The following is a 72,089-nucleotide window of genomic DNA, read 5'->3' as shown; positions in this document are numbered from 1 at the left end:
TGGAATAGTCCGAACATGTACAACAAATTGAATGAACAGATGCACTTTTTAATTCAAACAATTCTTCTGACCGTTTGTTTGGAACAAATTTTCAAACCTTTTGTTTTGAAAAATGTATCCGTTGCAAACAAATATTCAAACTAACAAATATTCAAACTATTTGAAAAGTGCCATTGGAGACAAACAAAGGAACAGTTTGGACCTTTATTATTTAAACTATTTAAAAAATATATATATATATATATATATTAAACTATTTGAATATATATATATATATATTAAACTATTGAAATAGTTTAATAAATAAAGGAAGAGGTACAAACTTTAAGAAATCACTTAGGAACCCAAAATTTGAATTTAGAATTAAATTAAATTCCCACAATTACAAACTTTAGGAAACCACTTAGGAACCCAAAATTTGAATTTAGAATTAAATTAAATTCCCACAATAATTTTTATTGAAAAAATTCAAATGAATTTTATCAAAAAAATTAATGTTAGACCCGAAAACGACGTCAACTTCCCATTCACTCATAAATGGTTTTGATGTTCTGTCTTTACCGTGTGACTTGCCACGCGGTAAGGAACACATCACCTCTTCGGACCCACCTCAAAAAACGTTTGGGGCCCACTCAATTTTGGCCTCCAAGTCTGCCCAAAATAAGCCATAATAAACCAATTTTTCCGACAATCCCTCACATGAATGGAATTTGACAGAGAGAAAATGCAACAACATGATCTAATTACAGAGAATACAGAAATTGAAAATATTCTACAAAGGATAGGTAGCTTTTGGCTTTGAACCTTCCCTTGTGAGACACTATCGGATTTACTAGCTAACTAGTGAACATGATGTCTTGAACTGTTCAGCCGTTTGTGTAAACCAAGACAATAGAACTCACACAATATATCCCCAGGCACAGTTTAGTTCTCACTATTATGTTCATTTTGGCCCTGAACAACCTGGTATTTCATGAGTGCTCTAGAGAATTGTAGCCCTTCACAAATCTCATAGAACCGGCCTAGTTCACACTCATATAGGTGATTCTTATGAAGAGTATCCTGCCATACTCCACTAGGGTTACTTTGATATAAGAATCATTAAAATTTTACTCAACCTAAAACGCTGCAGACATCACTTATTTTATCATAGAAATGGGTAGGAGTTAGACTCCCCAATGATCCTTCTAAGTCATACACAACTCGGTTGTCCCTTTGAACCTAGATCTTGGGATCTCCAGTTAACTAGGTTGGGTTTCCGTTGTGGTAACTCTTATTTAATAGGCTTAAGTCCCGTTCCCCTCAATGAATTCTCAACTAACTCTCTTGCTAACCCTTTGGTTAGTGGATCCGCTATGTTGTCTTTAGACTTAACATATTCTATGGAAATAATTCCATTAGAGAGTAGTTGTCTTACGGTATTATGTCGACAACGAATGTGTCTAGACTTACCGTTATACATATGACTCTATGCTCTACCTATTGCTGATTGACTATCGCAATGTATGCATATAGCAAGCACTGGTTTTGGCCATATTCGAATATCTTCAAGGAAGTGGCGAAGCCATTCTACCTCTTCCCCTGCTTTGTCTAAGGCTATGAATTCTGATTCCATAGTAGACCTAGCAATGCAAGTCTGTTTGGAAGATTTTTGAGAAATTTGGCTATAAACCCCCTTTACCTTCCTTTCATTGTTAAAAGGACTAAGAAAAAAATTATACTTTCTAAACCCCCTCATAATTATAAAGTCTTGCATAAAGGACAAATTTATTATTTAAATATTTTATATGACTATTATACCCACTCTCTTCCCCACTCTCTTCCTTTCCACAGATGGCCTCTTCAAGAAGACCGGCGAGCTCTGCAACTTGTGCGGCACCGAAGTCGCCGTCATCACCTTCTCCAACGCCGGCAACACCTTCACCTTCGGCAACCCCTCCATCGACTCCGTCCTCGACCGTTACCTCTCCATGACTTCATCATCCTCCAGAGCCTCCGTAAGCTTCTCTTCCCTCTTTCGATATAGGGTTTCAACTCAAATTTGTGCACCATGAACGATTCTGATCTCTAATCTCCTGAGATATAGATATATATATATATATATCTATATATATGTGTGTGTTTGTGTGTTTTGAGATTTGAATTTGAATATATGTGTTTTGAGATTTAAATTCGAATATATATATCTACATATTCCGATCTGTAATATATATATATATATATATCTATATATATGTGTGTGTTTGTGTGTTTTGAGATTTGAATTCGAATATATAGATTTTTGAAATCTCAAAGTTTTAAAAATCTGAAAAATCTGTAAAATCTAAAAAATCTAAAGAACCGGGGTATGAAAAATTGAGATTTCTCTAAAATTTTCAGGTTATAGGCCTGATTCAAGGATTATAGGCATGATTCAATATTTTTCAAAGTAAACATCGATTGATTCAAGGATTATAGGCCTGATTCAAAGCTCAAAGCTCAAAGTTCCATCGATTTTTCAGAGTAAACATCAAATTTCATTTGATAGAACCAGAGTAAAATTTTACTCTGGTTCTATTGCTCTGTTTTTTTCATTTGACAGAACCAGATTAAAATTTTATTTTTATACAGAGTAAAATTTTACTTTTAGCTTCAGAGTCTTACAATTTACTTATTTTTCAGAGTAAAATTTTAGTTTTAGTTTCAGAGTGTAGAATTTTACTCTCATTCAGAGTAAAATTTTACTTTCATACAGAGTAAAATTTTACTTTTAGTTTCAGAGTGTAAAATTTTACTCTCATTCAGAGTAAAATTTTACTTTTATACAGAGTAAAATTTTACTTTTAGTTTCAGAGTGTAGAATTTTACTCTCATTCAGAGTAAAATTTTACTTTCATACAGATTAAAATTTTACTTTTAGTTTCAGAGTATAAAATTTTACTCTCATTCAGAGTAAAATTTTACTTTCATACAGAGTAAAATTTTACTTTTAGTTTCAGAGTGTAAAAATTTACTCTCATTCAAAGTAAAATTTTACTTTCATACAGTAAAATTTTACTCTGAAATACATAGTGAAAATGTCTTAATAGGAGAGCTGATAGATATGAGGGTAATATAGTAAAAGAAACAAGTTTTAAAATATCAGGGGGTTTTGAAAGTACTTATATAATTCTTGTCCTTTTGAAAGAGAAATTAGATAGTGAGGGGGCTATGATCAAATCCCCCAAGATTTTCAAGATACAGCCGCTCCACCAAGAGTAAAGACATACCCACTGGTGGACTTTGAGTCTCTAGTATCCGATATCCAATTTGCATCACAGTATCCTTCAAGTACTGCTGGATATCTAGTATAATAAAGCCCAATGTTATGAGTAAATCGGAGATATCTTAGAACCCTTATAATTGCTTTCCAGTGTTCTACTCCCGGATTACTCGTATATCTACTTAATTTACTTACTGCATAAGCTATATCTGGGCGAGTGCAGTTCATCAAGTACATTAAGCTTCCAATAATTTGGGCATACTCTAATTGAAAAATGCTTTCCTGTACATTCTTAGAAAGATACAAATTAACATCTACAGGTGTTCTAGCAAAATGATCATCATCTTTGCTGAATTTGTCAAGTATTTTCCCAATGTAATGAGATTGTGACAAAGCATATCCTTCTGACGTTTTGGTAATTTTCATACCAAGAATTACATCAGCAATACTCATGTCTTTCATATCAAAATGTTTATTCAACTTTTTTTTGGTAGTTTTAATCATGTCATTATTACTACTTATAATGAGCATATCATCTACATAAAGACATACAATGACATAACCTTTGTCTGTATTTTTAATATAAACACATTTGTCACAGTCATTAATTTTAAATCCATTTGACATCATTACCTTGTTAAATTTCTCATGCCATTGCTTTGGCGCTTGTTTTAAACCATATAATGATTCAACCAATTTACACACTTTCTTTTCTTTCCCTGGAACAGAAAACCCTTCTGGTTGTTTCATGTAAATTTCTTCATTTAACTCACCATTTAAGAAAGCGATTTTCACATCCATTTGATGAATTTCTAAATTGTATAGAGATGCAATGGCAATTAGCATTCTAATGGATGTTATTCTAGTAACCAGTGAGCATGTGTCAAAGTAATCAAGACCTTCTTTTTGTCTAAAACCTTTGACCACAAGTCTTGCTTTGTATTTGTCAATTGATCCATCTGCTTTCATTTTCCTTTTGAAAATCCACTTGTACCCAAGAGGTTTACAACCTGGTGGCAAGTCCACTAATTCCCAAGTGTGATTTTGCAAGATGGATTCAATTTCACTGTTGACAGCTTCTTTCCATAAAGGAGCTTCAGGACTGGACATAGCCTCTTTAAAAGTTAAAGGCTCATTTTCTAACAAATATGTTAGAAAATCTAGACCAAAAGATTTTAAGGTTCTAGTACATTTACTACGCCTAAGTTCCTCCATCTCATTTTGATCTAACTCTTGCTCTTAATCATGTTCTTAATCCTGACTAGTAATAGCATTATGAGATCTTTTATTATTACTACTCTCTTGTCCAGTCTTATTTGAAAATACATGTTCAAAGAATGATGCATTCTGAGACTCAATAATAGCATTTACATGCATTTCGGTATGTTCTGATTTATGAATCAAAAACCGATATGCACTACTATTCTTAGCATAACCAATGAAAATGCAATCAATGGTCTGAGGACCTATCTTAGTCTTTTTAGGACTAGGAATAGCCACTTTAGCTAAATACCCCCACACTTTTAAGTATTTGTAGGATGGTACTCTTCCATGCCACAATTCATAAGGTGTTTGATTCACTTTCTTTCGGGATACTTTATTAAGTATATAATTAGCAGAAAGTATTGCTTCCCCCCACAAGTTCTGAGGTAATCCAGAACTGATTAACATGACATTCATCATTTCTTTTAAAGTCCTATTTTTCCTTTCAGCAATTTCTTTTTGCTGAGGTAAGTAAGGAGCAGTAGTTTGATGAATTATTCCATATTCTTTACAAAATTCACCAAAAGGTGATTCATATTCACCACCCCTATCACTTCTAAGTTTCTTGATTTTCTTACCAAGTGGATTTTCAACTTCATTCTTATATTGAATGAAAGTTTCCAAAGCTTCATCCTTGGTTCGAAATAAATAAACATAACTATATCTAGTATAGTCATCTATAAAAGTGATAACATACTTTTTCCCACCTCTGATTTGAATTGATTTAAAATCACAAATGTCACTATGAATTAATTCAAGTGGTTTCGTACTTCTTTCAATTGAATGAAAAGGAGTTTTGGATAATTTTGCCTCAACGCAAATTTCACATTTATGATTTGAATCAATGTCAAATTTAGGTAAACATTTCATATTAATTAATCTACGCAAAGATCCATAATTAACATGTCTTAGTCTACCATACCATAAATTTAAAGACTCAAGCAAGTAAGAAGAAGATGTATTATTATTAATAACTGAAGGTGCAACGGTCATTACATTTAACTTGAAAAGGCCATCAGACATGTAACATTTTCCTACATACATCCCATTCTTAGTAAGTACAAATTTATCACTCTTAAATACTAGCCTAAGCCCATTCTTACTCAACAGAGATCCGGAAACAAGATTCTTGCGAATATCCGGTACATGCAGTACATTGTTGAGAGTGAGTTCCTTTCCAGATGTCATATTAAGTTCAATCTTCCCTTGTCCTTTAACTTTGGAAGTTAAGGAGTTGCCCATAAAAAGTTGCTCACCATTGTCCACTGAAGAATAAGATGTGAACATCTTTTTGTCGGTACAAATATGGCGAGTAGCACCAGTGTCCATCCACCATTCTTTAGGATTTCCGACAAGATTTGCCTCAGAAACAACTGCAGAAAGATTGATGTCATCTATACTATTGGAAATATTGTCCATTTCAGTCATGTGGGCTTGAGCAGGATTCTTACTTGTTCTTCTTTTGCTTTTGCCTTTGCTACGACAATCTTTGGCCCGATATCCCTCTTTGTCACAGATGTAACATTTACCATTAAACTTGTACTTTTTATTTTCCCCCCTTTAGAGCCTTGTGATGAACTTTTTCCAGAAGACTTTTGTTTCTTAGTTTTTGAAGCATGTTCCACCACATTTGCCTTAGAATCCATAGGATGCTTACCAGCCCACTTTTCAGAATTGCGATTGTCCTCCTCAATCCTCAAACGCACAATTAATTCGTGTATAGAAATTTCTTTATGCTTGTGTTTGAGGCAGTTCTTGAATTCCTTCCAGCCTTTTGGTAATTTTTCAATTAAGGCTGCAACTTGGAAGGGTTCACTGAGAGTCATGCCTTCTGCGTGAATATCATGTAGAATGAGTTGGAAATCTTGAGCTTGGATGATCACAGTTTTTGAATCAACCATTACAAAATCCAGGAATCTGCCAACCACAAATTTCTTTGAGCCGACATCTTCCGTTTTGTACTTTTTCTCCAAAGACTCCCAAAGTTCCTTTGCTATCTTGATAGGACTGTAAACATTGTATAATGTGTTGTCAAGTCCGTTCAAGATGTAGTTCCGACAAAGAAAATCGGTATGTTTCCAGGCATCAACCGCAGCAACCACTTGCCGATCGGTTTCATCCTCTTTCAAGATAGGAGCATCTTTACGGAGGAAACAAGCCAGGTTCAGAGTTGTAAGATAGAACAACATTTTCTGTTGCCATCTTTTAAAGTCAGTTCCTGAAAATTTCTCTAGCTTTTCACCGTGATTTACCGGTACTGTTACAACAGGAGAAGGGGTTGGCGTCATTGCAGCCACCACAGTTGTACTTGTTTGGGCATTAGTTTCAGTAGCCATCAATTCTAATTTATAAAACAAAATTATAATTAGAATTTACACTACACAAAAAATTAAACCGAATTCACAGAATTAATTTCTGTAAAAAATAAAAGAAACAAGAATGTAACTTTTATTTTTCAATTAATTTGGAAATAAAATAAAATTTTATTCAACCAAATTAATTCCACTCAGGAAATTAAATTCCGTAAAATAAAAGAAATAAGAATATAACTTTTATTTTTCAATTAATTTGGAAATAAAATAAAAGTTTATTCAACCAAATTAATTCCACACAGAAAATTAATTTTTGTAACACTTCAATAATTAAAATACTAAAACAGAATGTTAAGTAATGAAAACTCAGAAAATAATTTCTAAAACCCAAAATTAATTTCTGAAAAAATTCCACAAAAATATATTATGAATTGTTAATGACACCAGTATCGTACTTAAGATTGTTGGAACAATCTTCTGTGTAAATGAAATAAATAAAAACAAAGCCAAACAATAGAAAATAAAACTTACAGCTTTTATTTTGTAGAACCGAATAAAAGAAAATTCAAAGACCAAGTCAAGTGTGTGACACTCTATCCTTAAGGCAGATTCGCCCCGCTACGGTGCTTACGGTTGAGTGGCGTCTATCTCCCAGGATACAATGATCTTCACAAATTTGTAGAAGCACTTCAAACAAATTTGTTCGGCGAACCAAACCTGTGATCTATACTCTCTTTAATTTATTCTAAAACTAAATATGAAGAATAAATGCACTAGAGCAAAAATGGGCAGCAATGAGACAATAACATGACTGATTTCCGAATGTCTCTAAGTGTAAAGATTGCTGGAATATAATCTCTATTTATAGGCAACAAAGTGACAGTTGGAATAGTCCGAACAGGTATAACAAATTGAATGAACAGATGCACTTTTTAATTCAAACAATTCTTCTGATCGTTTGTTTGGAACAAATTTTCAAACCTTTTGTTTTGAAAAATGTATCCATTGCAAACAAATATTCAAACTAACAAATATTCAAACTATTTGAAAAGTGCCGTTGGAGACAAACATAGGAATAGTTTGGACCTTTATTATTTAAACTATTTAAAATATATATATATATATTAAACTATTTGAATATATATATATTAAACTATTGAAATAGTTTAATAAATAAAGGAAGAGGTGCAAACTTTAGGAAATCACTTAGGAATCCAAAATTTGAATTTATAATTAAATTAAATTCCCACAATTACAAACTTTAGGAAACCACTTAGGAACCCAAAATTTGAATTTAGAATTAAATTAAATTCCCACAATAATTTTTATTGAAAAAATTCAAATAAATTTTATCTAAAAAATTAATGTTAGACTCGAAAACGACGTCAACTTCCCATTCACTCATAAATGGTTCTGACGTTCCGTCTTTACCGTGTGACTTGTCACGCGGCAAGAAACACGCCCTCTTCGGACCCATCCCAAAAGACGTTTGGGGCCTACTCAATTTTGGCCTCAAAGTCTGCCCAAAATAAGTCATAATAAACCAATTTTTCCAACAAATTAAAGACAGATAATTACGAAAGACCTGTAATTGGAGAACATTTTATACTATCTTAATCTTTTTACTCAAAGAAAATAAAAAAATTTATCAAAAATGATAAATTTGAGTTAGACTCAAATTTAAATACTTAGCTTTCGTTTGGAAAGTTGATTGATTTTTAATTATTTTAACTTGAGTTAAAAAGTCTTGTTTGTGATGGACTTTTTGACTTTTTTTACTTTTATGAGAAAAAAATAAAATAATTATAATTTCAATGTGACATTTTATCTTATTAACTTTTTAGTTTATTTTATTTTTTTATGACTAAAATAACTTCCAACTTACATGCCAAAGATAGCTTTAAAATTGGATTCATATGAACCCAGTAAATAATGAATCAATTTTTAAAAAAAATTATAAAATCGTGAAGAATTCGTCTAAAATTCACCATTTCATGCCAAAACAATGAATTCGCCACTTATCCATTCCCTTCAAAAATTGTATAACCAAGCTCTTATTATGAGTCGTTTTGAAAATATAGTTAAAAGTTGATTTTTTTTTTTTTTTTTTTTTAAATATGTAAAAAATATGAAAAACAATATAACCCAAAATAAATTAAAACTACCCTAATTTCCAAAAGAGCCTATGACTTTTGATATATTTTCACACACGTCTATCCATACGTTTTAAACTGTATGACCAAAACATTTAGCATCGTGTAATAATTACTCCGACAATATTTGACATTACAACTTGATTGTAAATGATTTACTAATTATTACGTTTGAAAATGAGATGAGATATAGATATAGTTCGAAATAGGCCCTTTCCTCTCACCCAGCCCAACTTCATATTTTTAGGGCTTACAAATATTTGGCCCACGGAGCTGAATAGGATGAGGAATAGCAGCCCAGCCCAACTTAACCTGTGTAATTTTCACTTTAATTTTTATTTCAATATTATTTAATCACATAATTAGCTAAAACAATAATAAAAGATAACAAAAGTGTATAGATGCTTCTTTTTTTTTCTTTTTTCTTTTTTTAATTCAAACATTTGTTAGAAAACCCAAACTCATTTTAGTATTAGATTTTGTTAATAACTTAAATTCAAATAATTATTAAAAAATAGCACAATGCTCACATATCTATAACCCAAGCTGCATGAAGAAGGTTGCCTCTGGCAAGCATATCCAAGGGAACACAATTCCAGTAGCATAATGCACAATTTAATCACCATTTCCATGGACCACCAAAAAAAAGAACAACTACTCAATCATCAATCAAGTACACCAAAAAAAAGTCAGAAATCTTAATACATTGACATACTCAATCCTGCGCAATCAAACATGAACTATTCTATGGGTAGCTAAGAACTACAAGAGTACACTGAGGAAAGCAAAAAGATTGAAATAAGGAGAAGTCGGAGAATGCAAAGAAAATTACTTGGATCCCGAGCCTTGGGGCTTAAGCTGGTGAAGTACAGAGTGTCGAGCCACAACGTGCCATAAAATTGAAAGTTAACCCTCTCAACGCTCCATGCTTCTAGCATTGACATATTCAAACTTGTTTCGCAACCATTTAGAATTTCAGAACTCCTTTGAGAAAGATGAGAAAATATCGCTAATTTTTCTTTCTTTTAGACTATGCTGAGCAGCATCCAACTTTTTTCACAGCGGATACATCATCCTTGCCACCAACATTAATGGTTTGTCCCTTGGGCAAAGCCGCTGGGTCATCCCCAACTTCCAGGGCCTTCCTGCTGACAACATGATGTATTTGAGTAAGAACTTCTGTGAAGGCATTTTCCACATTCATGGACTCTAGAGCAGAGGTCTCCATGAAAAAAGTGCTTTCTCTTTCGGCAAATGCCTTGGCATCCTCAGTGGAAACAGCCCGCAAATGACGCAAATCTGCCTTGTTACCAACAAGCATGATCACAATGTTTGAATCTGTGTGACCCCGGAGCTCCTTTAACCATCTCTCTACATTCTCAAATGTTACGTGCCGAGTGACATCATAGACAAGCAATGCACCTACAGCTCCTCGATAGTATGCACTTGTGATTGCGCGGTACCTTCAACAAGGAATATGCCATAAGATGAGATTCTTAAGGGAACACAGTTTTGTCAAAGTTATTTGTAATCACAATCAAGTAAGCAACACTATGGGATACAGGCAATAGAACTGAGCTACCCTAATACAAGATATGTATGAGACAATTAGCTTGCACACCACAGAGAATAAGGATCTAATAGCATGCGATTGAAACTTGAAGCGCACTAAGAATTAACCGTCTCTTTCTTTGCTTATCTAAATACGCAAATTACATAGAAAACAAACAAAATTTGAAGAAACTACAGTAGGGTCAGACTAAATGAACGCTGCAAGATACCCTATGATCAATAATATCACAATACTTGATGTTGGTACAGCAGTTTTGATGTTTCAAATTTCCTCAGTAATCAACCATCCAAGAAAAGTGAAAATATTTTGACTGATATAGTTTTTAACAAGTAGTAATTTAATTGGTCCGACTCATAGTTATATCACAAATTAGTCATTTATTTATAAACCTAATGTGCTTAACATCCCAGCAAACTGCAGAGTGTAAAAGTGTAACGACCCTGACCCATGATTAACGTTAATCTATGATTTCATGTGCCTAATAAGTTATTAAGATCAAATTTTGGATTAATTGCATGTGTATTTCGTTATTTGTGTTTTTATCTGTTCATTGTAGGAATATCTGTTTGAAATTCTGTTATATTTTGCGAATCGAAGGTTCTATCGGCATCCGATCATAGAATTGATTTAATTTATGTGTTATTTGGAATTTTTAGAACCTTATGGTAGGTTTAAATAAAATTCGATTTGGAATGATTAAATTAGATTAAATTAATACCCACTTATTTAACCTCAATTAATTACACTTTATCCAAGCCTATGTAAGGCACCAATTGAGCCCCCACTCATCTCTTTTCCTTCAATTCAATACATTTTGAGCCTATTCAAGTAAGAAAACGTGAGAGAGGGAGAGTAGGGAGAAATTGAGCTCAAACAAAGGATTTGCTAGGAATTGTTGACATTTGAAGAGGATTTGAGAGTTTCAACTTCAACCTTTGTGAATTCAAGTCTCTAGGTATGGAATCAAACTCTTAGTTGTGTAATTGGGTTAGATCTTACAAGACTTCTAGTGAATTAAATGAATTTATGTGGGAATTGGGTTAGAAATGAAGAGCGTTAAACCATACCATGCATGCATGCATATTTTCTCACATTTTGAGTTGAATTTCCAAGAATTCCCTCATGCATGTCTTGAATTTACCTTAATTTCGGGAAATCATCAAGTTTCATGATGTTTTGTAGCATTTGATCACGTTTTGAGAAATTTGAGTTTAAGGGAACTCATGCATGTTATGTTCATGAAACATTCATAAAGTTTAAGTTGAATTTTTGAACAATTTGTATGCTTTTGGGCCTTGATTTCATGAAACGATCTTCAAAGCATGATGTTTTGTGAGTTTCTAAATGTTTTCTAGAATTTTGGCCCAAGATGATGAGTTTTGAGGTGTTGAATTCATGATTTGCAACTTGGAGACAAATCTGGAAATTTCAGAATTTGCATCTACGCTCGAGCGTAGGAATTTACGCTCGAGCAACCACTCTGAGTGCGTGCACTTCCGCTCGAGTGATCTGAAGTACGCTCGAGCGTAAAATGCAAGCCCTTAGAAGTTTTTGCGTTTTGCAACACGCTCGAGCGAGGGTCTAAATCTCACGCTCGAGTGGGGATCAAGCGTGAAAAACAAGCAACCGGTGCTTTTTTCAAAGTTTGCAGACCGCTCGAGCAAAGAAAGTTGCGCTCGAGCGGACCCTCACATTTTGCATGTCCGCTTGAGCGAGGAAAGCCACGCTCAAGCATGAACCCTGTTTTCAACAAGTTTTGAAAAATGTTTGCAAGTATATTTTTGCATCTTCATTTCATCCTAAGCATTCCTAGGCCAAGATTAAGAATCCATAATGAGGCTAAAGGCTACAAACGCACTAAGAAAAAATGAAATAAGTTACGTACAATCCGAGCGTGTGTTTCAATGTATGAATCTACCATGTTATGTAAGTCATGCGCCTCAGGTTAAGTGAATGGCCCACTTTGTCGTCTATTTGGAGCCTATGAAGCATGGACACTCCAAAATTAATGCCGTAGCAGTGTCCGACACGCGGACACGCCGGGGACACGGGGACACGCCGGGGACACGGGGGACACGCCGTGGACACGTACGGGACACGCCAGATGGCGTGTCCCTTTAATTTAATGATTTTTTTAGAAGGGGACACGGCAGGGACACGGAGGGGAACGCGTGTCCATTTCTGGACACGCCATGGGACACGACGGGGCTCGTTTTTTGAATTTTTTATATTTATTTGGGGTCAAAGTATAATATTTATAAAGTAAAAAAAAAAAAAAAAAGAAGCCCTAATCGAAACTGAGTAAAGGAGGAAAAATCAACCTTCTCTCTCTCAGTCGAAGCCCTCTCTCTCAGTCGAAGCCCTCTGAAGTTGATCGAAGCTCTGTCTCTCAATCGCAGTCCTCCGACGTCGATCGCAGCCCTCCGATGTCGATCGCAGCCCTCTGACGTCGATCGATCGCAGCCCTCTGTCCCTGCTTCAGTCGATCCAGTCGTCTTCGAAGGTAAGCCCGTCTCTCGCTCTCTCTCTTTCGCCTCTGTCTCCTTCTCTTTCTCTCTCTCTCTCTCTCAGCTTTCGACTGAGATGAGATTGAGTTTTATTTTTATTTATTTATTTTTTTTTTTCGTTTATATATGTTATTATATGTAACATACTTTTTTTTTTTTTTATTTATTTTTTTTTATTTCGATACTCTTTTTTTATTTATTTTTATTTTGATATATATTAATAAGCCTCTTTTTTTTTTTTTTGATATATATTATATGTAAGACTCTTTTTTATTTTTATTTTTATTTGTTTATATGTTTATATATATATATATATGTAAGAACTTTTTTTTTTTAATTATATGTTTATATATATGTATATATATAAAACTGTATTTAAATTCTATTTTTTTTATTTAAACTCTTTATTTAGATGAGGCTGTTTTTTTTAATTATATGTTTAAATTCTGTTTTATATATATGAAAGGCCTACTTCTTTTTTTCTTTTTCTTTTTTTTCTTCTTCTTTGTCTCTTATTTAGTGTTTTTGTGAAGAATATTGTTGGATGTTTTTCCCTTATATTTATTGTTGGATGTTGGATGTTGGATGTTGAATCTTTTGCCTCTCTTATATTTATTGAATTAATGGTACTATATTAGTGTTTGTTAATTTTGATTTAGAATGAATGTAATACGAATCTACATAACACATAAAAATATATATATATATATATATAAATAAATAAAAAATCGCCGTGTCCCCTGCCGTGTCCGTGCCCCCATTTTTTGGAAATTGCCGTGTCCCGTGTCCGTATCCGTGTCCGTGTCCATGTCCGTGCTTCATAGTTTGGAGCTACCAGTTATCCGTGAGTAATAACTTTGTAAAGTTATGCTCAATATTAAATATTTTCTGAACATCATATAAGAGGCCTTTGATAATCTAAGGATTACTAGCTGGTTGCGACGCTAAACCCATAGGGGCAGGTTTGGGTTGGGACAAAAAGCATAAATATTAGCATAATTTTGTCTTGCATCAATACTTAACATACATAAAACACAAAGGATAATTACTAAAATGTAGGAAACAAACAAAGCCAATGATTTAAATTGGATAAGTTTTCAGAAAGAATCCAACTCATGACAATCTAGGTATTGTAAGAGTTTCTACTTACCTAATCATCTTGTTAAGAACATGTTACAGAAGAAAAGACGCAAGAATCTAAGGATTCTATCTACTACATTACATGGTATTCACTCAAGTAAGCCTGGTGCAACAAAGTGAACTTCACTTCCACTAAACCAAACACAATGTACGAACATAACGCACAGAAAGAAAGAAAAAAATGTCTTAAACTTTTTTCTAGGTTTTCTCAGCAACCAAACAAAGGACCGAAAGCACAATCCAGATCTGATAGTGCAGAGCAACACATTAAAAAATAAATAAATTAAAACAATTAAAAAAACACAAAACAATTTCACATTGCGAACATATACAACTCATCAATGACTGAAACAGAGCAATAGTGTCGCATTACAGAATCAATAGACACAACATCATATATATATATATATATATATCGATCGAGAGAGAGAGAGAGAGAGAGAGAGAGAAGGCGGGGTATAGATCCGAACCTTTCTTGGCCAGCGGTGTCCCAAATCTGGGCCTTGACGACCTTGTCGTCGACGTGAATGCTGCGAGTGGCGAATTCGACGCCGATGGTGGACTTGGACTCGAGGCTGAACTCGTTTCTGGTGAATCTGGAGAGGAGGTTAGATTTGCCGACTCCTGAGTCGCCGATTAGTACTACCTTGAACAAATAATCGTAATCGTCATCTGCTCTATACGCCCCCATTTAATTTGCAGATGAAAATGTGAGATTTGAGTTTTTTTTTGTGTGTGTGTGGGTGTGTGTAGATTTGCTGTTATATAAGCAAGAGGAGTGATGAAGAAGAGAGAGAGAGAGAGAGAGAGAGAGAGAGAGGAGAGAGGAGAGAGGGAGAGGAATTCAAAGCTGAAAGCCTCTCTGATGTCTCTCTCAACATAATTTATGCGTGTGTGTAATAAATGTGAGAATTAAACTGCTGTCTTGGCCGGAGTCCGAGTTCTATTCTATGCAACAATTTTTAAAAATGATTTTATAAGAATTTTGCTAATAAATGCTTTTTATTAAATTTAATATTCTTTTACAAAAATTAATATATATATTTTTTAATCTATTTTCAATACTCTTAATCTCAATATTAACCAGCGCTCTAACCACCACCTTTAGCATTTGCCATATTACAATACTAATTAAAAGTACAAAACTTAATTATTGTAAGATTAAATTACTTTTAAACTATTTAATGATTCTGTTTTAAACCCTTAAATTAGTATTGCAAATATATTACAAGTGAAGATTTTAGATTTTTTCAGAGAATTTCAACTTGTTTTGATTGACGGGATACTATTTTATATAATCAGTACATCATTATGATATATTGTATTTTTTACAAGTATGTGGAGTATGTAAAAGTGGGTTCTACATGTTTGAAATGAAAGAATACATCATAATACTAATATATGCATTACATAAAAAATTTCACCCCAAAGGGAAGTAATATGAAAAGCATCAAAATATAGGTAAAAATTTATAATAGCAATGAACGAACTCTTAAGTGAAGTTGACCAATTTGTTGGCCACTAAAACTCTCATCACCAGCTCAACACCATAAATTTGGGCTTTCTAAGTAATTCTCATACCATATCTAACCAACTGTCCATATTAGCTTCTCTGCCTTTTATGCAATCCACCTGTCTTAGTATCCTGCACTCAAAACAAGTACATGTTGGAGCATCATTAACCAACTCCTTTTCAATCTCAATTCATTTCAATATGAACAACAATTCAACCGATTCCATTAACTAAAATATAACAAAACAAGTACGGAACAAAAGAATTTATTGGTAATAGATTGTAGGAACTACCCGTAATAACGAACTTGCAAAATGGATCTGTTTATCATAAAGAGATTCATCGTTCCTGACCCTGCTTCACCTTAATTGTTATTTGAACAAGTAAAAGTTCTGTCTTGGTCCGAAACTACCTACAGGTGGTAGGGGTCGAGTTATTGATGTGAGATGGATCCAGAAAAAGTGGGGTTCTAGTTATAATCCAGAAATGATTCGTGTATATATTTTACAGAAACGTGAAATCAAAGTAGGCGATAAAGTAGCTGGAAGACATGGAAATAAAGGTCTCATTTCAAAAATTTTGCCTAGACAAGATATGCCCTATTTGCAAGATGGGCATGTTTGATTGATAGGATTAGAATATGAGATTTGAATTATTAATTCGTGGGTCCAATAATCCTGTATTTGTTTTGAAATTTTGTTTCAGGATTATTAATTCAATGAATAATTGATCCAATAAATTTGTAGGATTATTAGTAATGTAGTAGGGGTGGAATTATATATCCTGAGTTGAGAAATAAAATAAAATGATTATTTTACCTACTAATCTAATGCAAATCAAATAATGTACAAGAGGATAATTTATTCTACTAATCCAATTGGATAGTGAATATCACACTAATTTGATTGGATTATTAATACCTTCATTATTAATCTTGTGAATCAAACATGGCATGAGCGTCATGTTGTCCTCCGGTCATAAAATATACATGATTAGTTAGCAGGTAAATACATATTTTTAGAATTTATTTTGTAAGAACGAGTCTATAGTAGCTCAACTTTAGCAAAATTCTTATTACTAAAAAAATAAAAATAAAATAAAACTATTTTTCTTTTTATTCTTATCCGTTGCACCACGGTTCCAATCATTATTGTGCCTAATTCATATTTTAATTTGATTTTAAATTTCAAATTAAAACTTTATTAATCCAATGGCATTTTTGGAAATTAATATAATAAATAAAGTGTTGTATACATAAAGTTCGAATAATCATAGAATTACTGCAAGTGGGATTGGCATAGGAATTTAACCATTTGACAAGAAAATTTGAACGTTATGCAACAACCTCACGTTTGTATTTATTATACGCATTCACATGTGACAGTTGCATTTCACTTGTTTATGCAACTTTTTGTTCCCAACTTTTTCCTTCTGAATTTCGAAAGGGAAACTTTTAATATAGTTAACCAAGGTCGGTTTGTATTAATTTAGCATTAATTTTATTCTTATTATTTAATTTTATTTAATGTGACACATTCACAAATATTAGTGGGCTCAAGTTATAGATAGGTCATCTCATATAATAAACAAAATGTGATTAAAAAAATACATTTGTTATAGTTTCCTTGACAGTTTTGCTGTTATTCGAACTCTTGTTACAAACAAAACACACATCAATAATTTATTTTTTTATTGCAATTTTTTTAATAAATTAATACAACATTGAATTTCCTTGCCTCTCAATGTTTGTGAAAGAATAACGTACACTTCAGTTTTTCCCATAACATATATGACCTAAAGTGATTTAAAATCCTGTAATAAGGTTACAAAACTGTTTCAGAAATCAGAACAATTGCTTCACTCCTTGGGCTTATTCCTCATCATTTTACGCTTGTTAGCATCCAAGTATCTCTTTCTTAACCGTATGGATTTTGGCGTAACCTGCAAAATAATTGCCAAAAAAAAAATACCACTTAACACACCCAAAACAAAATTTATTAGAAATATGTTGTGAACAAGTCTAGAAGCCAATCACAGCAGTAATTTTCTCAATAGTGTGGAATATGCAAATGCTTTATTCTGAAATAGCAAGTCAATTAATTTGGAATGTATTGCTACAAATATGTAGGGAATTTGTTGGAACATTTGTCGCATCTGGAATGACTGAATGTTGCTTACCTCGATGAGTTCATCAGAAGCAACGTATCCAATTGCTTCTTCAAGAGTCATCTGTAGACGAAGCATTCAAATGTCACCACCCATACATCAAATGTAAAAATGAAATAAGTTTCTACTTTTCACTTAATCGCCTAAAAAGGTTGGCTACTGCATTTTATTTTATCCTATCATGGCAAGTATGTACTAGACTGAACTTCATCAGAAGGAACTTAACAGTCCTGAAAAATGAATCAAAACATGTATAGGTGCCAGCCATTTTGGTAACGTTTAGTTTACTGGTTTTTGTTGACAAAAAATGTTAAACATGTTTATATTTATATTTGATAAAAATGAAAACAAAAAACATGTTTGATCCACGGGTGTTTTAAAAAGTTGTTTTGAAAACAAGTGTGAAAGGTGGCCGGTGGAAGGTGGTGGCCAAAGATGGTTGTCGACAGTCAAAAATGGTAGCTAGAGGTGGTTGTCGATTGCTGGAAGTGATAACTGGGGGTGGTGGTGGCCGCTGAATGTGATTTCAAACAAAAGGTGGTGGCCAGAGGAAGTGACCAGGGACGGTGGCTGATAGTGATGATGAGCGGTGCGAGGTGACCAGAGGGAGTGGGAAGAAGGAAATAATTAAAATACATAAATAAATAAACAAGTGAAAATAACTTTTGTGTGTACACAAATTTAGTCTGTTTTGCTAACAGATTTAGATACCAAACCAGTTTTAGTTCACATTTTTCAATTTTTTTGTAAATATAAACAAAATTGTATCCATATTTCAACAAATGGTGGAAATTTTGTTCAAGAAAGCAAATGAGAGAATCTAGTAAATTATTTGGCTCTGACAATTTCCTTGCATGGACCATCTGATGATAGGTCCAGCACCTCTACATTTGTATATCATGTTAGTACACGATACGAAAGACACGTACTATCTATGTACTGACAATGTAATGAGAGAGATTGGAGGAGAACATAGTAACTGCAGAAGTAGAATCAGGATGTAAGAAGCTAAAGGTTGAAGAATACATACAAGGCGAGGAGGAGATAGCTTCACATTCTCATCCTTGCCAGCAGCCCGTACATTGGTAAGTTCCTTATTTCGAACTGGGTTCACCTGTGACAGGCCAATCACTGCACGGTCAGCCACCTTAAAATCTTTGCATAACGTGAGGCAAAATAAAGCAACTGCTTACATCAAGATCGGTATCTCGTGAATGTTCACCTATGATCATGCCATCATATGTCTGTACGCAACAAAAAACCAGTTAGCACAACCAAAAAAAAAAATGAAAAATACAATTAAAAGAAGTCATTGCTTCATTTGTTTAGACATAGAACTAGTTTATACTTCTTAGAGGAAGCTATTTTAGTAAATTGACGTCTGTAGAGGACAAGCAGTAAGCAGAAGAACAGGTCATTTTGTATACCAACCTCCATCCCAGGGTTCACAAAGAGAGTTCCACGAGCTTCTAAACTCATGAGTGCATGAGCCGTGATTGTTCCATGGCCCATGGACACCTGCTCAATCAATCAAAAGTAACGAAGTTAGGTCCATTACAAATTCAACAACCCATGTCAATCCAAGCTCTCTTTCAGTTAAATATAACAGAACCTTATGAGTTTGTTATGAATATATTTTTCAAGGTTGTCAGAAACACAATGCCTACAATCGATGTTTGCAAATAAGCATATAAAACAAATGATAGAACAAAAAATAACTGCAAAATTGTGGAACTTTGTAATACAGGTATGCGAACTCAATACCGTACAAGTTTTGATACCTATTATTCAAAGTGAGTTAGCATGTAAATGGATGGAGTGGTGAGGAGAATCAGTAGCCATATGATACATTATACAAGAGGACTCCTCAATACCTCCCGTTAGATTTGAACATTATTATTATTATTATTATTATTATTATTATTTTATAAGTGAAAGTCAGTTGTTAGATTAGCACCTTGGGAGAGTTGAGCACCCAACTTCTCCCTTGCAAGCACCTAAGTGCTGCCTCCATGCCACTAGACCACAAGGCCATCAGGAGATTTGAACAATGAACATTATTTTGCTTCCTTTCTAATGAAAACAAGACAGCTTTTTTCAGTCATGAATCAACAAGGTGGAGAATGGAAATTAGTCAAAAGAACAGCTACGTTGCGAGAAGTGAGTCAAAATTAACATGAAGACAGCAAGGCTACTTCACTGTCCCTTACTAGAGAACAATCAGTTCTTTCTTTTGCCAAAATATCAACTAGAAGATTTAGCATGTCTGTACGTTACTGGCTTGATACCAGTAGTCGTTTGTATACACATGTAACCATTAATGAAAATAAATTTGTGATAATTAGAATTCAGCTTGCAGTGAATTCTTAGACATCGCGTAGCTGTTAAAAGTAAGTTGGGACAAATCCACTGATATTGTTGACTTCAAAATTGGTTTGGGTTTCCCTCCATGAAGCTCTAAGAAGCATGAACACTTTTAGGGTGTTGTGACTCATCAGACACTCAATGACACATGTCGTGCACACACATCCAAATGTGTCCTATTATTTTCTTAATGTTTTATTTAAAACCACACATGCTTCATACTCATTTGTCTATCGTTTACACACAAATGAAACACATCGCAAATTTTAATCCCTCCATTTAAAAAATTTTAATTATAGGAATTTTAAAGCCCGACACTTTCAATTTGTTTATGACTAGAGCTTTCTCATAGATATTAGAACTTTTTGTTCGCACTTTTCTTCCAATATGAAGAATGTCAAAAATGAATTTCTGAACTATTTTGATATAATACATAACTGTATTTGTAAAGTAAAAAATAGGCAGTTAAACTCTTACTATTTTCATGTATACATATAAATATATATATTCAGTGACTGCCGGAGCGTGTCCTTAATTTTTTATTTAAAAAAAAAAATTCTATGTCCCATGTTTGCATCCATGTGAATAAAAAGGATGACCGAAAAGTAGACAGTTCCCCCTCAATAACAATATATGCACTACGGTCATAACATCTAACTGAATAAATAAATAAATAATTAAAATTACAAAAAAAGAAGAAGAACAAGAAGAGTACTTCTAATTGAAAGCTGAAAGGTTAGAGGTAGCCATACCAGTACTCCTTTCCTGACATTTCCAAGAAGACCACGGTGTTTGGCATATGCTGCAAAAATACACAGAATAAAGAGCATTAGAGATGAGATACTATTGTCCCAAAAAAATATAAATAAATAAAAAGAAACAGTAATGAAAGGAATAAGTTTATTCTGAAAGTGGCAAATGCCTGTGATCTGTTCCAGGCAAATAGCAAGACAAAAACAGAGAAGTTTGACGAAATGGAAAATGGAGATTATACTTTATAATTGATTGTTGGAGTTTGAAAACCAAAGAATGAAAATATCAGTATTTCAACCACTGCATGGAAGAAAGGTAAAGGGTTCCCAGCCTGGCCCCCCTCACATGAGAGGTGGGGCCCACTCCCTCATGTGAGGGGCGGTACCTGGGCAGGTTCTGTAGCAAAATTGGCAGTATATAGCTGGATTGATGAGACCAAGTTCCATTCAAATGTCCAAGAGCACACAATTCAAAATTTGGACAAAATAAGTACTCTACCAAAATCATTTAAACTATATATATAACCAAAAACATTATTGTTCAATCAAATTACACGTATAAAGCTCTGTCAAGTTGATAATTCAACTCCAGAAGGCCTTATAGTTCAGGAGAAGTCAAGTTATTTAGTTTGAAAAGCTGGAATCATACGGCCATACAGAGTCAAAGAAAGGAACCTATATTGCCATTTTTTGGACTACAAAATTCCTGTTAAAAACAAAAAGAAGCTAACTCAAATGTATAACCCAATTACATCGCAATGAGTTAAGAGGACAGCAAAGAAAATAAAAACAAAGAAAGAGGCTAAGAATTTATTGCAGCATAAGCATACTCAGGAAAGCGCGGTGCATAAATCCAGTGCCACGTGTATCACTGCTAAACACACTTCTGTAACCAACAAGGCCCCTGAGATTACAGAACGGAAGAATATTATTTTCTGCTTGACATATATCCTTGTTACGCTGCAAATAAATTGGTATCAAGCGGAAAGGCCAAGCAAAATATATTTCAAAAAAGCAATGACTAGAATAATTTTATGTCACTTCAGTGATTTAAAATATTGAATTTTTTAACTTCTTGTACAATATATCTTGGATTCCTGTTTTCTCTAATTTGTAAAACTACATGAATCTATGAATGTTCATAACAAAAGCATAATTATTTAAGTATAAGATATTATCATCGATCACACTAGGGATTGGACCCATGTATCTTGTCATAGAAGCAAGTGTATTATTTATTACACCATGTGCTTATTTAAAATGTATCTTCAATATCTAATTGTTCAGACATATTTTTATGTATTTTAGAAATACTAACCAAATCTTTAGAAAGAATTTATCTTAGGAAAGGCAATCTACATTTATTTGGTCCTCTCTTCTCAAAATATATACATTTTCCTCCAAATCATTCTGAAGTCTAACACACAAACTTTGTTGAGGCACATCAATGCCCCATAACACAAGCAAATCTTATTAACACACACACCGCATAACTATAATTATGTATGTAACAAAATCTTTTGAGAACAATGAAAAAAATAAAAAATAAAATAAAAACTTTCCCAAAAAAGAAGGAACCAGTTTCTTGAAATCAACAACAGCATGGTGCTAAACAGCAATGTAGACTGCACGAAAAATCAGAAGTAAGAAGGATAAAGCATGTACAAACCTGGATGGACAAGTCAAACACATTCTAGTTCTGCCCATATTTCCTGGGACAGGACCCATGTCAGTAACTTCAGCTCGCCTGTGAGATAAGGCTTCCATGATTAACCCCACATGTTCATCATTTACCTGAAGTGACAAGATAATGGCTGAAGGTTCCGAACCCAAAAAGGCAGAAAGCCAGCACGTACCATAAACATTAAATTCTTACCTCAATAGTCACTTCTTCAATTGGCTCCATCTTTCCACCATTCTCGGTTTTATACCTGATTCAGTACAAGGAAAATTTATCAAGCAGTGAAAGTTCACAAAATCCCCAGAAAAGTAGTAGCAGACTCAATGTAAAAATTTATGTATTATTGATTGATTAATTGATATATTATGTCTATTACAAATGGTTCCTTATATAGATGTAGGTGTAGTGGGTTAGGTTTAGTGGAGTAGGTGAGGTGGTAGTGGTGTAGTGGGTTAGGTTTAGTGGAGTAGGTGAGGTGGTAGTGGTGGTAGGTTTATTGATAAATTTTAACAGCCCCCCGCAAACTCAAGGAGGATAGAAACTAACCAACTTGAGTTTGGAGAGAGTAATAAAACAAGAAAATACATAAAAATAAAAATAAAAGAGGATAGGAGACACTGTATGGTCGTGTCAGACCATTGGTGAAGACACTGGATGGTGGTGTCATAACGTTGTAGAGGACACTGGATGGCGGTGTCAGACCGATGTAGAAGACAGTTTATGGGGTCATGTCGGACCGTTGTAGAAGACAGTTTATGGGGTCATGTCGGACCGTTGTAGCAGACAATGTGGTGACAGTTGTTGTAACAGTTTACAGAGTCTTGTCGGACCCTTGTAGAAACTAACCGGAATCAATGTCGGGATAGTTTACAGAGTCTTGTCGGACCCTTGTAGAAACTAACCGGAATCTATGTCGGGACAGTTTACAGAGTCTTGTCGGACCCATAAAGGAGCTAACCGGAATCAATGTCGGAACAGTTTACAGAGTCTTGTCGGACCCTTGTAGAAACTAACCGGAATCTATGTCGGGACAGTTTACAGAGTCTTGTCGGACCCTTAAAAAGTCGCACCCTCAAAAGGTGTGCCCAATCTATCAAAAGGCGTGCCATCAAAAGGCGTGCCCAATCCATAAAAAGGCGTGCCATCAAAAGGCGAGCCCAAGTCATAAAAAGGTGTGCCGGACATGATGGCGAGGCACGTGGGCGCCTTGGCTTGCGCGCCCGTTTTGTCGTCTGGTGGCAAGAGGCGCGCGATGCGCGTGGCTGCCTCGGCTATTTAACCAAGACGGAGGTTGAGGCCGAGGCAGAGGCTGAGACAAGAAACTGAGAAAAACCTCTGAAAAAAAAACTCTTCGTTTTGCTGAGAGAGATAGTGCGTTTTGCTGAGAGAGATAGTCTGTAACACGCTGTTGTCCAGAAAATGGCCTCGTCCTCGTCTTCCCGTGGACTGCTCACCCTCTTTCCCGACCTCAACGAGTCAACAAGAGAGAGGACTGGTGCGGTGGCACTGGAACCTCAACCAAGCGCCCCGGAGTTTGCTCCGTTGAACTTTCCGATGCGGTCTGTGGAGCAAAGAATGGCAGTGCAGTCGGATGTGGAGGCCAATCAGTATACTCTAAAGTCATGTGTGGAAACCATGACTGCGGTCACAAACTTGTCGCACCGGCTGCAGAGCAGGACAAATGAGGTGCAACAGTTAAACTCCCAGCTGGCTCTGCTCCAACGCATGTATAAGGATGCGCGAGCAGAGATAAGTGTGCTAAAGACAGAAAACAAGGAGCTGAAGCGGAAGGCCACCGTGATGTTCCGATTTGGAGGGCCGCCATATGCTGCAGTGGAGGAGCAGGGAGTAGTGATCGTGCCCAGTGGAGTGGGAAACACGGAGGCTACACCAGCAAGGGCCGCCCAAGACGGAGGCAAGAAGAAAAGACCGGCGGCAGAATAGAGAAGAAAAATCCCACCTGTGGATGTGTTTGGTTTTTTTTTTTTTTTTTTTTTGGTGTAAAAATGTGATCGGGGTTGATCCCTGAGATGAATAAAATATGGTTTGTTGTGCAAATTGGTAAAGGGTTTTTTTTTTTTTTTTTAATATAATATAATAAAAAGAGTAATATATATATATATATATATATATATAAAATAAAGAAAGTTGGCTTGCACAGCTTTATGGTCTTGTGTGGTTGTTTTTTGGGTAATATAGTATAATAAAAAGAGGACGAGAAAAGAAAGAGAGTTGGGTAATGGAGACATAATGATGATGATAAAATAGGATGATAGGATTAAAATAAAATAAAATAAAATAAAATGATGATGGGATTTAAGAGAAAGAGAATGTAGGTTGGCGATAGGCCCCTGCAAAAGATAGATGGTGGGAGAGTGGGAAGTTGCTCAGTTATTGTAGGCCACAACAGAAACGCTGCTGCCAATCCAGCTGTACCCAAAGCAATATTGAAGAATACAAGATGACAAGCAGGTCCATCAAATTGCAAGAAGCTTCCGAGATAGGTGGATTCCCAGGCATGCCAGAAAAAGCAGCTACATGGACAGGAGTGATGGCAGGGTGGAATTTCACCAGGGTTCAAACTGCATTAGATCCTCACCATCATACAATCCTTGGTGTGATCAGGGTGTAAAAACTACAGTAGAAACAAATTGCATCAAGGAATCAATTGTTGCAACAAATTCAGTCGATGCAGGTACTGTGGAAGGCGGCTCTTCATCCTGTGCCAGTGGTTGCCCAACCAATGGGACAAAAACTCGCAAACGTAAAAGCCGATGGGATCAGCCAGCAGTGGAAAAGGAACCAAAGGTTCAGCCTTGCTCTGGTTATGTGCACGATATCTCCCAGCAGATGGAAGCTAATAGGGCAGATGATGGGGGACAGAATCTTGAGGATGATGATGTCCCTCCTGGATTTGCTCCTCCTCGTAATGGGCCTTCTGTTCCATCTAATGCTTCTTCAATGGTTACTGATATTCACCGAGAAAACAGAATCCCTGCTAAGTGTCCTCGTGAATCCTCAGGCAAGATTCTTAAATCGCTTGCCTGTCTCTCATGGGATTCCATCATCTGTGGTACACCAATTTGGGACACCTCAAGGAGAAACTCTAGAGAGTTGGGTTATTGCTCCAGGTGTGCCTTTCCGTCCTTTTCCACCATTACCCCTTCATTCCCGTGACAAGAGAGCATCTCCAGGTTTTGCTGGTAACCCAAATCAACCTGCAGAAACAGGTGAACAGGGTAGTCATCATCGTGCCATTTGTCACTCGGATCAAAACCCTCCAAGCACTTCTGGTGCCACCCCAGCAGATGTGGAAATTCAAGGTGGGTATAATCAACACACTTTTCAACGAGGAGTTGGCGGTAGACCCACATTGGTTGAAGACAGAGAAGGTTCAGGAATGCAGAGAGGCTAGAGTATGGAATTTGTGGCAGCGGAGTGAAGGTATGTGTAGAGGTCCGGCAGGCGGCCAAGGCGAGGCTGCCGCCCGCCGGTGAAGCGGAATTACTAGGTTCTCAACCTTGCTCTGATACCATGTAAAAATTTATGTATTATTGATTGATTAATTGATATATTCTGTCTATTACAAATGGTTCCTTATATAGATGTAGGTGTAGTGGGTTAGGTTTAGTGGAGTAGGTGAGGTGGTAGTGGTGTAGTGGGTTAGGTTTAGTGGAGTAGGTGAGGTGGTAGTGGTGGTAGGTTTATTGATAAATTTTAACACTCAACATACCCTGAATATGTAAAATGAGATTGACAACAAAATTCCAACAATACAGTGCACCAAGAGGAAGCAGAATATGTATTTTCTAAATATAGAGAGATGCCGCTTGGCACTCCCGGCAATTTCAGTTTACACCATTCCAATTATATCAAACCTTCACTTTCAACACAAACAAGAGAGAGAGAGAGCGCAAATATGAGCATTCGAGTGTCACTTTTAACACAAAGGCCCCGTTTGTTTCCAGAGATGGAATGGAGGGGATTGATAGTGAGGGGATTGATAGTGAGGGGATTGTTAGTGAGGGTCGTTTGTTTTCAGAGATAGAATAGAGGGGATTAATAATGAGGAGATTGTTAGTGAGGGGATTGATAGTGAGGGGATTAGTAGTGAGGGGATTGATAGTGAGGGGATTAGTAGTGAGGAATTGTTAAATTATTTTTATATAAAATAATAAAACAAATAAAAAAATATAAAAAATTAAAAATTATATTTTAAAAAAAAATTCCAATATATAAAAAATAAAAAAATTTCTAATCCCCTCACTATTTTTCTAATACCATCTCTACCTCCTCACTATGAATCCCCTCCCCAAGGGTATTAGTAATACCAAGGTATTAGTAGTACCCTCCCTATCTCTCAAAACAAACAAGGTATTAGTAATACCAAGGTATTAGTTAGTCCCAAGGTATTAATAGTCCCAAGGCTATCTCTCAAAACAAACACCCCATATACTAATCCCAAGGTACTAGAAATCCCAATCCCCTTGCTATAACTCAAAACAAACGGGCCTAAAGAACATTACTAAAAAAGCATGACTGTGAGCATCTGAGTCATAACTATAAAACAATTTGGTAGTCAGAAAACTAAAAGATCACATATACATGTTACTTGGATAATATCAGACAGCATAGGAATTATAACAAATTCTCAAGGTTGTTAAATTGTTAAGTTTTACAAAGATATTTAAGATAGACAATGGCAAGTTGGAAAAAAATTAGTCCTGATGATTTCCAAAGAATCAAGCATAAGATGGTACGCACAGGAAGAGCAAATACGATTGACATTCTGGCAATGCAATGTATAAAGTACCCAAAAGACACAAGGCAACAACCAGTTGGGAAGGATGGCCATAGACTTTATGGTGTTTTTTTTTGTTTTTTTTTTGTTTTGGTGCTTCATATGGATTAACAAAGAGAATTTTGCTCTTATGACTTATTGTATAGATTTACTTTTTATGATGGATGGTTGTATTAAGATTTACTTTTTTCAAGCAAAAGAGACAAATTAAGAGAAATAATATAAACATTACAGAAACAAAGTATATTTTTAATATTACAACCAGTGATTTTTAAGGACTTCATGGCTTGTCTAGTGATCAAATATACGGAGAATAGTTTACCAAGGTAATCTTTTTCTTTTTAAGTAAAATATTGTTAAAAAAGAGGCACCAAAGGGTGCAAAACTCATATACAAAAGAAGACCTGTACCAAACAACAAAAATCTATTCAAATGCCTCTACAAAATCTAAATATTGGTTCAAGAACGTGTTAACCACCCCCAGGAACGACTACGCAAAAATTACCCAAAACTAAAAAATAAAAATAAAAATCTTTTAATTTGAAAATGTCTCCCTCCTCTGCCTACCCACACAGCCCCACACCACTCTCAAGGGAATAGAACCCCCTTATGGCCCAAAAGCACCTCATAATAGGACTTCACACTGAAAAGGCCTAATTAGTTCAAAGACCATTGGAGTACATCACCCCCACTTGCAATACAGGTGGCATATAAACCCAAGAAAGTCAAACAACTCCCTCAATTCCCAATCATTATGTTCCCTCAAATTGAAAATTAAATTTACATATATAAAAAATAAAAAAATAAAAAATGAAAACTTGCAAAGAACAAGCTTCTTTTATAAAACTCAAAATTATATATGGTAAGAAACATTTCAAAGCAATCAAAGTTTATGCTTCTTTCTTCATTCATAATTGTTAGAAAATTATAGAAAGATACTAAAATGAAGATACTAACTTCATAATCATCAATACTTTCTAACCAAAAGCCACTACCATGTAGCATATAAGCATGCTAATATCAAAGAATGTAATAATATCATTATGTTGCAAATGAAAAGTGATTCACATGTATTGGGTCAAGTTGGATGGGATTATTTGCGGCCTCAAACCATCCAACCTGACCTAGAGGTTGCAAATTTTATAACCCATGTAGGATTTAAAAGCAGTCCAAGCTGGCTTACTGACCAGGTAGAGTCAGATTCAACCTCTAAAGATGCAATCATAGCAATCCCAACTCCAAGTGAGCAAGTCTAGAACGAGAAACCACTAGCAGCCAAGTTACAAATTTCTTTGAGGTGCACTGTTTGCGGCTACAATTCAGTTGTAAAGTTAGCATTTGTCCAAGTGCGTGCGCACGCACACATTTTTATATGGTACTTTTGTGTTAAAGATTCAGCAATTACTAATCACTAGAAGATCAAACTTTACACAACCATGACATGATGATAGTGAAGAACAAACTTAAAAGCATGCACAGTTCTGTTCACAATGCTGGTATGCTGTAACACAAAACTAGCCATGATGGTGACTTTTTAAAGTTTAAACTCCAACTTTTTAAAGTTGGAGTTTGACAAAGTTCCATGTTTTAGGAAAAGCAAATGTCATTAATTAGCATAAAGATAAAGCATCAGAGCTCCAATTGAAATAGCAGACTGATTATCTTCCGTGTTTGGATCCTCAATTGATAATGTGTTTATAAGCCTATGCTGGCAGTGTGCAACCCCAATACAATGCTAAATAAATAAAAAGACATGAATATAACTCACATGACTTTAGGTGGTGAGACAGATAACTCAAATCCTTCACGCCGCATATTCTCGATTAAAATACCTGATTAATCTCACCAAATTACATTTAGCATATAATACAACTGAGTTTGATGCTGAAAAGAGGCAGATAAACAAGAGGAAACTCATTAAAGACAAAAAATACTCTCTTTTAGATACTAGAACACATGGATAATAGGATAAGGTAAAAAAAAACTAACCTAACTGAAGCTCTCCTCTACCCTGAACTTCATATGACTCTGACAAACCCGGGATCACATTTATGGCAAGATTTGTTTCTGCTTCAGCCATTAGTCGATCACCAATTCTTCCACCAGTCAACTATGACAAATAAATCATAAAATCACATCACCTCATATAGTGCGGACAACAACAATGGGGGATTAGAAACTTAGAAGCATGAAGAGGAAGCAAAAGTATAATTGTGTTCAAATGTAAAGCAGAAGTCTAAACAAATTAACGCAAGCGCGTCTGGGTGTGTTTTTTGCTCTTGGTCATGTTACAACACCAGTACAATAGTAGTGAAAACTATTGGACAGGAGTTTGGAATGCGAAGAACTGGGTGTGCGACCAAGAGTAAAACTGTGTTCAAATGTGAAAGCAGAAGTCTAAACAAATTAATGCAAGTGTGTCTGGGAGTGTTTTTTGCTCTTGATCATGTTACAACACCAGTACAATATTAGTGAAAACTATTGGACAGGAGCTTGGAATGCGAAGGTGTGCAACCAAGGGTAAAACAGGTCAGGTTACAAGATAAATCTCACCCTATGAAGTTTAGGCTGAAGTATGAGGTATATATTTGAACAAACTACACAAACACGAAATAAAAGTACAAGTTCATAAAAATAAAATTTTAAAAAGTACACTTAGTTTAGTCCCACATTGGATGGGGGTCTAGGAGGGGGTAGATTACGGACCTAGCCTTTGCTATAATTTGTACAAACTGATTACCCTCAAGTTCAAACCCACAACCTCAAGGTGACTTTTAAACACTGAACTAGTGGCCCCTTGTAAACATATCAATAATCTACTTAACAAATGTGAGTATAGTTGACTAAAGTTTGCAAGAATAACAAAACAATAACTCTTTTTGAGATTTTCAGAAATTAGATAAAGCGTACTGTGTACTATTATTGAATAATAGACTTTATTCTTTTAACAGCTTGGACTTGTCTAGAAACGAAATTGTGATAGTGTTACAAGAGAAGCAAAAACATTCTTCCACATAAAAAATCCCAACTAGTAAATAAAAGAGATTAGCAAAAATTAAAGAGGAGACACTATTTATTACTTTCAAACGCTTTGGAAATAGAAATAAATTGGTGCTAACTTTGAAGCTATTTCTTCAGTCAGTTCTCATGCCAGAAGCAAATACCCAGATAACAAAGCTCAAGTAAACACGAAAAGTAGATATCATCAAGGACACAATACATGGTTTGGTAAAGCTAGACTGGTAGGAAAATTACCTGTATGTATATTTTACAATAATGAAATATGATCTAACAGTGACGCCAAGCAAACTCAAAATTCATTTGAAAATGAAAACAAAGCAAAATTACTGATGGTCGGGTCTCTCAATATTCTGTTGAAAATGAAACCCATAATTTTCTTATCTAGTTGAATAACTTTTTAGGAAGATGTATCTAATATTGATTTTAAAATTTTAAGCCAAAAAAAAGCTAAGTTCCAAGAGAAATCTAATGAAAGTTCAACTTCAACACAATCAAAAGATTGGGGATTCCTTTCCCCCACAGCAAAACACTAACCACTGGGTGTCATGTTGTGTTATATATGTCTCGTATCCATATGTGTGCTTCTTAGTCAATTTCCACCAAGTAATCAATTAACTATAATTACTAGCTTCTAGGTCCAGTAGGTAATGGTTTCCAGATGCTCGAGGTTAAAGGAACAATTAGGGGTGTGCGCGGTGCGGGTCGGTGCGGTTTGAGAGAAAAATAGAAACCGTATGGCGGGTGGCGGATTGATAAAAGTGTCACTAGAATTTGCCATTTTTCTTATCAAAAACCGGCGGTTCGGTTGGCAAATAATGGCGGATTTGCCTTGGCGGTTCGGGCGGATTGGCGGTTTATAAAAAATATAATTCAAATTACAAAACTTAAATCAAAGAGTAAAAAAAAGACGAGAGATATCGTGATGTTAAGCATCTTGCGAAGCTTTCTTCTGATGCAGCAAGTGTAGCAACAACATGATAATATCAACGACTATGCCATCAGTTCATTACAAGCATCTGTGGAAGCTACAATGATCAAATACAATACATAAAATTCCCCTCGAGCAGTAATGTAATACTATATTCTAAGGTATAGAACAATAAGCAAACTTAAATAATAAAGAATTTTTAGAATCCTATAAAACCTGATTTAATAGCGGTGCGGGTCGGTGCGGTTTGGAAGAAAAATAGAAACCGGCGGATTGATAAAAGTGTCACTAGAATTTGCCATTTTTCTTACCAAAAACCGGCGGTTCGATTGACAAATAATAACGAATTTGCCTTGGCGGTGCGGTTCGGTGCGGTTTTGGCGGTTTCGGCGGTTTCGGCGGTATTATACACACCTCTAGGAACAATAATGATATCCGCTTCACAAGAGGTAAGTAAAACAATGCCATCTATCTTGAATCTAACATCAAAAGACGATAGCGGGAAATGGACAAAAAATAATGACACGTTTCTTGAGTTCTGAGCACAAGATCTAACTCAATAAAGCTTTACTTTTAAACCCCCATATCTTAGTTAGATCATAACTCAAGCATGAGCATACAGAAATTTCGTCCAATGCTATAATCAAATGATTGATTTGCCCGATGCAGCTTAATAAAAACACTAAATACTGATTCCCAATTCCTCAATATTACGCAGCATCAACTTAACTCAATAAGCTTTTGTCCCAGTTACTTGGGGATTCAACCCTAAAGGTCATATCTTCTCTTTGGAAAATGCATCATTAATTATGTCCATCTTGGACAAACAATTAACAAAATGAAAGATTAAAATGTAAAAGAAAAAAATTATCAAAGTCAACATTAAAGAAAATGAAGAAAAATAATCAGACTCACGTGAGTACCATCACGGCCAGCCAATGGAGAGTCATTGACACCAAAAGTCATTGAAATGGTTGGAGGATCCAGTTCAACAGTGGGAAGTGCAGTCATTACCTGGAAGATGTTATGAGTCAGTTAAAAATTAAAAAGAAAAACTACTATCAAACTACTATCTTCTTTTCGCAATGCTGGGGTGCTAGAGAAAATCTGGGAGCAACTTTTAAGAACTCATAACGTAGTTGTGGAGAAAAAGTAAAAGGAAACATAATTTTTAAAAAAACATAGGAAGTATATTTTATAACTAATGTACATTTGTATATCATTCAGCAGTTCAGGGATTAGAAGCGAGGTGGAAGCCAAAGGGACGTACAAATATTGCTCTTATGGCAAAGAAATGTCAACATATCTACAGATATTCATACATCTACACGTGCATAAACTAATTATCCACAAATTATCCTGAGAAAAGAGCTGTCAAAAAAAATCCAACAAAGTAATAGGCCTAATGCTCTCGCTCTTAGAGATTTTGCCATAAATCTTTAATAAATATCTGCAAACAGGCTGAGATAGCATAGTTGCATAACTTCCTTTACATACAATATGATAAGAACAACTAATGTTGCTCTTGTAACTCCAAGACCTGCACAGCACAAAATTCTTGTATTCCCCAACATGTACAAAGCTCAAAGCCTAAGAAAGAAACACATTAGAAGAATAGAAGCAAACCAGAACATGATGAACTTCTACGGGTTACTGAGCAATGACCTTTTTGTCATCGTTGTCAAAAAAAATGAACTTGATAGTGAAGTAAGTGATGCAGACGAGATTTTAGGAGATCTATATTTTTTTTATTCTATTATTTTTTAATTAATTAGGACCGTTCTAACTAATAGTATAGATTTATTTAGTTTCCTGAATTGAGATGATTTAGTTTTCTATTTTATTAGTTTTCAGTTAGTTTCTTTTTTTATCAATTTCTTGTTCTCCAAGAATTAGTCTTAAGTAATTATAAATAATGTTGTAACCCTTAGAGCTGATCAGTTTTGAGAATATTACAATTTTGCATTTATACCCTTCTTTCCAACCTTGTGTATTCTTTGAGAATCAACCATATTGAACCTTTATTCTCGGAATTCTTTATGAATCAACTATTTTAAACAGAAATCTTGCTTCTAGCATTATTCATTCTTGAATCAACAGATGCTTTATATTTTTAGTTGGATATTATATTTTTAGCTTTTAGAAAATTGAATGCTATGTTTAAAGATTATTTGAAATGGTGAAGCTTGCTTATGATTTTTGGAATTCTATATATATTTGTTAAGTTGAAAAGTTTGTCTATTTTATAATTTTGCTTTTTTTCTACTATGGGTGCCTCACTTTGGTAAGGTGAGAGCCTTGCCTCACACCTCACGCCTCACGCCTCACGCTTAGGCTATAACAAACCTTATCGCCTCGGTGTACATAGAGCCTTTTAAAACACTAGTTGTACCCCTGCTTGTAGTGTCTTGTCAACAAATTTTCTTATTTAAAAACAAGAGATAGGCTTCCCTCCAGTCCACTAATTGGGCTGGAGGGTCTAGTCGTGGGCTTTGTGGGCCGATCTCAGGTCCACTTCTTCGGTGATCCAAATCTTGAAATTTTTAGTGTCTTCTAAGTAGATTATTCATGGGGAAAAAATCATATTGATTGGATATCGGTAGCCATATGTTTGGATCACATTTGTCTTTGAAAAACCAAAGGGGCAGTCTATTCTCAAAATTAAATTTGTTCTGTCTATTTTGGTAAGACAAACATGATCCAAACATGTAGCTACCTGACATCCGAACAATCTAAATTTTTGCATGGAATCTACTCAAAAGACACTAAAAATTGAATGGCTTGGATCACCAAAGTGAATCCAGAATGGGCCCACAAAGCCCACAACTGCACCTCCAGTCCAACTCATCCTAAACGCAAAAAGAAATGAGTCCTGGAAACAAAACTAGGTTTCAACCGTAAATGCTACAGTAACTCCTCAGTCCAAGTCAAGCATTGGAACAAACCTACACATAGCAAATGTGAAATCAGAAAAGTCTTTTGAAGGAACTTTGACCTGTAATCTAGCAAAGCATGGGACATTTAGCACTGATCAGAAAACAGAACACAGACCACAGACCACTATCTAGTTCAAGTCTGTGCAGCTTTCAGGCATCTATTAATTGGGAGGACCACAATAGGGATGTCAACTTCTATACCTTACAACATTAAGTACCACACTAGAAGCTTAGTAAAATCTCAGTTCTTTAAAATGTGCGTTGCCCACATGCTGATGTACCAACAATTTTAACAGCAGAACCAAGAATCATTCTCATCCAAACATGCATGATATTCCCATGCACAAGCACAAAATGAAAGATGAATGCTCCAAAACCATATGACACTTACAAATGTATCATACAACATTATGTTTTTGATCAGTTTATGTCAACATATATCTGTAACTACAGGTAAGCAGTGAAAACAGTTTCAGAAATCACACACCACCAACTACCTTTTGAAATCCTTAAAGGGCTCTTAACTTTATGCATTGACTGCAGTCACTGCACTAATTACCCTAAAATGAGACGTGCAAGAATACATGCATGAGTAGAATAATTTGCATGATCTATAGCAACTCAAAGTATTTACAGCAGAACGTGGCCTCAAGATTGAGGAACCCGACAGACAATATAAACTTCAAATCACAAAAAGGGCACTAGCCTTTTCTTTTGACGAAAATACGACACTTATCAATTATATGTCTTTTATGTATATGTGGACAAGTATATACCATAGGCTTTGTTTAATGAAGTTTGCCTTGTGTTGTTGAAAGCCTGAATACTGTGACATGAGAAAAGAAGTGCTACAAACATGATAAGATGAAGATTATTGATGCCTTATGGTGGAAACACTACACATGAATTCACACACCTCCACATTTGCCACTGTGTGTCCTATTGATGGACTTGCCAACCCAGCCATCGATATTATATCCCCTGCTCCTGCACTATCAATTAGAACTATGCTTGTACCCTTCTTCTTCATCAATTTTGTAACCTACATAGAAGGAATTATTTGATTTACCCATAAAAATAAAAATAAAAAATAGTGCTAATAATGAAAGGTTATAATGATTGATGTGCATGATACCAAATCAAAAAATTTAAATAAAAAATATGAAATTTTACGTAAATTTGAGCTATTTCAAGACTCAGTAATTTAGCCCATTTTCATCTTTTTCATGCACAAAATTATGTACCAAATAAATCTTAAAAAGTTTAAAATCTGGCTCCAGGTTCAAATGGTTTGATGTTCTTGTACAAGTTAGAATTCTTTTTCTTTTCTTTTTTTTTTAACGAGTAATTATTCGTGCAATACTTAAAGTAGGTTTATAAATAATAGGTCCGGCTAATGTGCCAGGCCCTGTCATATCAATAACTTTAGGCTGTGAGACAGTGTTGTTGTGAATCCTTCACAATAACATTACCTTTAATTTTTTAGACAAAATAGGACTTCAATCCGAAGGGTTTTACACTCCTGCATGGACTCCTCAATGCTTACTAGCAATAGAGCCTGAAGTATACAGTAAGGGGACTGGAACTCAAAATGAATAAATCAAGAAATCTCAATGTTGAAACTCCTGAATCATGTAGTATGAAAGTGATTTACCAAGCCCACCCATAAAAAAGGCAGACACTAATTGAATAAAGCTCATACTCAGTGGGCCAATCTAGTGTCAGTATACTTGATAACCACCCATTACTGAAAACTAAGATATTAAGGCCTATTTGATTCCACTTCGATGATACATTCCGATGAAACCCTAGTTTTGGTAACCATATCTCAAATTATAGATCTCAGTGACCGCAAGATTGTGATCAATTTATTATGGGATATGTAGTTCAATGGTGACTTTTCAGGCACGAAATAGCAGCTTAGAGAAGGTCTTAACCTTAGAAGCTTACACAAAACTGACCATTGCTAGTTGGGAAAATGGTGGATTAGCATACTGTCCTTCATGTAGGGACATTTAACAGCAATGCGAAGTTCTTTTTAAAAAGCATTCTAGATATTAGAAACGAAAAGGGGTTGGCATCGCCTTGACCAGGACTTGAGACCTGCACCTCTCTGTTGGGGTTGGTGAGAGATAGCACTGAAGCTAATAGCTGGTAATGCATTATAAGATGTGTGTGCATATTTACATATGAGAAATGCTAGAGATCCCTAAATATGACTCCAAAATTCACCCCTAATTGTGTGGCATGGGGTTGGATCTTAGGTGGTTGGTTGATTTTTTAAAACAGTCAGTAACTGACATGGAGTTGTCCACATCATTGTATGTAAATTCAGGGGGTCATGTTTTAGGGATCTAAAGCCTTTTCCTTTACATATATGCCAATCAATAGTGTGCATCAAGAACTTTCTTCCCTTACATTTTGATGTTAGACCAATTCATTCTCATCTTTTTATCATGACAACTGACTTTAGAAAACCAAATTGCAAATTCAAATATTTGGTATTTCAGATAAAATTTAGAGATATGACAACAATTTGACTTTTATCTGGAGCAAGATTCTTGAAACTTAGTTGGAGGCATAGGAACTAGGAAGTCAAATACCATGGACGTATAATTATATTGAATACATTCAATGTCAATCAGGCAATAAGGGACAACCAACCTTTCCTTCTTCAATTTTCTCAGCCCCAGAATCTGTTTTTCGAAGTCCATGTACTCGGTCACCAACACGAATAATTCCAGAAGAAATACGCCCAGTCAATATTCTCCCAAGATAAAAGTCTTTTTCCATCATGGAAACCTGAAAATAAACTGTCAAGCATCGTTTTCAATTTTCCCAAGTAAATAAAGAAAACCATGAGGTGGGATGGCAGGGAAAAAAGGGCCCGGCAATGCTCTCGTAATAACAAGTCTTCAAGAGCAATCACATAACTACAGAGAACCCACAATCTTTAGTTTCACGGTCAACCCGCCAGTACGGTCATCCTCTATCGTTGTGATAAGAGGGAATGGTTTCATGGGTACTCCATCACTGTGATAAGAGGGGATGGTTTCCATTGCTACAAAAATCTTATTAAACAAAGGCAATTCAATGTTTGATTTGGAGGAGACTTTGTCTAAGTCAGAGGAACCTCCATTATGATTTTCATTACATTAAAGCCAGAGCAAAATAGGAGGTAGTTCAGTCATCTCAACTATACAAGAACATAAATGGAAAATTCTTCAGGTAACCTTTGTTAAGCTAAGAAAAGCAACTACAAGAATAAAAAAAATGAATGTGGGCATGTGCATGTGTTTGTGCATGTACACGTTTATGAGCATAAGCACATGTGTTTTTGTACAATTGCACGTATATATGTAGGTATGTATAGTTAAATCCACTTCTAATACTAACCATCATCTGGAAAGGTGCATCAAGGTTTGTCGTGGGTGGAGAAACATGTCTTATGATTGCATCAAGCAACTCTGACATATTTTTTACATCGTCAGGAGGATTTTTGGTGAAGATGGACGAAGCCCATCCTTCTTTAGCAGAAGCATAAAGAACAGGAAAATCTAGTTGCTCCTCTGAAACAAAAATATAAAAATTACTCAATAGACTAATTACGCCACAAAAAAAGTCAACCAAATGGAAACAAAGCACAGTAGTTTCCAAAAAATATTTTTGCACCTGTGGCACCAAGATTTGCAAAAAGATCAAACACCAGACTCTCAACTTCATTGCACCTTTCCTCAGATACTGCATGAATGGTAAGCAAATATGAGTTATTTATTACTAAAGATATGATTGGACCTGAGAAACATTCAGAATAGAGCTTAAGATGCCCTCACATCAGACATTAGTACCAGTGGTAAAACTTGTAGTAGTAGTAGTAGTAGTAGTAGTAGTAGTAGTAGTAACAACACAATATGTAGAAAGGAAGAACACATGGGTAAAGGTTTGCCTTGACAGACACAAAATGAGACCTCATCCACCATTTATTTTGCCTTTGAAATAAGGACATTGAATATCTGATTAGAAAATACATCCAAGTTCAAATCATATTGAAAACGTACAGAACACATAGTGTCAAGCTATACCTGCAGGTCTGTCTACTTTGTTTAAAAGAAGTATAGGCCGTATCCCATATTTCAAGGCTTTAGCTAGTACAAACTTGGTCTGTGCAAGCGGACCTTCACCCGCATCTACAACCAAAATGGCTCCCTCGACCATGCCAACTACCCGCTCAACCTATGCACCAACCATAAAAAATAAAAATAAAAATAAATAAATAAACAAAAAAATAATAATGAGACAAATAAAGGCCAGTTTGGCTGCTCAAAAATATGAATTGGGCTATTTCAAAATTTGCCCATGTACACGATAGGTGTTTTTAATTTGGAATCCTTTATTTTAAAACCTAAAACACTTCAAAAGATATGTATGCTTATTGTTCAAAAAAGATGTTTTTTTTCTTCCATTTTTTTTTTAAAAAAAAAAAATTTTAAAATTTGTGGAACCATTAGGTTTAAATGACCTCACCCACGTAATATTGAACTATATTTATTTCAATAAAATAGCAATAGATAATTCATGGTGTAGATTACTTTAACCTTAAACATTTTTAGAAGATAAATTATGATTTTTTAAGGAAAAAATGAGAAGAAAAGGTTAAAAATATATCAGATCTAGCTGAATCTTAATGGATCCTATTAAAAACTCCCTTACCACCACAATTACAACAAATCATGTATATATATTGATTATTTTCATATGAAACACTATTAGAAGTTGTGTTATGTGATTTTCACCTAAAATTCCAAAGTACAAGAATAACCCTCACACAAAATTACAAAAAATAACTCTTACATGAAAATTACAATAACATATTGGGCCATCAACCTATCCTTTGTGGAACCATATTTCATCAATAGGCTAATTTGTCCGAACAGAATAATTTATTGATTTTATCCAACAAAAACAAGACCAAAGCTATTTTTTAGGTACCATGTTATAAGTTTCCTAAATTGAATATAAATTGCACATAAAGCATTGTCCTAGAAGATCCAAATGTGCTTGGGACACCAAAATGAAATTTTCATTACTACATAAATACTTATTAAAAATACATAGTGCTTTTCATTATCCAATAATGTCATACCAATATTTCTGTTTCATCGCTAGTAAAACATACCTCTTGGCCTCCCCTATGTAAAAGATTGATAATTACCAAAAACGTAGACATGTTGAAAACATTAACCTTTTTCATGAATTTTATGGCAAGTTGATTTTGAGAAGGAGAAAAGCAACTAATTTGTTTTTAAAGGGAGTATTTGGGATGATCTAAATAAGTATATTTTTTTTATTTTTTACGAAAAAACGTGAAATATGGGTTGGGTTTGAAGCATAGTTGTCAAATCGGGATTTGAATCGTGAATCGAAATGGTATTGTACTGAATCATGAATCGTAAAGATTCGATCACCTTTTTTAAATTACATAGAAAAATATATCTACACACTTAGATATTAAATATATCAAATAAATATGAAATATTTAGACTTAAATCAATGAAAATATTGTTTTAAATGATGATCATGTGGTCTAGGTAAGAAATTAACACGGGTTTCCATATTTACCACTTCACATTTTCCCTTTTAGATACTATTTCTTATCAACCATTCTTAATAAAAAATGCAAACAAAAATAAACTTTTAATTTTCAAGTAACAATAACTCAACAACAATATTTTTTAAATTTTTACAAGGTTAAAAAAACCAAAATCTTCAAATTTTTTCTAAAATCTCACTTGATACCTTCAAAAAATTCATTTTGTAAATGTAAGTACTTGGATAGAATAGAAAATGTAAGCCTAGAATATGGTGGAGAGAGAAAGTTCATTTTTTCCCACTAAGGTTTGAGTATTTGAGGAATAAATATGGAGGGAGAAACTCAAAAGATGGCATATAGTAATCCTAAGCCTTAAAAAGGTTGTGTGAACCATTTTCCAACAATAAAACAACAAAAAAGAAAGCCAAACATCGATTTTAGCAATTCACGATTCACCGTTCGGTTCACCGATTCATCTACGATTCATAACTATTTGCGATTCACATAACTTGTTCGTATCGATTACCCACTGCATCAAATCGAATCATACGATTCGAATCGCGAATCGTACAATTCTAATAACAGAGGATTGAAGTGATGTGGTAGAAAGGTAATATGATCCAAATAGAATAATGCGCTATTTTAGCACATGCCAAACGCCCCCTTACTTCCGACTTTTAGTGCTAAAGTCAAACCCAAAATTTATTTGGTCAAAATGATTTTCCAAAAAAGCCAATAACAAGAAAGGCAAGTATTGCAGTAGTTATGGTTATAGCACTAGTACTAGCAGCTCATTGGGAAAGCACACTTGACTGCATTACCGTACAAGATTCTTTTCTGTTTTGCTATTTTCTTGCCACAGATTTCAGAAAATGTAGGGTGTTGCAAAGAAGATAAAAAAGACAAGTATCTTTTGGTAATTTAGAAAGAGATAGTGTAACTTACTTAAGCTTCATAAATTATGCATTTATTATTCCAGTGTCTCATTTTACTATAAGAGCTGTGAAATATAAAGTCATTAAGTAGACATACTTCACCACCAAAATCAGCATGTCCAGGTGTATCAACCATGTTTAGCTCATTTTCCTTCCATGTAATAGATGTAACCTACAAGCAATTAATAGGAAATTAGTTGCAATGTTCTCAATATAAGTGGGAAATAACCAAAACAAATATTAGCCTTGCCGATTACACGAGAGAGTTATACAAACAATATGATTAATATTCATAATAATTACATAAACTTACATTAAAAGATCAATAATTACATTACCACCAAGAAAACAAATTTATATTTTTTTATAGGTAATAATGGAATAACATTTTTTCTTAGTAACGGAGGAAGTGGGGTGGTGTTCAAACCCCAAACAACTTGAGCAGGGTACAACGGAACAAATGTATAGTTAAAGTCAAAGTCTAAAAGGCTACACTAAATAAACAATCAGATAGTTCAAAACGTTGAACATATTAACCTGTAACAATTTCCTTTTGCATGTATTTAAATATATGTATGTAGGTCATTTTCAGGCATTCCATGCTCACTAGATACCTACCCAAAGCCCAAATATTGCTTTTTGTCGACGTTTAAGTGACCCATCAATAAATAGGACAATCGCTTACAATTTATGCACCTGCACACATACAGGGGCAGACACCATCAATTAAGTATGGTGCATAGTTGGAGTAAAAACGCGCGTTTAATTATCAGTTATACATAATTGAATCTCAATCGAGTTTAACTTAATATACATTGTGCTGGAAATTGTGTTCATGTATAGAATATGATAGTGGTGTTGGTGGTAGATAGTGGCATGTATAGAATATGATAGTGGTGTTGGTGGTAGATAGTGATATGTATAGAATATGATAGTGGTGTTGGTGGTAGATAGTGGCATGTATAGAATATGATAGTGGTGTTGGTGGTAGATAGTGGCGTTGGTGGTAGATAGTGGCATGTATATAATATGATAGTGGTAGATAGTGGTAATATATAATATGTAAGTGGCATATAATGGGTTATGATGATGTTTGTAATATCTCCTATATAAGGAGTGTCATTTGGTCTTGTAAGATAAGAAGTTTTGAATATAACAGAAATATATTCCTTCTTCCTCATATTTTTCGGAGTTCTTCTTCTTCATATTTTCTAAGTTGGTATCAGAGTGTTAAAACCTATCACCTACTTCACCCACTTAAACCTACTCCACTAAGCCTAACCCACTACACCACTACCACCTCACCTACTCCACTAAACCTAACCCACTACACCACTACCACCTCCACTTCACCTACTCCTTACCTACTACACACTCACCATCTTCTATATATAAGAATCATGAATCATTGTAATAAATATAACATTAAATATCAATCAATAATACATATAATTTATTCTCTCTCTATCAATTTATTTTACATGGTATCAGAGCAAGATTAACAGCTGTTAAAATATATCATCACCTACCACCTCCACTCAACTCACCTACCACACACACTCACCTACTCCCCAATCCTCTCCTATATAATGAGTACCTCACCATCTGTAATTCATACAATCAATCATACATATCAATAAATCAATAATACATGATTTTTAACATGGTATCAGAGCAGGTTTAGAACCTAATATTTTCGTTTCACCGGCGGGCGGCAACCTCACCTTAAGCCGTCCGCCGGATCTCAACCTAGTCCGTTTATTTTCTACGCTCACCTTGCCAATCAAGTCCTCCTAGCCCACCGTTGTTCTCTCTGTTCTGCATACCCGATAAATCAACCTGAGCAGTCTGATCCAGACACCCAGCCGTGATCTGCTACATCTTCAATTCATTAGGTACCGTTCTTCCCTAATTTTAGAGCCACTGAAATTTGCTAGTCAAATCACCATGGCCATGGACGTGGAAACCATGAAGTCCAGGTTTAAGCCCAGAGACGCTTCCGGTAACTGTAGTTGGACCATCTCCTTCTTGAGTGAAGTGTACGGTGCCACTGACACCTTCACTGCTGTTCAGAACAACGACGATGGCGAAGAAGCGGGGGAAGGAGAGATCGTGTCGGAGTCGAAGTCCGGCAAGGCCGTAGTCGATGAAGAACAACAACACCCACTGGAACACTCGTGGACGTTCTAGTTCAACAATCCCTCCGCCAAGTCCAAGCAAGCCACTTGGGGCAGTTCCATTCGCCCCATCTACACTTTCTCTACCGTCGAACAGTTCTGGAGCCTCTACAATAACGTACCCCATCCAAGCAAATTGGTTGTGGGAGCCTCTACAATAATGTATGAGCTGCACATTATCTGGAGGACCAAGTGCATGCGAGACATCATTATCTTCCCATCCACCGCCCAAACCATTTTATATATATATATATATATATAATCTATGCCCCACTCACATGCCCAAACCTTTTTCTCTATAAATATATATATAATCTGTGCCCCGCTCACATATATTATTTTTTTTTTGTCCACTCACTCTGTGCCCCAACTCCAACTCGAATTTTGTCCAAAGCATCGCAGCCACCAATAGTATATATATATAATCTATGCTTTCTTTATTTTATATATATATATATATATATATAAAGCTGTGCCAGCCAACTTTCATTATTTTATATATATATATATATATCTTTTTATTATATTATATTAAAAATAAAAAAAATAAAAAATAAAAAAAAAACGATAATATTTTTTTTTACACCGTCCAACTTTTTGGCCCACGGTTTTGATCCACACCAGCATATAGTTTCAAAGAGATTCGCATTTGCACAATACACTCATTTTATTTCTACCGGGGCTCAACCCCGATCAGCATTTTACAGCAAAAAAAAAAAAAAAAAAAACAAAAAAAAAAAACAAAAAAACAACCCTCTCCACAGGCACGATTTTTTCTTCTCTACTCTGCCGCCGGTCTCTTCTTCTTGCCTCCGTCCTGGGCAGCCCTTGACGGTGTTGCCTCCGTGTTTTCTACGCCACCGAGCACGTTCACTCCCCCATACTCCTCCACTGCAGCATATGGAGGACCTCCAAATCGGAACATCACGGTGGCCTTCCGCTTCAGCTCCTTATTTTCCGCCTTCAGCACACTTATCTCTGCTCGCGCATCCTTATACATGCGCTGGAGCAGAGCCAGTTGGCCGTTCAAATGCTGCACCTCATTTGTCCTACTCTGCAGCCGGTTCGACAAATTTGTAACCGCAGTCATGGTTTCCACACATGACTTCAGTGTATATTGATTGGCTTCAATATCTGTTTGCCCTGCCATTTTTTGCTCCACAGACCGCATCGGAAAGTTCAACGGAGCAAAACCAGCGGTGTTTGGTTGAGGTTCACTGGCCACCGCACCAGTTATCTCTCTTGTTGACTCGTTCAGGTCGGGAAAGAGAGTGAGCAGACTCCGGGAAGAAGAGGCCATTTTTCTGGGCAACAGAGTGTTACAGATTTTCTCTCTCCGAAGAGGCAGAGTTTTTCAGCGAAGGGTTGGTTTCAGCGGTTTCAGAATGGTATGCCTCAGCCTCAGCCTTCGTCTTGGTTAAATAGCCGAGGCAGCCACGCGTATCGCGCGCCACTTGCCGCCAGACGACAAATGGGCGCGCAAGCCAAGGCGCCCACGTGCCTCGCCATCATGTCCGGCACACCTTTTGATGAATTGGGCACGCCTTTTGATGGCACGCCTTTTTATGGATTGGGCACGCTTTTTGATGGCACGCCTTTTGAAAGATTGGGCACACCTTTTGAGGGTGCGACTTTTTAGGGGTCCGACAAGACTCTGTAAACTGTCCCGACATTGATTCCGGTTAGTTTCTACAAGGGTCCAGCAAGACTCCGTAAACTGTCACAACATTGTCTTCTACAACGGTCCGACATGACCCCATAAAATGTCTTCTACAACGGTCCGACATGACCCCATAAACTGTCTTCTACAACGGTCCGACATGACCCCATAAACTGTCTTCTACATCGGTCTGACACCACCATACAGTGTCCTCTACAACGTTATGACACCCCATACAGTGTCTTCACCAACGGTCTGACACGACCATACAGTGTCTCCTATCCTTTTTTATTTTTATGTATTTTCTTGTTTTGCTCCTCTCTCCAAACTCAAGTTGGTTAGTTTCTATCCTCCTTGAGTTTGCGGGGGGCTGTTAAAATATATCATCACCTACCACCTCCACTCAACTCACCTACCACACACACTCACCTACTCCCCAATCCTCTCCTATATAATGAGTACCTCACCATCTGTAATTCATACAATCAATCATACATATCAATAAATCAATAATACATGATTTTTAACAGTTAACAACCTAGTCATTTTGCTTCACCGGCAGGCGGCAGCCTCGCCTTGGCCGCCCGCCGGACCTCTACACATATCTTCATTCCGCTGCCACATTTCTTGCTGCCGTGAACCATGGTGTAACATAAGCTCCCTTGGTCAAACTTTGTTGAGTTTCTCTGGTACACAAGATACTCCACTACTTCCAAGTCAGCCACCACCTCAATCAGTGTATCAGGTAGGAGGTTCACATTTCGGTACAGAATTCAACAGTCAAGTAGGAAGCTCCATGCAACCCGAAAGAGCGCCTGCTTGGATTCCCGGTCTAGCTGATAATGCAATGGGATCACAGCTTCCAGGACCACCACTGTTAGCTCCCGTTGGTCAGATGGGCCAGGGCAGTCAGCAACCTCGCCCCCCACCCTTGACCCCAGAGATGGAAAAGGCTCTACTTCAGCAGGTCATGAGTCTCATGCCAGAACAGATTAATCTCCTCCCACCGGAGCAAAGAAGTCAAGTGCTCCAGCTGCAGCAGATGCTACGCCAGTGAGCTGACCCAAAAAAAAAAAAAAAAAAAAAAAACAAATTGTTTTCCAAAAACATGTGAGGCATTTACCTCTCTTTCGCTGACACTGCAGCAGGAACAGAAATGCCATCTCCATCTCCTCCTTCAGCTTATCAAAACCCATCTCTCTTCTCTCTCTCTCTCGACCTCACCAACCCATTTTACTTTTCTGGCTTTGGCGGAGATCGGACGGTCGTTGGACAGTCTTCCCAAGGACTTGGCGGCTGCGATTGAGTCCGGTAGAATACCTGGATCCATTGTTCTCAAGAACTTTGAACTCGAGAAATCACCGTTTTTGCGGTTTGGCGGCTTCAAGGAACGGTTGTTGGCTGATGATCTGTTCTTGTTCAAAGTATTCATGGAGTGTGATGTTGGGCTCTTCACCAAGACTGCTGCAGAGTATCAAAAGCGAAAAGAAAATTTTTTTAAGGAGCTGGAATTTGTTTTTGCGGATGTGGTGATGGCCATTATTGCAGATTTCATGCTTCTCTACCTCCCTGCTCCTACTGTCTCTCTCCACTCAAGGACACCCTCATAACATAAAATAAAAACATATCAACACACTGCAGCAGCAGAGGGAAAGGGCCACACACACACAACACCCACGTTATTTCCCACTTTTCTTTTATTTTAATATATATATATATATATATATATTAAAATAATGAATCATAAAAACCAAAACCATGTGCTGGTTCTACCATCCTCTAAAATAATAATTCTCCACACACTCACAATTTGACCCATTCTTTTTATTATTATTATTATTTTTTTTTTTTTTTCTTTTTCATCCCACCGTTTCAGAACCCATTAACAGTCTGTTCCCCACTCCCACCTTTATTATTTTTATTCATCATTATATATTCATCATCCCCATGCTCATCATTTCATCACCATCCTCTTATTTATTTATTTATTTATTTATTTATTTTTTCGATTCCCTTCTTTTCAAAAAAAAAATCAAAAAAAAACAAAAAAAAAAAATTTACAAATTTGCACAACAACCCATATTTTATTCCTCTCAGGGATCCACCCCGATCACAATTTTACACCAAAAAAAAAAAAAAAAAAAAAAAAAAAAAAAAAACAACAACAACAACAACAACAAACCCAAACATAACACCACAAGCTTTGTTTTCTTTTCTGCAGACGGTCACCCACCGACATCACTTCTTCGCCTATTCCGCCGGTCTCTTCTTCTTGCCTCCGTCCTGGCCGGCCTTTGATGGTGTTGCCTCCGTGTTTCCTTGTCCACCGAGCACGTTCACTCCCCCATACTCCTCCACTGCAGCATATGGCGGACCTCCAAATCGAAACATAACGGTGGCCTTCCGCTTCAGCTCCTTATTTTCCGCCTTTAGCACACTTATCTCTGCTCGCGCATCCTTATACATGCCTTGGAGCAGAGCCAGTTGGGCGTTTAACTGCTGCACCTCATTTGTCCTACTCTGCAGCCGGTGCGACAGGTTTGTGACCGCCGTCATGGTCTCCACACATGACTTCAAAGTATACTGATTGGCTTCAATATCAGTTTGCACCGCCATTTTTTGCTCCACCGACCGCATCGGAAAGTTCAACGGAGCAAAACCAGAGGCGCTTGGTTGAGGTTCACTGGCCACCGCACCAGTTATCTCTCTTGTTGACTCGTTAAGGTCGGGAAAAAGAGTGAGCAGACCACGGGACGAAGAGGCCATATTCTGGGTAGCTGAACGGGAAGACGAGGCCATGTTATGGGTTGCTGAGTGTTTCAGAGAAAGATTGGTTACAGAATGGCAACAGAGTGTTCCAGAATCTCTTTCTCAGAAATGGAAGAGTTTTTTCAAAGGATTTTCGGCGGTTTCAGACTGGTTTGCACAGCCTCCGCCTCAACCTTGGTTAAATAGCCGAGGCCGACACGCCACTCTGTCGCTCACGTGCCTCGCCGCGTCTCCGGCTCACCTTTTAATGGCTCGACGCTTTCTGTCAGGCACGCCTTTTGATGAAGTGGGCGCGCCTTTTGAGGGCGCGACTTTTGAGGGCTCACTATATATATCCATATATATATATATTTGGGCAGCCTATATACACCATCATACAGTGTATTTTTTAAGGGTCCGACAAGACTCTGTAAACTGTCCCGACATTGATTCCGGTTAGCTCCTTCAAGAGTCCGACAAGACTCTGTAAACTGTCCCGACATTGATTCCGGTTAGCTCCTTCAAGGGTCCAGCAAGACTCCGTAAACTGTCACAACAACTATCACAACATTGTCTGCTACAACGGTCCGACATGACCCCATAAACTGTCTTCTACATCGGTCTGACACAACCATCCAGTGTCCTCTACAACGTTATGACACCACCATACAGTGTCTTCACCATCGGTCTGACACGACCATACAGTGTCTCCTATCCTCTTTTCTTTTATGTATTCGTCTATTTTCTTGTTTTGTTACTCTCTCCAAACTCAAGTTGGCTAGTTCCTATCCCCCTTGAGTTTGCGGGGGGCTGTTAAAACCTATCACCTACTTCACCCACTTAAACCTACTCCACTAAACCTAACCCACTACACCACTACCACCTCACCTACTCCACTAAACCTAACCCACTACACCACTACCACCTCCACTTCACCTACTCCTTACCTACTACACACTCACCCTCTTCTATATATAGGAATCATGAATCATTGTAATAAATATAACATTAAATATCAATCAATAATACATATAATTTATTCTCTCTCTATCAATTTATTTTACATGCAACAAAAAACACAGCAGCCCTAAAACCGTCATAGCCATGTCGGAAGTCACGTCCGAAACCACTTCAACCCCTGGCAGCTCTCACTCTGTCCAAATCACCACCATCCGCCTAAATGGTGATAATTTTCTCCGCTGGTCACAATCTGTCCGGATGTATATCCGTGGGCAAGGAAAGATCGGTTACATCACTGGTGACAAGAAGGCTCCTGCTGTTAATGATCCGCTGTTCGACAGTTGGGACGCTGAAAACTCCATGGTTATGACATGGTTGGTCAATTCCATGGAGGAGGATATAAGCTCTAATTACATGTGCTATACTACTGCACAAGAATTGTGGGATAATGTTAGTCAGATGTATTCTGACCTAGGAAATCAATCTCAAGTTTTCGAATTAACTTTGAAGTTGGGAGAGATTCGTCAAGGAGATGATTCCGTCACCAAATATTTCAATTCGTTGAAAAGGTTGTGGCAGGATCTTGACATCTTCAACACATACGAATGGAAATCGGTTGACGACTACAACCACCACAAGAAAACTGTGGAAGACAGCCGTATTTACAAGTTTCTTGCCGGCCTCAACATTGAGTTCGATGAAGTGCGAGGAAGAATTATTGGCAGACCTCCTCTCCCATCCATTGGCGAAGTATTTGCCGAAGTCAGAAGGGAAGAGAGCCGAAGGAGCGTCATGCTTAAGAAAAAAGGTAATGGTGAATCAATTGAAATTTCTGCTTTAATTAGCGATGCTGCGGCCAACAAGGCTGCAAATTACCAGCGCAGGTTTGATGATAAGCCACGGGTCTGGTGTGATTTTTGCAACAAGCCTCGCCATACACGCGAAACGTGTTGGAAGATCCATGGCAAACCTGTCAACTGGAAAAGCAGCAAACAAGGAGAGAAGAATCGTGGCTTTCCTACCGCTAATGAAGCCGATTCAGGTCCCTTCAACAAAGAGCAGATTGATCAACTCTTAAAGCTGATAAAATCCAACTCCTCAACCGGTACTCCTAGTGTTTTGTTGGCACAAACAGGTAGAAATCCTAAAGCCTTTTCTTGCCTAAACTTCTCTCCGTGGATCATAGATTCCGGTGCCTCCGATCACATGACTAGTTTTTCCCATTTATTTAGTACCTATTTCCCTTGTTCTGGTCATGACAAAATCAGAATAGCCGATGGTAGTTTTTCACCTATTGCAGGAAAATGATTTATTAAACTAACTGAGAAAATTAATCTCAATGCTGTTCTTCACGTCCCCAACTTAGCCTATAATCTTTTGTCTGTCAGTAAACTATCTAAGGATTCTAATTGTCGTGTTACATTTTTTGAATCCCATTGTGAATTTCAGGACCAGAACTCGGGGATGATGATTGGGCGTGCTAGGATGCTTGAAGGTCTTTACTACTTTGATGAAGTACCTGTTAGTAATAAAAAAGCTCAGAGCTTTAATAGTACTAGTTCAATCTCTGTTCAAGAAAAAATAATGCTATGACACTATAGGCTAGGACATCCTAGTTTTCTTTATCTGAAACATTTATTTCCAGAATTATTTAAAGGGATTGATTGTTCTTCTTTTCATTGTGAAAGTTGCATTTTTACAAAATTTCATCGCTCTACTTATTTGCCAAAACCTTACCAGGCTTCAAAACCTTTTTATTTGATTCATAGTGATGTTTGGGGCCCTTCTAAAATCACTACTCTTTTTGGTAAAAGATGGTTTGTTACATTTATTGATGACCATACCCGCTTATGTTGGATTTATTTGATGAATAAAAAATCTGACGTGAAAAATTTATTCACAAATTTTTACAATATGATTGAAAACCAATTTCAAACCAAAATTGGTATTTTACATTCTGATAATGGAACAGAATATTTCAATGAGCAGTTGGGTGAGTTTTTGAAAAAAAATGGGATTTTTCATCAATCTACATGTCGGGATACCCCTCAACAAAATGGCATTGCAGAACGAAAAAATAAACATCTACTTGAAGTAGCACGTGCTATAATGTTTTACATGCATGTTCCTAAATATTTATGGGGTGAAGCAATTTTAACAGCCTCTTATTTGATAAACAGGATGCCTACAAAGGTGTTAACATACAAAACACCTTTTGATTGTCTCAAAACTTTTTTTCCTGACACGAGGTTGTTTTCTGATTTACCAGCCAAAGTTTTTGGATGTACTGCCTATGTTCATGTTCCCAGTCAATTTCGTTCAAAACTTGACCCCCGTGCTATAAAATGTGTTTTTTTGGGTTATTCCTCAAACAAAAAGGGGTATAAGTGCTTCGATCCTCAAAACAAGAAATTTCATGTGAGTATGGATGTGTCATTTGTGGAAACAAAATCCTATTTCCCCAACACTTCTCTTCAGGGGGAGACAAGTGGAGTAGAAGACCGTTTTTGGGATATTTCTATCCCGCTCCCCAATGTCATTTATCCTACACAAAAACCACATCTGTCTGATAATGATCACTTAAGAGAACCAAGTTCTATGGTGCCTAGTCAAGAAGATTCTTGTTTAGGGGGAGAAGTACTACAAAATGATCTAAATCCTGAGCTTCAGGTTTATACTAGGAAGCGATTTCATCTGAGGAATAATGACCCGAATGTCCATCCTAATGACCCGAATGTCCACCCGAGTTCTGGCATCGAAATTTTAGGTAATCCTATTCCTTCTATTTCCGACCTTGATGTACCTATAGCAATTAGGAAAGGTGTCCGAAATTGCATTAAACATCCTATTGCAAATTACCTCTCCTATCAAAGACTGTCTAAAAACCATAGAGCTTTCACATCTAGGATTTCACACTTGTTTGTTCCAAGGAATATACAGGAAGCATTGGATGATCCGAATTGGAAATTAGCAGTCATGGAGGAGATGAATGCTTTAAGGAGAAGTGGTACTTGGGAGATAGTTGATCTACCCAAAGACAAGAAAACAGTTGGGTGTAAATGGGTGTTTACGATAAAATGTAACGCAGATGGAAGCGTTGAGAGATACAAGGCGAGACTGGTGGCTAAAGGCTTCACTCAAACTTATGGGATCGACTATCAGGAGACGTTTGCTCCTGTTGCTAAAATAAATTCCATCAGAGTACTGTTATCTCTTGCAGTAAATTTAGATTGGCCTCTACATCAACTTGACATTAAAAATGCATTTCTCAATGGTGATCTTGAAGAGGAGGTGTTCATGAGCCTACCGCCGGGATTTGAGCAGAGACTTGGAAGTGACAGAGTATGCAGATTGAACAAGTCATTATACGGACTCAAACAATCACCAAGAGCGTGGTTTGAACGCTTTGGGAAGGCAGTTATCAGTTGTGGCTTCTCGCAGAGTCAAGCAGATCACACAATATTTTATAAACATTCAAAAAACAATAAAATTGCAATTTTGATTGTTTATGTTGATGACATCATTTTAACTGGTAATGATGAAGCAGAGTTAGCAGCCCTCAAAGAGAAACTCGCAAAAGAATTTCACATTAAGGATCTGGGAGCCCTCAAGTATTTCCTTGGAATGGAATTTGCAAGATCCAAGGAAGGTATATTCGTTAATCAGAGAAAATATGTTCTTGATCTCCTTGGAGAAACAGGTATGCTTGGTTGTAAGATGGCGGAGACTCCGATCGAGCCTAACTTGAAGTTACAAGCTGCTAAGGCTGAAGAAGTCAAAGAGAGAGAACAATATCAGCGACTTGTAGGGAAATTGATTTACTTGTCTCATACGCGGCCTGATATTGCCTTTGCAGTCAGCATGGTAAGTCAGTTCATGCACTCACCAGGGGCAGAGCACTTTGAGGCCGTTTATAAGATCTTAAGATATTTGAAAGGAACTCCAGGGAGAGGCTTACTGTTCAAGAAACATGGACATCTTCAAGTTGAAGTATACACAGATGCAGACTGGGCAGGAAGTGTTACAGACAGGAGATCAACATCCGGATACTGCTCCTTTGTAGGTGGGAACCTAGTTACATGGCGGAGTAAAAAACAGAATGTGGTAGCTAGAAGTAGTGCAGAAGCAGAGTTCAGAGCTGTTGCCCATGGAATCTGTGAAGTAATGTTGGATTAAAAGAATTCTTGAAGAATTAAAGCTTTCTCACCCGACACCTATGAAGGTCCATTGTGACAACAAAGCAGCTATATCTATAGCTCATAATCCAGTTCTATATGATCGCACAAAACATATAGAAGTGGATAAACATTTCATCAAGGAGAAAATCAATGCTGGCATAATCTGTATGACCTACCTTCCAACAGGTGAACAATTAGCTGATGTGCTAACGAAGGGACTACACAAGAAGCAATTTGATAAGCTGACTAGCAAGCTGGCTATGGAAGATATCTTCAAACCAGCTTGAGGGGGAGTGCTGGAAATTGTGTTCATGTATATAATATGATAGTGGTGTTGGTGGTAGATAGTGGCATGTATAGAATATGATAGTGGTGTTGGTGGTAGATAGTGGTATGTATAGAATATGATAGTGGTGTTGGTGGTAGATAGTGGCATGTATAGAATATGATAGTGGTGTTGGTGGTAGATAGTGGCATGTATATAATATGATAGTGGTAGATAGTGGTAATATATAATATGTAAGTGGCATATAATGGGTTATGATGATGTTTGTAATATCTCCTATATAAGGAGTGTCATTTGGTCTTGTAAGATAAGAAGTTTTGAATATAACAGAAATATATTCCTTCTTCCTCATATTTTTCGGAGTTGTTCTTCTTCATATTTTCTAAGTCATTGTTTATATCATTATATGTCAATTTGGAGCAATATGTTGCAATACATAAACCGTATTGAACAGTGCATAGCAAGAATATAATAAATTATTATTTTATCAAATGAGTTATTATATCCTTTTGAGGTTAACAAAATAATAAACAAATAAAAACAAAACAAATAAAATTAAAAAGTTGGTGTACATTCGCCTTGTGGGTCATGATACAAACCCCTCTGGTAGGAATCACCCTTGAAAACCGGTTTGCAAAGGTATTCACAATGTCAAGTCTTATGTTTCAATGTAGGATTGTAACATACCATCGCGCTCTACAGCCAACATCCACGGAGACCCACTCTATTGAAATTGACCCAATAGTAGCTCTTTCCCTTCCGGCGGCTGCACTCACCTATCAGTATTCAGCACCTTGATATCATAATTCAGCCTATAGGTTGCCCCCTATGTGGCTTTACAAACCAGAACCATCTGATCTCATACTTGCATAGATGCATCCAATCTTTGATACCAAATGATACAAACCTCTTTGGTAGAACTCACCCTTGAAACCGACTTACAAAGGGAGGGTGCCCAAGAAGCTTATACTCACAAGAACAAACATTTTGTGCTTTGACGTGGGATCATAACATCATAACAGTCCAGTAAGTTCCCATTTCACTTATATATTTCATATGCCAATATATTTTTATTAGTTGTAATATATATGTTAAAATATGAATAAATATTAAAGATTGGTATCATTTGCACCCAAATTTTTTTTTTTATAAGATTTGACGTTTTCCTAAAATATTAGGGTTGCGGCAAATTTTCTCTTGTTAGTTTTCTTCTGTTTCTTTGGAATTCATACGTTCAAAAGGCTCCATCCCAGTAGACAACGTGATTCTAACTAGATTATAGCTCTGAATCACAAATTTGACACCCCCATTATGAGGTTTCTGAAACCTATGTTACATGGACTCTTCAAAATAAATCAAATACCCGTGTCGGACACCCGACACTCGGACAAAGGTATGAGATATGTGTCGGATACTTTTCAACGGATACTTCTTATATAATTGTATATAACACTATTATTATATGTACATATTGTTGTATAATTGCTATAAATGTCATTTTGACACTATAAGTTAAATATAATACCATTTTATCTCACATATTAGATTAAAAATATAAAAATATGACATTTTTTTGCCGAGTCCGCGTATCCTTAAATTTATGATTTGATGAGTCCGACCTCTAGATACATACCCGCACCCGACACCCATACCCGAGTCCATGTAACATAGTCTGAAACTAAGATTTCCATTATGACACTAATTTACTTAATATGTATCTTTTATTAAGTTTGGAAAGGTTAACTTTACCTAATATAATATTCATATATCATTGGTATATATATGGCTATAGTCTCATCAATCTTTATTTTGATCTATATCCTTTATGATGGCTTTTATTTTCTATGTCTCTACTTATGTTCCGCTCGTGCATCGCATGTGCTTGACACTAGTGGTGATCAGCAAATGATGTAGTTGCATATTAGAATGCATATAATATATGAAGGATAGGAAAATCAGCATGTTCATTTAGAGATGTCACTGGCAATGGATGTTCCTGTAATTTCAAAAAGTTTGGGGTGTCATCCCTGTATTTGTCTACAACCCGAGGTTTTTGTGTAATTTGCCCAATGTTAATTAAGTATGTTTGAAAGAATGACCAATCTTATATTTCAATTAAAAAAATGTAAATCTATAGATTTGCTTTGATTTCAAAATGTCATAAAAATAAATAAATAAATAAAATTCAGATATCATAGTGAGTTGAGCTGCAAAGGTTTTAGCTTTTCAGGTTTCATGCAAGGAAAAGTTCCAAATTGAAATTATTGGCAGTCACATCTTATTCAAAAAAAAATCACATCAACCAACAGAGCTTAAATTCCGCAAGAATGAAACAAAACCAACCCCTAAAACTAGCACAGCAACACGTGAAAAAACAGAACAGATAACCAATTACCAAAAGATTCAGATTTTCTTTACGCTCTGTTTGGTTGCTAGAAAATTGAAGCAACAGAAATCATACAACAGATACTCATTTGTATTTTATTTTCTCCTCCATTTTCTCAGCAACCAAACAGATGCATTTAAGGTTTAAGCAACGAAAGTTCCGAACCTTGGAAGCGATAGTGATACCACGCTCACGCTCAAGGCTGATAGAGTCAAGGGCGCGCTCGTGGGGGATATCGGCGCCGCACTGGCGGAGGAGGCGGTCCATGAGGGTGGTCTTGCCGTGGTCGACGTGGGCGATCACCGCCACGTTCCGAAGCCGGCCGGGATCCAGCGCACTGCTCGGAGCGGCGGCATCGGCGGTGGCTGGCACGGCGGTGGAGAAGGCGCGAGCGAGGCCAGTGCCGCGAGCGTAAGCGTCCAGTGGTTTGAGGGAGGAGGAGGAAGAAGATAGAGATTTTCTGGTGGTAGACCAGAGAGAGCGAAGCAACGGTCCGGCCATTTCAGAAAAGAGAAATGGTTCCTGCGTTTCACACGCTAGTCAGGCTCCAACTTCGGTTAGGGTTTATAAGGTTTTTTGGTCCTTTCGTTTTTATGGCTGCTTAAAAATTTATAAATAAAAAGAAAAACATTTAGGCCAAGTTTGGCTACTGTCAAAAAAGTGCACTTATTTCATCTTTTTATCTTTTTTGGGTCACATCAATCAACATCTCCTCTCTACTTTTTCTACACATAATACAAAAAAAGTCAAAAAGTGCACTTATTTAGTCTTCCCAAACTAGGCCTTAGTAGCTCAAAATTTTATGATTTAAATGGTTTAAATTTGTTAAAATGATGTCATTTTATATTTATTTACATTTAAAATAATGTTATTTTGAGTGATTTGAATCATTTGAGTTATAAAATTTTAAACTACTTAGTATTTTTGATAAAAAACATTTTTTCTCTAACCTTTTTTTATAGAAAAATCTATCTATAAATCTCATATTAAGGAAAAGTGATCAATTTAATCCTATTTTTTTTTATAAATTAATTAGTCTCATTGATTTTGAAAATATATATTCAATATATTATTTAAAAATTAAATTTACAGTTATATCTTTATTTTTGTTATGTTTCTTTCTCTTTTTTTATATCTTTATTTTTGTTATGTTTCTTTCTCTTTTTTTCTTTTGTACTAAAAAAGTAAGGTGCATAATCTATGGAAATTAAATTTTGGATAAATTTTTATATAAAAATCTTTTTTATTTGAAAAATATTTCAAAAGGAATAGACAAATAACTTGAAATATGAGATTTTTTAAACATTCCAAAAGGATGTAGGCTTTTTCAAACCTTTCAAAAGGAGTACAAATGCTTCTTAGTAAGTTTTGGACAAATGTATAATAGCAAAATATAACAATCTAATGTAACACTCAAACGTAACACACCAGAAAAAATTCTTAGGCCTCGTTTGGGAATATGATATTTTAGTAATTTTTTGAATTTTTGGCTAAAATATGAGGTAAAAAAAATTAGTATATTTGGGATAACTTTTTGACATTTTACGAAAAGATGTGCAAAAAATAGAGAGAAAAGAGAATTTTTAACTTTTTGGTATAAGTTGTTAACTTTTTGATTTTCTTAGTAACTTTTTTGCTTTTAGGCTAAAACAGCCACTTGCCAAACGAGGCCTTAGTATGCTTTTTTCAAACGTAACACTTCAAAAAAAACTTATTAGTGTAATACTCGAATGTAACACACACAAAAATTCTTAGTGTACTTTTTTTAAACGTAACACTCCCCAAAAAAAAATGTAATATTCTTCAAACCATTCACAAATGATGTGGGATTCTTCAAACCATTCTAAAAGAAGTACCAAAACTTCTTAATAACTTTGGATAAATGTATAATTTCAAACTGTGAATATTACGTTTGAAAAAAATACACTAGAAGTTTTTTATTGTGTTACATTAAAATATGTTACATTGGAGTATTACGTATGGGATTACATTGATTGAAATGTTACGTGTGGGAAAAAATACACTAAGGAGTTTTTTGATGTATTACATTAAAATGTTAAGTTTGAGAAAAGTATATTAAGGAGTTTTTTTTTAGTGTTAAATACATTAAGAATTGTTTTAGTGTGTTACATTGGAGTGTTATGTTATTGGAGTGTCACATTTTTGTTCGTAATGTGGGATTTGTTCCAGAATAAAGAAAAATTCAAAGCCTTTATAGTGCGGATTGTCCAAATGTGTAATTTTACAATTAAAGAAACCTACTTTTATGGATAATTCTATGTACACACCATCATTATTCTCAGTACACATCATTGTAACGCCCGCAAAATAATTAGAATAAACCAACTCCAACCACTAGTACAATGTGATATAAATAAAATAAAAGCTTTCATTAATTAGGGTAATCTACAAAAGGTAACACATGCGATACACATTCATAAATCGTTCATCCTGAATCTACAGCATGTGTTACAAGAAATAATAAGAAATGGAAGCTAAACAGATATTCATATGCCCTAATGGCTTACATCTTTCCAAAACCGTGATTGGTTACAACAAAATGATTCACAAGCTCAATACAAATAAAGCACTAGTCTTAAAAACAATAAACAAAATAAACAGAAAATTGAGCCTTTAGCGCCACAATCCTCCCAAGCTAAGTCCTTAGCGGAGGCATATCACCAGCACCTGAAAATGATTTTTCCCAAGCAGGGTGAGCGGCTTAGTAGAAATAATCTAACACAATATATGAATCTTAACAAAGATATAAGTATGGTATGCATATATAGTGCCCATGATAAAATCATTCGTATTGTTACAAGATCATAATATGCCAAGTTTCATATCTGAAGTCATTTTATCTTAATTCATTTCATGACAATTCATTTCACTTAAATCCATGAGTCAAGTCCATTGTTATCCAGACAACCCAACTGAAGCTACAACTCAGTGGTTCTCTAACCAGTACAATCATTACACAAACATTTCAATTTGTCATTTTACGAAAATTTCGTCTGAGGGAATCGGCACCAATGTATACACGCGGTTTTTGTGACTTTCATCCTAGATAAGCTGGCCAACTTAATTCAATGGAGTCCATCCCCTTTCTTCTCTCAAACATGGAATACATCCTCTTTCTCTTCTCAAGCATCATACATATACAATATATTAAAACACAGTTATATTCAATGACAATCAATAAGAGATTAGTTTCAATTCACCTAATCCTCTTACAATTTCTACAACAATCATAACTACCCTTCACCGATAGCCCAAAACAGATATACAATCTCTAAAATAGATAAACTATCCAAATTTCCATAGGTGAGAGATAACAAGTATCTAATTCCACCACTTGTATAAATATCTATCCAATTTCACATTCCCCATACCAATTTCGTTATTTATACAAAATAATTATTTGAAACATTTTAGGGCAAAACTCAATTTTCTTTCAAATCCAATCCATGTGTCAAAATCAACAAATTTGACACAACAAATCTTCATATCTACACCCACAATCATTTTTAATACCTTCATTTGAAAATTCCTCTTTTGATTTTAAACAAAAACCCTAGGTTTGTCTAAAATCTTCCAAATCCCAACATTATTTACACAATCAACAAATAATTAAGCTAAAAATCATAGGAAGCGTAGAAAGTTCATACCTCAAAGTTAGAGGACAAGTAAAACAAGGAGAAAATTTCAAAGACGTCGAAATCCACTTTTGTTAGGATTAAAATGAAACTCTTGAGATGCTCTACCTTTTTCCTAAAGACACTAGGGTAGAGACACCAGGGTAGAGACACCAATGGATCTAGGTAAAATGTAGAGAGAAGGTATCGATCTAGGGTTTTGGGACAAAAAGATACGAAAAAATAATGTAAAAAGGTGTTACTACGAATTGATATACGCACAATCCGCTTGAGCGCAATAAGTGACGTTCGAGCGTCAAACACAATAAGTTGTTCCGCTCGAGTGCAAGAAGTGATGCTCGAGCACAAAATACACACATCTAGTAGTTTTACAGATGACAAACCAACGCTCGAGCTCAAGAAAGACCGCTTGAGCGTCCACCCACTCAAGCATAAAAAATGCCACTCAAGCATATAATACACTCTCCCAGTAGTTTTGTGGACCTATAAAAGTACTGAGAGTTCACAAAACCCGCTCGAGCGCAAGAAGTGCCGCTCAAGCGGATGAGCAAAATTCTGGGTAACAAAAGGTTTGAAAACCAAGCAACCAACCTATTCCAAACACAACCACTGCAATCCAATAACCAAATCTAAGGATGTATAAGGAGAGCAAGACATAAGCAACAATACGAAACTATGAAACCCGAGTCCATGATACAAAATGGGTTAGGTCTAAACCAGAATTGCTATAACGTCCCCCTTTAAGGAATTTCGTCCCCAAAATTACAAATTAAGTTTCAAAAGCCTAGTTTTAACCAATTACCATAATGATTGTAAATCAATTTCAATACCATAACCTATCCACCAGTCATTCAATCCCATCAACTCGATACACAAGTTTTAATATTGAAAGTATAGTTCACATTTTCCAAAAACATATACAATGTTTTATATTAAACCCATGTTTACAAAACATATCCAACATATACAATGTTTCTATATTCTCAAAACATATACAATGCTTTCATATTTCATTAACATAATCAAAATTCCAATACATGCTCGAACATCAACAAATAAGTCCCGATATTTCTCACGAACTTCCAACTCACGTTCCCAAGTTGCTTCCTCAAACCCGTGATGTTTCCACAATACTTTAACCAAGGGAATTGTCTTACCTTACAAGACTTGGTTCCGGGTATCCAAAACTCTCACCGGTCTCTCCTCATACAAGGCATAATCATCTACCTTTAAGTCGGTCCAATCCAACACGTGCAATAGATCCGACTCACACTTCCGAAACATGCTAATATAAAACACATCATGAACACCGAAAAGCCGTGACAGCAAGGCCAAATGATAAGCTATCTCTCCAATCCGCTCAAGGATCTCAAAAGGCCCAATGAATCGAGGGGATAACTACCCGCTCTTTCAAAATCCCATCAAACCTCTCCTAGGTGATATTTTCAAGAATACATGGTCTCCCACCTCAAAAGACAAAGGTCTCCTCCTACGGTCGGCATAACTTTTCTGACGACACTGAACCGTAACCAACCTCTTACAGATAAGTGCAACTTTCTCTGTCGTCTCTCGGACTAATTCTGGACCCAACATAGGTGCATCACCCACCTCGACCCAATACACAAGGGATCTACTTGGTCAACCATATAAGGCCTCAAATGGTGTCATGCCAGTACTCAATTGGAAATTGTTATTATAGGCAAACTCTACTAAGGGCAAGTGTCTCTCCTACGAACCCTTAAAGTCAAGGACACAACCCCGAAGCATATCCTTTAAAAGCTGAATGGTACGCTCTGGCTGCCCGTCAGTCTAAGGATGATACACAATGCTAAAGGTCAATCTCGTGCCCAACGCACTCTGTAGGCTTTGTCACAACCGAGCCGTGAAATGCAGATCTCTATCCGAAATAATCGTCACAGAGACCCCGTATAATCTCACTATGTGTGACAATTACCTCTTTAATTAAGCAATTAATTAAGTTAATTATTTGCTTATTGTTAATTATGTGATTATGTTATGTGCCATATGATATATACTTGCATTGATTAATATGATAGTGTTATTGTGAACAGATATGTAAAGGAATGAATTTAACTTGTCTGATTCGCTAATTTTAATAAAGTAGAATTAAGAAAAATGGGTAGGAATTAGGGCCTTATTCACCTTGGCATAATTTAATTTAGTACAATTAAATATTATAAGATGATGAGATTAAGTTAATTTTAGTCAAATTGATTTAAAGATATTTAATCTGATTAATTTAAGTTTAATGCATTACACTTACCAATTGAGCATAGAAGAGAAGTGTAGTGGTGGCCTCCTTGCACTTGGATAGACTTACATGTACAAAGAGAAGAGGAAGTGAGACTTGAGACATCAACAAACTGCTGTAGGAAGAAAAGAAAAAAGAGATAGTGAAGAAGAAATTAAAGAAGCCATTGAAATTTCCCTCTACTTTTCACAATTCACTCATATTAGGTAAGAATTCCCCTCTTTAACCTCATGTTCTTGTAGATTTATGTTCAAAACTTATGGACTTCAAGATTAATCAAGAAAAATATAAGTTTAATTGAAAGCTAGTTCGTGTGTTTAGAGTTAACTACATGCATGGCTCTATATGTAAATGATGAGTGAATTAATTCTTAAATTCTACTTGCATGGTGTTGTTAATATGAAATCCTTGAGCATGCATTGTTGTCTTGCATGAAAGTTTTAACTTGAAGATAAATTCCATGGGAATTGAGTCTTGAAACTCAAGATTTTGATTTTCTAACTTTGAAGTTCAAGATTTCATATTTTTTTTTCAAAACCTTGAATTATTTCAATGGGTGAATGATTGAGTTTCTTTCATGCCATGGTATGTAATCAATGTTTAAAGTTCAATTTTAACATGATTACCAGAGGTTTTGGTTGTGTATTGCATGAAAATAATGTTGTCTCTGTACAAGAATTGCACTGCCCAATAGAGCAGATTTCGAACACCACTTCAGCCTAGACCACTCGAGCGGATTGGGCCCCCGCATGAGCGGCCCACCTTTATTGGGCCAAGGGTGCACACTGTTTTCCGCCTCTCGTGCGGCCAACAGGGTAGTTCCAGTTTGTTCTTCGCTTCACTCTTTCCTTTTCTAAGCCTCCATTTGCATAGTTCTTAAATGTTTTTATAATCATTTGCATCTCACGAGTGCATTAGAATGCATGAATGGAGTTAGAACCGACTGAGTGAGCAATGGATAGAAATTGACGGAATAATAACGAAGCGAATAGAAATAGAAATAGAAGTGATTAAATCCGACATGGATATAATTGAACTGTTGTGCTTGAATTTGTTTGTTAGGTCGGACGCCATAGCTTAGTGCCTTATCGTTCGCGTATCGAGGAGCCCACTGTGAGTAACAATGTTGTAAAGCTATGTTCAATTATAATTATTTTCTGAACGATTGACTATACTGTTTTCTAAAATGACATTGTTTACCAAATAAATGTTTGTTCTATTTTATGAACTGTACTCGTGGCATCCATAACGACTGATTGTTACTGTTACTGCTGCTGTTACTGTTATTGTTATTGTTACTGCTACTGTTAGAGAGATCTTTGTCAGTTCCAATTTTTTGAACTACTATTTACTGTTTGATGGCCATCAATTGATTGTTCGGTCTTTTAAGACCTACTGTACTGTTTAGCTATTGGATGTACCACATATAACTGCTATGATTCTTGTGTGATAGATATGATACGAAATATGAGATATTGATCAATTAAATGATTTACTGATACAATTGACTATTTTAAACACTGAAAGGATATTCATTCTTAACCCCTTTACGCATATGTTATTCACTGGGCTTTAGCTCACTGTTTATATATGTATGTAGGTGACTAGGCACCTAAGCGGAGCTAGCGGCGCTGACCGAATTTGTTTTGTCAAGCCAACCCGTTGCGTCTCATTACAAGACTTCGACCCGTTAATGTTAAGGCTTTTTGGGTGATCTTTTTCCACCATTTTTGAAGAGATGTTTAATGTCTAAGCAATTGTTTATGCTTTATTTTTGACTTTGGGGTTTACTTCCTATCATGTCCTGGATGTTTCGGACTTAAACTTTTATGTATACGATGGACATAGACTCGAACTTTTATATGCATTGGCATATATATTTGGAGGTTGTTTGTTCATTTATGTCCTCACAGCTCTTTGGATATCATGACTTAATTTGTACAGGCTTCCACCGGCCCCTTTTTATTGTTTAACTATTTTTACTGTTGAAGAGGCCTTTGGTAATTACGGATTATTGGTCGGTTACGATACTAACACTTAGGGGCGGGTTTGCGTCATGACACTATGTCCCTAATGTAAAGATCGACAAGATGATCTACCGAGTCATGCGCATAGGTATAAAGTGCGCTAACTTAGTCAACCGGTTAACTAACACCCAAATGGCATCACTACTCCGTTGAGTCCTCGGAAGGCCCATAACAAAATCCATCGTGACGTGTTCCCACTTCCACTCGGCTATAAGCAAGGGTTGCAACAAACCCACCGGCCTCTAATGCTTGTTCTTCACTTGTTGACAAGTAAGGCACCTTAAAACAAACACGGCCACATCCTTCTTCATTTCCCTCCACTAAAACTGGCGACTAAGGTAGTGATACATCTTTGTGCCTCCCAGATACACCGCAAGGCGTGAATGGTGAAACCCTCGGAGTACCTCCTCTTGGCAAGACTCCGACACGAAGAGAAGGTCAAGGAATCTGCCACTCTAGTCGAAGTACACGTTCAAGCATCTTTCTACCTTCCCATTGAATATCTTCTCCCAGAGGGATTTTACCTTAAGGTCACATTTCTATCACTCGATTCACAAGTGTAGGTCGTGCAACTACCGAAAATAATGCTGCAGATTCAACAGGTTTGCCAAGATGCAAGGCAAACTTCCCAATAGTACCCAACATCTCCCATTTCTGGATGGCAATATAAGCTACACTACTAATAGATTTCTTACTCAAAGCATCGGCCACAACATTGGCTTTCCCCAGATGATAATGTAACTCAAAGTCATAATCTTCTATAAACTCCATCCACCTTCTTTGCCTCAAATTTAAGTCTTTCTGTGTAAACAGATATTTCAAACTCTTGTAATCAGAAAACACCTCAAACTTCTCTCCATACAGATAATGCCTCCAAATCTTTAAGGGAAAAATCACCGTTGTTAACTCTAGGTCATGAGTAGGGTAGTTCTTCTCATGGGTTTTTAATTACCGCGAACCATAGGCTACTTGCTTTCCCTCTTGCATCAAAACACAACCCAAACCTTTCCGTGAGGCATCACAATATACTGAGTAACCTAAACCCCTCTCCGGAATAATTAAAATCGGAGCAGTGGTAAGTCTAACCTTAAGCTCTTGAAAAGAATTCTCACAAGTCTCATCCCACACAAACTTGATCCCTTCCCTCATCAGTCTAGTTAATGGTGAGGCTAACATAAGGAAATCCTTCACAAATCTACGGTAATACCCAACCAACCCCAAGAAACTACGGATCTCGAAAGCATTCTTAGGTGATTCGCAATCTTGCACTGCATCTATCTCGGATGAATCTATAGTCACCCCTTCCGCGGATACTACATGGCCTAAGAACTTAACTTCTCTCAGCCAGAATTCACACTTCCCAAACTTAGCATACAGTTTGTGAGCTCTAAGTAACTCAAGTACTACTCGCAAGTGTTCCTCGTGCTCCTCCTTAGAGGGTGAGTAAATTAAGATGTCGTCCACAAAGATGACCACAAAACGGTCTAGGAACTCATGGAAAATCTGGTTCATCAAATCCATAAACACAACTGGTGCATTAGTTAGCTTAAAGGGCATCACTAGGAACTCGTAATGGCTATACCGTGTACGGAATGCCGTCTTCGGAATATCCTTCTCCCTTACTCTCAACTGGTGATAACCCGATCTCAGGTCTATCTTAGAGAAGTAACAAGACCCCTTCAACTGATTAAACAAATCTTCTATATGAGGAATTGGGTACTTGTTCTTAACAGTTACCTAGTTTAACTTCCAATAATCTATACAAAGTCGCAACGTACCATCATTCTTTTTGGAAAAAAGAGTCGGTGCTCCACAAGGTGAAGTAATAAGGTGGATAAAATCCTTATCTAATAATTCTTGGAGTTGAATTTTCAACTCACTCGACTTGGCAGGTGCAAATCTATATGGTGCCATAGAAATCAGTGATGTGCCATGCACTAAATCAATAGAGAACTCGATCTCTCGATGAGGTGGTAAACTAGTAAGATCCTCTAGAAAAACATCCGGGTATTCACAAACTACCTTCGGCAACTCAACTCGAACTTCATCATACTTAGTACTCAAGAAGTTAGCAAGAAGGCAACTAAACTCATTTCGTCCACGTGGATCATATACCGGTAATAAGACTCTATCAACCCAGTCCCCCATAAATAAAAGCAATCACCGCTCAAGGTACATACAGCAACCCTCTGACAGTAACAATCTATAACAACCTGATAGAATGACAACCAGTCCATACCCAATATAATGTCAAAACTAGACATATCAATCAACATAAATGCAAAAGAAAGTCGGTGACCGGCTACCTCTATGTTACAATCCTGACACCCCTGCTTCAAAATAACCTCACCACCAATAGGTGATTCTACACAGATAGGAGATGCTAACTGAGCCAACTTTAACCCCAAAACTGATACAAATGCAGACGAAATAAATGAATGGGATGCACCCATATCAATCAATACATTAGCAACTGAATTACAAAACAAGAAGGTATCTCTCACTACTGAAGGCGTTGGTACATGATCTGGCGCGATAACAGCATACACACGTCCTATAGGTCTCTGTTCAACCTACTAACCCCTCGGAGCATAAGCTTGATGCACCGACTAAGCCGAAGAGGCTCCCTGATTGGCCCTCGAGGCTTGTGCTAACTGTGTCGACTGGTGGCTCTGTGTTTGCCTCGAACCAGAAGCACCAGGTGTGCCACCCAACTGTGGGCAAAACCTCTTCATGTGGCCCGCCTGCCCACACTAATAACAAGTGAGTGGCTGGCCTCTTCATTCATTCTGGCTCTAAGAACGAGCAGAAGACGATGCAGACCGCTGCCCTCCTCCTTTTTGCAGGCAAGCTTGAGACTTGTGACCTAACTGACCACACTTGTAACAAGTAAAATCTCCCTGACCACCTTTCCCATAACCTGAACTCGGCACTGAAAAAGTGGGCCTCAATTGAGCTCTCTAGGACTGCTGTGGGGTAAGATCCCTCTGCCTCTTACTGTCCCCCAGAACATCCTGACTCCTCTTGGAGCCCCTCATTCTCTCCTCCTCCATCTGTATCACAGTCTCAAGATGAGTCGTTGCTTCCACAAGTTATCCATAAGCTCTAATCATTAACCCGACCACCTTGAACATGAGCCCGGTCCTCAACCTTTTCTCAAACTCCAAACAACGATACTCATCTATTGTCATTAACTCTGGTGCTGTCACGACCCAAACCCGTCTCTATAGGTTTAGCATCATAACCGACCAGTAATCCTTGGACTACCGAAGGTGTCTGAACAGATTAACAAGATTAAGGGGCTAGCGGAAACAAATACATAAATATAGTTGTCTAATGAGTTGTGCTGACTTATATGAAACGGAATATTTAAAAACTTTATATACATAATCAAAAGTCATTCATACATTATACTCACACACATTAAAGTATCTTAAGTACAGCCAACAGAACAACCGAGTCTTATATATATACAAAAACAACAGAACGTAAACACTGAACACTTTGGGAACCTCCACGTGAGGCACAATGGTTGGCTGACAACAGAACACAGATCCAAACAAAAGCCTTCAGGCTCGGGCTCCAGAATACTCACCTATACATATATACACACAGTGAGCTAAAGCCCAATGAATAACATTAAGGTAAAAGGGTTAGTGAACAAAATCCGAATATATCATAAGCGTAAAACAGATCATAGCATAATCATTCTCATTTCAAAACATAATACTGGTACATCCCATAGAACACATCACAGAACGTCTTCTGACTAGAGTAATCGGTTCTGGATACCGATTAAACACATGTCACCACAATGAAGTGGCTAACGAGATCTCGTAAACACATGAATGTCATGGACCCGTATTTTCATGCCGTCCCCTATGACTTAGGACTATCTATGGATGCCATAATATATTTCAAATACGGAATATTCATTCACAAAACAAATATCATTTCAAAAAACATAGCTTATCACATTTCATTTGGAATATAATTCATATAAACGTATCTTTACGATAACGTTACTCACAGTGGTTCCAGTATGTGGTCAATCAATCATCGAGTCTTGACCTACAATCACAAAATACATAACACAAGCATATCTTATCATTACACATGTACACGGCCAACACAGTTTAGCTTACATTACATTGATTCTTGTTCTTCCTTAACACATTGCTCAAAACATACCCTTGAATCTCATAACTTAGTACATTCCTTTTCTTAGTGTGTTTCTAATCCAAAACCTCATTACTATGGCTTAATTAAGGCTTAGGAATGCCTAAGATGCAATGAGGATGCCAAAACATGACTTGGAACACTTAGTCAAAATTTCTGAAAATAAGGTCCACGTTCGAGCGTAGCTTTCCTCGCTCGAGCGGACATGCAAAATATGAATGGTCGCTCGAGCACACATTCCTTCGCTCAAGCGATCTATAAAAGACATGAAACTTCTGGAAGCTTGCAATTCATGCTGGAACGGACTTTTGGTCGCTCGAGCGGAGTGCACGCACTCAGAATGGTCGCTCGAGCATGAACTCCCACGCTCGAGCGTAGATGCAAAATTTGGAATTTCCAGATTGCACCTTCAAGCTCAAAACTCGAATTCAACCATCCAAAACACATCTCTTGGGCCCCAAAACTAGAGATAACATAGTAAACTTATAAAACATGAAGAATTTAGGATCATTTCATAAAATCATGGCCTAAGAGTTTGTTAAATACTCACAATTTCAACTTAAAACATGATGAATGTTCATGAACACAACATGCATGAATTTTTCTTGTATCAAACTTCTCAAAACATGATCAAACTCCACAAAACAACTTGAAACTTGATGATTTCCCTAAATGAAGATGAATTTCAAACATGCAAGAGAAAATGTACATGCATGCATGAAGTAACTCTAAATCTTTATTCTAAGCTCAATATACACATCAAACTCATAATCTTGAAGAAATTCATGTTAAATAACTTAGTTACACAATCTAGAGGTTGTAATCTTATCTAGAGTCTTGAATCACTCTTGTTTTAGCACAATCTTTGATCAATTCTAACTATAACCTTCAATTTCTTTTTAATCTCTCCCTTTCTCTCTCTAAAATTGGGCTCCCTCTCTCTCTAAAATGAATTCTTAGATTTTTCCACTCAAGGGAGATGAAAGAAAATGAGCTCAAATTAGCTTAAGGGTCAAACATAAGCTTATGGTGCTAAAATACAATAATTAAAATATTAGGCTAACCAAATATGACTTAATTAATCAGACTGAATCAATTTTTAATAAAACTTGCCATAAGGTTCTAAAAAATTCTAAATAACACATCGATGTAATCAATTCCGGTTTCGGATGCCGATAAGGCTTTCAATTTACATATTAAAGTGGAAAGTCCAAACAGATTTTTCTATAAGTAACAGATAGAATGCCAAATATCATGCAATTTACATATTAATCCCATAATTCATTTGATTCACTCAATTAGCATCTTTAATCTTTGGTTAGTAGCTAATTATGGGTCAGGGTTGTTACAGGTGCAAACCTAGAGAGGCTAGTAAATGTGACTTCAAACTCGGCCACCGGAGTGTTCAACTGTATAAGCTTGGAGAACTGATCTCTCAACTTTTTCCCAACAATGGGAAGCAAAAACTTATCCTAGAATGCGCTAACAAAAGCCATTCAAGTCACCCCAATGCATCCATGTGCATACTTCCACCATTGACTCGCATCTCCCTTCAGCTAAAAGGATGCCAAAGTCACTCTCAGTTGGTCATCCTCAATGCTAAGCATCTCAAACATTTTCACTATCTGTTTTAGCCATTGATCTGCCTTCAGTGGTTCTTTGGGATCACCCATAAACTCATATGGATTTAACTGGAATAACTCTCACTTTAAAAATGACGGCCCTGCCTCAAATACTTGGGTCTAGACTTGATTCTCACCTCTAAGAATGTCCATAGACTCTCGCAATGCTCCGGCCATTTCACGGGCTAAGGCACCCATGGCCTGCTGACCAACTAGTTCGGCCACGTTGGCCTGACCAACCCCTTCTTCCTACGCTGGAATATCATCCGATAAAGGCACTTCGTGCCTTCTAAGCATACCATGCCTACCACCACTATGTCCACAACTTGACATCCTAATGAAGGTAACAAAAAAGATTAGCACATTTATAAATGTGTCGAAGCTAGCTCACTCGTGTCCTAATGCAGTGGACAACAATAATTCACCCCACATAAGCATGTAGTCACATAAACACATACGAATTTCATTCCCCGATAATGACTGTCCCGTGGCGTTGCCAAAGTTCCGGTTAAAAACAACTGTGATCAAGTGCTCTTCTAACAGGACTCTTAGAAATTCACAGACCCAATCAATATCGTAGAAATTAAATTTCATACCCATATAATCACATAAGCATGTTATCATATAAGCACACTGTACACACTAACATCTTTATCAAGCGAGACAAACCCAATATGGTACTAACCACTTCCTATGTACCCAAAGTATTCAAACCCGGTACGCTTTGATATTAAGTTTGTCTAATATTTTTTTTAATTACCATTGTGTCCTTGAATGAAATTACCATTTTTGGACAAAAATTCTAAAATCAAATCCACCAGCAGACTCCCCTCCGACCACACCATCAACCAGCCACCGTCGACACCTTTCCCTGTGAAACCTCGTATTTTTGAGGTATTAATATTTTAATGAGAGATATTGGTGATTGTTTGGTGGTACAATTTTTAGATGAGAATCTAACTTATTTTCTCTATTTGATATATCTTTTTTTACCTCCATCTCTTTATTATCATTATTCATGTCTTTTATTTATTTATTTGTTTATTTTAGTTTTCTTTCTCTCCAAGTTACCTTGTCTCCAATGAAGTTTCTTTTCTTTTTCCCCAAGTACACCATTTTCTTGCCCACCAAGTAAACTTTACTTTATTATTTTTGCATTTCTTTTGTCCCAAGTATCATTGTCTACAAATTGAGCTCACCTCTCAAATTCTTTCTATGGTTCTTCCCATATTTCTCTCAATTTGTTATGTCGATTTAGAGTTTAGACTGAGAGTATTTAGAGTGAGAGTAAGCATTTTCATATTGGAGGAGAGTTATATAGATTTTGTGAAATCTTACATACCTTATGGCTTAGAATTTGGCGATCTATGGAAAAATATCGAGATTCGAGTGTTGGCGACGGAGGAGATTGATTTGAGATAATTCGGGTGGTATTCAATATGATTCCTTTAAATCTCTTGCAAAGAGTGTTTATTTTAATTACTTCCAATTTGTAATCCTTTTGATTGTTGTGATCATTTGATAAATCTTGTGAAATCATTATCTGTTGACACATTTGAGTACTCTGGTCATTTGATAAGTTTTTTGAAGTTGTTTTGTGTAGTCAGTGTTGATTTGTCTGGCTAAATGACGTGGAATTGCTCTGTACATGGATCGAGTAGACCATGCCAATAGCTTAGACCAATAGCCCAGATAAGCGGTTGTACTTGGGTGAGGTGAGTGAGGTCGGTCACTAGTCATGTATCGAGTAGGACTGGGTATTTGGTCCTGGATAAATTATCATATGTTGAGTTGACTTGTTTGTGCAATTTGGTAAATTGCTTGATTATCGAATCTAATCGGTTGTGTAATTGTTGGATCCCTGTTGATTTATTCTCTGTCCGAGCCTTGTTATTCCTGTTGTACTATATACTTCCCGAATTAATTTATTTTTCAGCTGTAGAGCAAATCTAGTGGCGATCGGAGTTGAAGCATTTAAAGAATTATTGAGTTGGAGATTTTTGGGTCCACCACTATATATTGTTTTTGGAGATTCGTAAAAATTATAAATTATAGACATTTGTGTAATTATTTTGGAACTAATTTGTATTTTTGAGGTTATTAATTAGTTAGAATTTTAAATTTGAGATTGAATTGATTTATTAACGGTCCCAGAAGTTGGGGCGTTATATTCCCAGCCCCGTCGCGCCAACTCCTCCTTTTTGGTAACTCTTAATCTCCTCTCTCTCTCTTCTTCTTCTTCTTCTTCCAACCTTCATCTTTGTTGTCTCTGCAACTCGCGCCTCCCTTCGCTGCTGTTGGCTCTGCAACTCACACCTTTGTCCGTGATTTGAAAACCCTTGGCTTTTCTCTCTCTTTCTCTTTCTCTCCATGTAGTGGACAAGAGTTGGGTTGCGATGGAGGGGGTGAAGAGACAAATCGCGATGGTGATATAGAAACGGGTTGTTCATAATGGTAGAGTTGCCATTATCGTGGTGGTTGGGGATGTCGATTGTAGTTGGGGGATCAGGAGACGAAGGTTGACAGTGGTGAGGAGGATGATGACGGTGAACAGTAGGGTCAGGAAAGAGGGCAACGGCGGAGAGCAACAATGGTGATGAAGATTTGTCGAAAGAACATGAGGCTTAAGGGGGTTGTCGGAAATGATGGGCCAATAAGGGGTGGCAACTAGCGTTCGGTGGTGCGAGAAGGGTAAGAGGCTGGAGAAGAAGTGGTGGCCGCCGGTGATAGATAATGTTAGTGTTAGGTTAGGGTTTGGGATGTAGAGTTGAAAAACATGGGGGTAATTTAGGATTTTTTGAAAAGTGATGGTGTGAAGTGAGAAGAAATCAAAAAATTAAAAATGCGTGTAGTGTGTATTGAGAAAATGATGTGTACAAAAAGATTTGATGGTGTGTAAATAGAATCACTCCACTTTGATCTCTAAAAAATTAAATCTAAACATGTAAGTGACTACCTTTTTATGTAATTTCACTTTAATGGGATCTTTAGATTTATAAAAAAAAAAAGAAAAAACTAAATAGTTCATAAGATCACATTTTAAGATTTATTGGTGATTTATC

At 36.4% G+C, this 72,089-nt stretch overlaps 2 protein-coding genes across 4 annotated transcripts; both read right to left on the bottom strand.

Annotated features, from left to right (window-relative positions):
- Positions 1 to 9,602: 9,602 nt before the first annotated feature.
- LOC114266145 (ras-related protein RABA1f) lies at positions 9,603 to 15,127 on the bottom strand. The gene is made up of 2 exons (XM_028207032.2): positions 14,660 to 15,127; positions 9,603 to 10,432 (listed from the first exon to the last, which is right to left on the bottom strand). The coding sequence occupies exons 1-2, from the start codon at positions 14,878 to 14,880 to the stop codon at positions 10,000 to 10,002; spliced, it is 654 nt and encodes a 217-aa protein (XP_028062833.2). The 5' UTR covers positions 14,881 to 15,127; the 3' UTR covers positions 9,603 to 9,999.
- A 2,248-nt stretch (positions 15,128 to 17,375) lies between these two features.
- Positions 17,376 to 55,853, bottom strand: EMB2785 (elongation factor family protein). Of its 3 annotated transcripts, XM_082883655.1 has the most exons (20): positions 55,437 to 55,830; positions 53,573 to 53,661; positions 40,974 to 41,048; positions 38,434 to 38,584; positions 38,024 to 38,092; positions 37,748 to 37,920; positions 37,016 to 37,153; positions 35,268 to 35,393; positions 32,331 to 32,429; positions 29,456 to 29,576; positions 29,235 to 29,298; positions 22,861 to 22,915; positions 22,654 to 22,778; positions 21,815 to 21,888; positions 20,985 to 21,034; positions 19,300 to 19,386; positions 19,062 to 19,112; positions 18,899 to 18,982; positions 17,881 to 17,931; positions 17,376 to 17,643 (listed from the first exon to the last, which is right to left on the bottom strand). In XM_082883655.1, exons 2-20 carry the CDS (start codon positions 53,573 to 53,575, stop codon positions 17,560 to 17,562), a joined length of 1,680 nt encoding a protein of 559 aa, XP_082739781.1. In that variant the 5' UTR covers positions 53,576 to 53,661; positions 55,437 to 55,830; the 3' UTR covers positions 17,376 to 17,559. The 3 variants fall into 3 exon arrangements, with proteins under 3 accessions (XP_082739781.1, XP_028062832.1, XP_028062831.1); XM_028207031.2 differs by lacking the exon at positions 53,573 to 53,661 and having other exon boundaries at positions 55,437 to 55,853; XM_028207030.2 differs by lacking the exons at positions 53,573 to 53,661; positions 55,437 to 55,830 and adding an exon at positions 41,495 to 41,517.
- Positions 55,854 to 72,089: the final 16,236 nt, after the last annotated feature.

Source organism: Camellia sinensis, chromosome 8 (genome assembly GCF_055761805.1).
Source record: "Camellia sinensis isolate YWXY chromosome 8, ASM5576180v1, whole genome shotgun sequence".
In the NCBI taxonomy this organism is placed as follows: domain Eukaryota; kingdom Viridiplantae; phylum Streptophyta; class Magnoliopsida; order Ericales; family Theaceae; genus Camellia; species Camellia sinensis.
Note: the sequence above shows the minus strand (reverse complement) of the source record. Positions and strands in the feature narration are given on the sequence as shown.

Coding starts and splice junctions, on each gene's coding strand:
- EMB2785 (XM_028207031.2), bottom strand. CDS start 55,772: ATGGCCGGACCGTTGCTTCGCTCTCTCTGGTCTACCACCAGAAAATCT. Junction 38,093..38,433: donor CAAAGTAGACAGACCTGCAG/GTATAGCTTGAC, acceptor CCATTCATGCAG/TATCTGAGGAAAGGTGCAAT. Junction 21,035..21,814: donor TATGCACCGCGCTTTCCTGA/GTATGCTTATGC, acceptor GTATTTTTGCAG/CATATGCCAAACACCGTGGT.
- LOC114266145 (XM_028207032.2), bottom strand. CDS start 14,880: ATGGGGGCGTATAGAGCAGATGACGATTACGATTATTTGTTCAAGGTA. Junction 10,433..14,659: donor GACACCGCTGGCCAAGAAAG/GTTCGGATCTAT, acceptor TCCTTGTTGAAG/GTACCGCGCAATCACAAGTG.